This window comes from Ctenocephalides felis, unplaced genomic scaffold, assembly GCF_003426905.1.
Source record: "Ctenocephalides felis isolate EL2017-DRISC unplaced genomic scaffold, ASM342690v1 CF-g0.4_SCAFFOLD_02353, whole genome shotgun sequence".
NCBI classification, from domain to species: Eukaryota; Metazoa; Arthropoda; class Insecta; order Siphonaptera; family Pulicidae; genus Ctenocephalides; species Ctenocephalides felis.
Genome location: NW_020538507.1, coordinates 1 through 53,892, shown reverse-complemented (window position 1 = coordinate 53,892; position 53,892 = coordinate 1). Strand labels below are relative to the sequence as shown.

Below are 53,892 nucleotides of genomic sequence, written 5' to 3'. Positions count from 1 at the left end.
AAATATGGCAAAAACTTTGAGAACATACATAAACAAAATGCAATATGTCAAACGCAGACCTGAAACAAGACGTACACGAGACAATTCAAAACTTCACTGACCTCCACAGGGACAAAGACTTACGAATAGACCCTGCCACAGTTTCCGAAATGAAGACAATAGTTAAAAAATTACCGAACAGGAAAGCACCAGGACGGACGGACTACAAAACATAATACCTAAACAACTGCCGACAAACGCTACATTTTACTTACGCGCATAATAAATAGACTAATGACAAAAGGCTGCTTTCCCGCTTCTTGGAAAACCTCCATCATATTTCCAATAGTGAAGCCAAGGAAACAGCCAGACATACCACAGAACTACAGACCGATCAGCCTCCTCAACACAATGAGTAAGGTAGCCGAAAAGGTACTACTCAAAAGACTTAACAAACACATAAGACAACAAAATTATACCTGACACACAATACGGATTCAAAGAACGACACTCTACACTACACCCACTGACAAAACTCATAGAAAATACAGTACTCAACTTCAACAGACGAAACCATACCGGATTGGTGTTACTCGACTTTGAGAAGGCGTTTGACACCATCTGGATGGACGGACTTGTACATAAACTTATCCAACTCAACTTTCCACCGTACATAACGAGAAGTTTACACTCATACCTCTCAGACCGTAACTTCACTGTACAAGTAGACAACGGACTTTCGACTTTTAAACAAGTGACGGCGGGAGTACCGCAGGGCTCGATCCTGGGACCGTCTTGTTTAACGTCTACATTCACGACATACCCACTGACGCCGACACAACGTTACTGACGTTTGCTGACGACACTGCCATATACAAATCATCACGATCACCGACGCTACTGACTACAAAGATACAGACACACATAGACAAGCTAACTGAATATACTGACAAATGGGCAGATCAGAATCAATCCGCAGAAGACGGAGGCAATTTTACTTGCAAAGAGCCGAAATGCCACGACTAGACTTACTGACTTGGACAAAATCAAAGTATTAAACTGTGAAGTTGAGTGGTCCAAAGATGTCAAATATCTTGGGGTGACCCTGGACCATAGACTCAGCTTCACAAAACATATTAATACGAAAATTGGACAGACTTACGGGATGTCAAATCTACTGAGACCTCTCTTGAACCACAACAGCCCGCTAAGCGTGAAGAACAAGCGGACACTTTACTTGACACTTATACGACCGTTACTGACATACGCCGCTCCGGCATGGAACGCGACGACTAAGACTAACTTACAGAAACTACAGACATTACAAAATAAGACACTAAGACTAGTACTTGACAAATAAGGGACCCACTGACTAGACATTACTACTCTTCAAAATACATACACAAACAGACGGACGTACCGACAATACTCGACTATATAAAAAAGCTCACTGAGAATTTTTATCTAAAATGTGGGGATCATCCTAATATTAACATCGCGGGCCTCGGCCAATACACAACAGACGATATTTGGTATGGCAATCACGCCATGCCAAAATATATACTGATCGACCCATAGCGGTAAATGAAACTTGGCTCGACACAAATTTTCTCCCTTAGAGTGAATAAATCTTTTATGATGTTTTTTTCTTCTTTTGTGTTATTATAAATAGTGCTGTGTGATTTTTTTTTTGGGGCGACAAATTTTCTTTGCTCTTTTTTTGTCACACAAATATGAATCTATTTATATATTCTGAATTAATTATTGTATGAAAAATCAAATCCAATGAAGGATACAATACCTACGGGTAAAAAACCCATGTTATAAAATGCAATGTATATACTTACATTTATTGAAATATATATGTTTTTGACTTGACTTGAATTGCTATTTGGTTCCTATATTATCATTCGTTAGTTATTGTTAAACCTCAATAACAGTGCCTTTATTTCAATTCAGTCATTATCTTTTGTTTCAGGTACGTAATCATTTTTCATTCCATTTATAATATTCCTATTACCATCATCTATTATCATAACATCTCCCATGATTTATTTTATTTCCAAATTTGTTTTGTTAGCATTCAACAAATAAAGTTTCTTCATGACTGCTATATATTTTAACTAAATTTACATATTCAAGGACTAAATCACATATTATTTAGTTTTATTATCACAACATTGATTTCGAAAAAAAATCACAATTTAAGAAAACTACCGACATTTAAAATTTACAATATAATACATGCTGACTTACTAACGCGCTTGTACATTTATTTTCGCTTAACAAGAAACTCATGAACAAATAAAATACTATGTAACACAGTAGCACATGTAACTAAACAACAGTTTAATATCATCCGTACGATTTAAAAAATATGAATATATACGATTAAAAAATTATTTAAATTTAATATATTTAATTTAATTAAATTACTGGGCAGTAAATATCTTTCAGCTCATGTTCTCAATTCAAAAACTTTATATACTTTTAATTCAAGATGTATAATTTGATGTGTCTTTTACAATGCTAGTATTCTACTAATGTTTTTGGATTATGAGTTCTTTACATGGTGCACCACTGCTAACAACCTGTGATACTTTAATGGCAAGTATTACCTTGATAGGATTTCCATTAAAACATAGTGGCATAAGAGTATTTTTGTATTGTATTGTAGAGTATTTTATCTTCAAACAATACTCTACAATACAATACTCTACAATTCAAACAAATAATGAAATTGATAAGTTTTTCTGAGCGTATATAATTGGTTTTAGCAAATTACATTGAAACACTATCGCACATATAAAGACAAAGACGAAGGTAAATAATTTATCAGGTTTTAATATTTTATCAATATTCATTTACTAATAATCTTTATTTAATTGAAACTTTTTGGGCAATCAGTGCACAATTAAGTATAAAAGTTTATATAAAATCTAATTTGGAACACACTAAAATTAATATCAGCTTATACGTATTTAACATGTAGTGATATGAAAAACAATATTTGCTTAACATATATTCAGACACAGTGCCAATTACAGCGACTTTTTGCATAGATTTTTTGTTATATGTGTTAGTTTTCAATCCTTGATAGAAATAATAAATTTTTCACAAATTGCTTTGAAACTCATAGTTGGTATCACTATAATTCTACCAAATAATGTAGAAGTTGCATTAGTTATCCAACACTATACTCATAGTTTTGAATAAACTATATTTATATAGATTTGAATAACTAATCCAAAATGCATAAATCACTGTTTCTGAAGCTTTTTATAGTGTCGCTAATACTTTTATAATAAATAGCACAACACAAATTCTCGAAGGAGTTTACGTTTTGACCAGAAAATCCTACTTGCTAATTTCATGTCAATGATATAAATTAATATAAAATTAAATATCTAATTATTTTATAATAGTCCATCATTGGTCCTATTGATCATTCAACTTTGATCAATCTTTAGAATTTTTTATCATTATATACATATACACATAAATAATGTTAGTGAATAAACATATTTCACTGTTTTAGATGTTCAATAAACATTGAAGAAGAGGTAGAGATCGAGAGTGACCCTGATGATATTAGCATCACATCAGCTGATTCTCAAACAAGTTTATTGACGCAGACAAAAATCACAGGAGCATTTCGAAGCAGCAGATATTTGAAAGAAAGGAGTGAGAAAATCACATGCTTACTTGCTGAAATGATTTCAACAGATATACTACAACAGTTTTATGCAACGTAAAGGACTCCAGAAATTTATGAAATTTCTCGAACCTACATAAAAAATTCCATCAGAAGGTACTGCTTTGAGTTGTGTAAAATTATTATATGACAACAAAACCAGTGAAGTTAAGAATTTGTTGACTGAAGCAAAAAATGTGGCAATCACAACCGATATGTGGGCATCAAGGTCAGCAAATTCGTATATAATTATTACTGGTCATGTAATAGACAACACATGGAAGTATAACAACATGACATTATCCACAGTAGAAATTCTGAGAAGCTTATTTCAGAAAATTAAAAGATAAATTGACTGAACTAATGGGAGTTTGGAATATTGAAGGAGAAGTATCCGCTGTTGTTCATGACAATACTGCAAATGTTACAGGGGCTGTTTCGAAGAACTGGAACTTGTTTGGTAATAGCATACCCTGTTTTGCACATACCCTACAGCTGTGCATTAATAAGGCCATTTCAAATGGTACTATTCATGATATTGTGAAGAAAGCTGAATTTTTCATCATTCTAGCTTAGCCAAATCTAATTTGAAAGAAAAGCAAGAGCAACTTTAACTGCCAGTACATGAATTAAAAAAAAAAACATCACAAGGTGGAACAGCACTTACCACATGCTTGAAAGACTGCTAAAACAACGGCCCGCAATTTCATCTGTTCTCAATGATCGCTCTGTTACAAACATTAGGACAGCTGTTTCACTTGAAATTACTGAGCAGGAATGAGCGATAATGGGAATGCTGGTAGTAATCTTAAGACCGTTTGAAATAAGTACCAGCTTATTGTCATCCGAAAAGACTAATATTGTCAACAGCAAAACCATTGATGTCTTCATTAATAAGAAAATAAAATCCATATAAATAAGTTTAAAAAGCTAATAAAACTGAAATAATGGATAGATTTCTTTATAATGTTGACAATAATTAATGTTCCAATAGCTATAGGCCAATAAGGTTATTTAATACCTTAAGCAAAATATATGAAAAAATACTTAAGGATAGAATTCTAGATTTCATTAATATACATACAATTATACCAAGCAATGAATATGGATTTCGTCAAAATCACTCCACACTTTACCCACTTTCAATACTTGTAGAACAAATTATATTCAAGCTTAACAGAAGACAAGCATGATAATTTTAGATGTTGAAAAGGCTTTCGACACGGTTTGGATTAATGATTGGTATATAAAAAAATAAAACTCAAAGTTCCGAAGTACATAATTAATACCATAAAAAATTATCTTGATAATAGAAGTTTTTGTGTAAAAATATTTAACGCCAAATCCAACTTGAGGACAATTTGAGTACCACAAGGAAGTATCCTTGGACGAATACTTTATTGTTTAAACATTCATGATTTACCGCAACAAAATAACACCACTCTGATGATTTTCGCTGATGATACTGCTATATTTACATCAACTATAGCTAATAACACCAATGATAAATTATTTATATTATATTTATTTATTGTTTGAACAGCAATCAGAACTCCTATTATGTTCTATAAGCTGTTGGTTCACGACTTAATACTACTTTATTTCATGAGAGCAATCCATCGATTAACCATTCTCTTATGTGTGGATATTTTTAATATTAGCTCTTACGTCTAATAGTTGCATATGATTGGATGTTGCAGCTATGTCCACGAAGGACGATTCCACTTGGAATATATTGTGATCTATAATCCCAAGTGGAATTTGACATCAAAGCTGCCTGATGTCGGGCTACGGCGGTAGCGGGAATCGATCCAGCGAACCTGGAACTAGTGGCTGCTAGTCCACGCTCTAACCGATATCGCCACCGCCGGCCCACCAATGATAAATGAGTCCAAAACTGAAACCATATTATTCAAAAGAAAATTAACAAAATCAACACCAAATGACAAAATCAATTTAAATGGCATTGATATCAATTGGAATAGTAAAGTCAAATACCTAGGTGTGATACTGACAGAAAAGTAAACTTTAACGAACATAAATTCAAAACAAATCAAGCTGAAAAATTAATATTGCTTTAATCCGTTATTAAAAAACAAAAGTATACTGAACAAATCAAATAAGAAAAGAATATATCTATCTTTAATAAGACAAACTATGATATATGATTCACCAATTTGGTGCATGGCAAGGAAGAATAATATAAATAAATTACAAAAAATAAAAAAAAAAAGCCTTAAGAATAGTTAAGAATCCAGTAAATCTACACTATATATCAAACAAAATACTACATGAGGCAATACAAGTTCCGGAAATTATGGAATTAATAAATAAAATTTCAAAATTATTTTTGCAAAATGTTTAGTTAATAATAACACAACAATTAATGTGATAAGTTCTGTGACAAAAGATATGTTCTGATATTCTAACTATGTGCTACCTAATTTTATAAAAGATCTTTAGTTAAAATATTTTAAATATTTCAGTTTTAATTTATCAAAAGTTTTCCACCAGATTTTGTTTTTGTTAGTGTTGTATTGTCCTTAAATATATTGTTTGTGGTTTTCGTGATATTTTGCCACATAATAAATATTATTTTGATTAAAGTAATAATTGAGTGAATTTATTATAGTCTAAATAATTGTTTTGTTATCTTCAAATGAAGATTTGAATTGATTCATGTTGTAAATTTATAGATTGTATATATTTTTTCATATTAAATGTAATAAAAATCTTATAAACTAAAAAACTAACGTGCTGATGCTAGAACATTGTTGGGTATTTCAAAACAAGCTACTCACGGCATTAAATCTGGAATCAAATTTTTTTGTAACCTAGCATTTGGTGATAAAATTCATTATGGTACTCGACAATTAAAAGGTTCTGAACGTGAACAAATAGGAGAATAACTTTGTATTAACAATAAAAGCTCCAGAATCCTTGAAAATGAGAATAAGATAATACAAAATGATGGTATGAATCTTCCAATCTTGTATTCAAGTCATGTAATGAAACAAGCGAAATACGAGTCGAAAAAGAAATTGCATGCATTCAAGGATTCCCTTAGATCCCTGGAATATATGCAACTTAGCGAATATTACAACTCAATACTTAATACTGGATTAAATCCATTTATTGTTCATTACTTCACGAATTTTCAGAAACAATTATATAACAATTCCCGATGCAACCGGGAGAGTCGTAGAGAAAATAAACCGTTTCGATGAACAACTGACTAAAAATATATTTTTTATCAATGTGTAGTTCACCGATAGTGGAACATTTCCAGTGGCTCAAATGTTATCAGAAGCACATCATATGGTAGCCATACAGACGTGGCTAATGGAATTTGTGCGATCTGGAGTTTCTATTCCGAAGGAAATTGTCTGTGATCAGTCGCAAGCACGTTTGTCAACTTGCGTGAGGGCATTCACCAATTACAATACAATTGTAGAATATGCCGTCTATTTATTGCTGAAAATTTACCATCATACTATAAACGCATTGATGTAGCACGGTTTATTAAGTTATACACAATTATTTTAAAATCCCTTTGTTCATGGATAGCCAAATTGTACAAAATGTTGTATTGGTTGATATCAAGTGAAAATGAAGCGCAAGCTGCCGAGATTGTGAAATGGTAAAGGAGAAGGTTATTCAAACTGTGTTGCAGAAAAAATAGAATTAGATAATAATACAATGATTTCAATACAAAGGAAGATAGATTGATGAGGGTACTCAATTTTAAAATAACTTATTATATATGTTACGGTAAATGTGCACTCTGCAGAGTGCAGAGTGCACATTCACCGGTGAATGTTTATTTTATATATACATATCATTTGTCTATTCATTATACTACAATATAACATTTATCATAATTAAATATGTATTCAAGTTTCAATTTCCTTATAATATTTCTTTATTTTTCTTTAAATTTGTCGTCATCATTGGTCATCTTAACATCGTTTGGCAATTCATTATATATTTAACTAGTGCTCCATATGACATTTCCTCTCAATTTATTCTTTCTATTGTGTTCAATGTGAAAATTGTTTTGTTGTCTAGTGTAGTTCATATATATCTTGATTTGTGCCTATTGTTGTACTTGTTTTAATTCTATTATATTTCATTTTGTGTATTAATTTGCATTTCTCAATTTTTATTATGTTGTTTTTCGTTTATATTCGTTTCTGTTTGTAAGTATTTGATGGGTGTTAAGTGTGAAAAATAATACGATTTTTTATGGCTTTGTTCATTATTCTCTGTATATCATTTAAGATAGTTTTAGTTGTTTGACTCCAAGTATTTATTTCATATAAAATTATGGGTATTATATGCGCTTGTAAAATCAATATCTTATTTTTCCCCCCGAAAGAATGGATCCTTTTTAAAACTCCTGTTAATGCCGCTATCATACTGATTAATATCTTTTTAATTTCATTTATATGTTTTGTCCATGTTAGCTTTTTGTGTATTATAAGGTGTTTTATATATTCCACTTCTTCTATATCTGTATTATTAACTTCCCGAAGAAGAAGTTAATGTTTTCATCAAAAAATCCGATTCGCCAATTTTATGTTTTCTCGACGTTTCAGGCTATTCTGAATCGAATGAGACAAAATTTGGAAAAAGTATATGTGTGTGTGTGTGTGGACGCACAGATTGTTTGCCGTAATTAATTTGTTTATTATAGATTAAGTCGATTATTTACAAATCGGGAAGTTCATGTAACTTGCCTCAAGGCTAAATACCAATACCAACTAGTTTATTTTTGAGGTGGAGGATACTGGTCTATGCGATGTTTGAATGAAACTTTTACGATTGGCATGCCTATATTCATTATTTGTTTGATCTATTTTCTTACAATAACTACACGTCTTAGAAAAATTATTTGGGTTATATTTTGTTCTAAAAAAACAATTATTAGCGGTGTGCCCTATTTTTTTTTACATAATTCACAATTTACGTTAATATGTGATGAAGTTAAATATTCAGTCAATGCAAAATTGATAACATCATTTAAGTCATTGAATCTACATGATTTAATTAAATTTTTTTGATACCATCGACAAAACTTCTAAGAGCCGCCTCCATATATACAATTCGTAATCTTTCCGATATTTCTTGCCCTTGAGAATTGCAGTCTTTGTTTAACATTTTATCAACTATATCTAAAATTCTATCGCCAAAGGATTTAACAGATTCATTTGAAAATTGGTTAACATTGACAAGTTTAGCATACGTATAAAGTGGAAACAGAAGTTTGGTCATAATATTCTTTACATAAATGTGTTTTTAATACTGAATAATTTGCAATTTTATTACGGATAACTTTAACTAATACTTTACTTGGTAACTTTCTTTTTACCATTAAAAATAATTTATGTTCTTCCTCCGGTAACAAATTTACATGTAACGAGTCACATGCATCAATAAATGCACGTACATTGGTTTCATTTTTATCAAAATTCGGAATAATAGCTAGAGCTAAATTTAAATCTAATTTATTTTCATTACCATTACCGATTGTATTCTTCATCTTGTGATTGAATGGTCCCTTGCCCTTGCTTAGGTATAGATCCTTATCCAGGTTATCCGCTAGGCTCGAATATACACAATAGAATCGCCTTCTTGGAAAATTACCACTGCTCGTTCCGCGTCTCAAAATAGCGTGGATGAATCACTTTTCAAGCTTTGGTTTAATTTCTCATAGATAATATTGATAAAAGTTCGGTAATGCACTTAATTACTCGGTTTTAACACATTATTTTAGTTTTATTTGATGATTTGTTTTATTATTATTGTATTTTATACTGGAGTACTATTTTATCATAGTTTTGGTTTTTATTTATTACAGTTATTAGTTATTGATTGATATTTGTAGAATAATTAGTTATTATCTTGTTTATTATTTAGGAACGCGCCAATTATCACCACAATTTTGATTTTTTTTTTTTTTGATTTATTATACATAGCAAGCTATACAAAGTACATTCAGCTACATTTGTTACAGTAATATAATAATTGACGCCGTGAGAAGGATCGCTATCCTGCGATAGCGCCTTCATAGATTTTAAGTTATATTTTGTAGTAAATCTTTGCAGATTCTTTTTTTGAGACGCTTTGGTGGAAAAGGCTTGAGCAGATCTAACGCTAATACGTTTGGATGACGACTTAGACGAGCTTTGTATCTGGTGCAGTAAAGACTAATTTCTTATTCTATAGTTCGAATTCTAAGATCTTGATGTATCAACCAATTGGGAACGTATTTTGGAGCGTTCACGATTTCTTTCAAAATTTTATTTTGGAACCTTTGTAGAATAGATATGTTCGATTTACTGGCCGCACCCCATAGTATTTTGATATCTTAACACTTAATTTGAATTCACTAGTTGAAGTTTGTTTTCACACACACATTTTTTTATTATTTTATTATAGATTTCGGAGTAGGTATCGTAATTAGCTGCCATCAAATGAAGAGATATTAATTTTTTACCTGATTCGGCCCTAATTGTGGGATATGGGTCGATTTATAAAAGTTTTATATAAATGGTACCAACATACAAGATTAAATTACAAACATATTTTAATGAAAATGTGTTAAACATAAAATATTATAATGAATACATAATAGTTCTTAAGAATATATATTAAAATAATATAATAAAATTATATATATATATATATATATAATTTATTATAATAATAAATTGTTACTGCTTATTAATTTCTCATTTTGCTAAATATATATTATTTTATAGAACTAGAAGAATTTTTGATATTACCTAATGGAGCAGTAGGAGTTCAAGATGGTGTTTGGACTGTTGAGAGAACAGCATTTTTAATAGAATGTTTCAGAAAATATAAGCCAAATGTTGGTTCATTAGAAATGAAAACAGTGAGGGCTATGTGGATTGTCATCAAAAATGACATGAATATTAAATTTGGCATTACATTTACTGAAGGCAATATTGAAAATCGTTGGAGAGTACTTCAACGAAATTATAAAAAACTAGCTGACCCGGCAAACGTTGTTTTGCTAAGTAAGGTATATTCTAAACAATTTTTAGAGAATCAAAAATATTAATACTTTAAGTGTATACGGATGTGTTGTTTGAATGCTATAAACCCCATTAGTTTGTCTATATTTTATCAATACAATCAAACTGGAAGTTTTATACCCTTTCTATAGAAAACATGGTATAATCCAATCCAAGTCATTTTTGGTCTTTCAACATATGATTACGTTTCAAGTTTGTCAGATTCTTTTTGATTCAGGATTTTGTGTATAATTGTAAATAATACTACTGAGCTAATACAAATTTTTCAAATTTCTGCGAGGGCAGATAGAAAATGAATTAGGTATTTCTTCTTTAACCTGCTTTTTGAAAAGTTTCAAGTAACATTCGATGAATTGAAGTAAATTTAATAAAAATTATAGAGCAGAGCAGTGCGAGGCACAAAGGTCCAATTTGACTTTGAGCATATATAAACTATATTATGAAAAGCAAACCAATCATATCACAAATAACACATTTCAAACGAACAATTATCTGACTATGTTCAGTAAAACTGCCAGCTACTTCATCGTTGTAGAAATGTGCTTTTTTTGCTGTCTTTCAAAAAATTTCAAAGTTATCTAGACATTTTTACCCCATTTACCCTAACTTGGAACGGCCAGGTGGCAAACAGGTTGAATGTCTTATTTTAATTTTAAAGATATTTTACAAAATAATTACACTTTTAACCAATGCTAAAAAACTGCCAACGGAAGAAAATACTTTTATTATGAATTTTCAAAGATTACAGTTTATCTCCAGATAGCAAAGTCATAAGAATCAAGGTTATAGCTGGTTATGTATCTTTTTCCCTCTACTTTCAAATATTGTTGTTAAACAATGCTTAACTTTACTGGTTTTTGATCATCGCTGGTGGACCTTTTTAACCCCGGACCTTCATATATTACTATCTAATCTTCGATAAATTCTACGAAATTATAACTGGGAAAATGTTATTTGGCAAAATGTCTCCTTGATCGATACCAAATTTAGGTTTTGAATTTAAATAACTTAAATAAAAAATAATATAACCTAGAAAATGTTTTATAAATACATACTAATGAGTATATAATTATACAAATGAGATCTATCAGAACATCGTGTTTGAGAAAAATATGCCAAAAAATGCATTTTCATATTAACATTTCAAAAAAGTTGATATTTAGTTTCTAGTAACACTTGCGGCCCGTTTACTAACGTTTTTATATATAAATAAAACTACAAACAAACCTACTTATCTTAATTAAATAATATTCACGTAAAGCATCCTATTAAATGCAATTGAACATCATCTGTCAAAATAGTTTGACATTTCAATTATTAGCCACTGTCCATTGTTTTATTCAAATTACGTTTCTACTAAAATTTTCAAATTAAAAATGTAAAGTTTCTACGCGGATTTGAAATATTATCTCACCTTTTGGACAATCTCTGGATTGGCACGAATTTTTCAAGACTAAGACTGGCCAAATCCATTCAGCCGTTTTCGAGTTTTATTCGGACATTTGAAAGACAGCTCCATTTTTATATATAAGATATGTTGACAGTCAAGCTACTGATATGAATAATAATGTAAATATATAAAATAATTTTATACATATTAACAATTATGTCTAATAGGGCAAGGAAATTTCAATTTCCAGTATGCTGAAGAGTTTGATGAAATATATGGCAATAGCCACAATATGGAAATAATCTGCATACTGGAAACAAATGATGTACATAAAATGGAAAACAATGCAGAAGCGCGGGATGATAGTGCATATGAATTTTGAGAACATATTGCAACTTCAAGAAGAAGGCAGCGCCGTAGAAGGCAAACAGTATTAGAGAAAATCCGAAAAGATAGATTGAAGTTCCAAGAACCAATTATACAAATTGAAGAAGCAAAATTGAAAATTCTAAAACGAAAGTATGGAATGCTTTAAAATAAAATAATATTCATAAATTTTCATTAAATATAATAAATAAATCATTATACAATATAAATGCCTGATTTTAATTTATTAATTCCATATATTTATAAAATATTTGTATCGTTTTTTTTAAACCAATAATAATTTCTGTAAAATTAGATTGTAGCTATAAACTATTTAAAATGATATTCGAGTGTCGAAAGAAAAAAACTTCGTATATGCTTCTTATTTGCACGATAGCTCACTCATTTTACACGCAAAAAACTTGTAACAGCACTCATTTTAAAGCTTATGTTGAGCACTATAAAACCCAATTTCACCGAAACGCATAAAATGTAAAACCTCGACACTAGATGGCTTTAAATACAACAATTAAATCTTGAACGAAATAAAAAACAACTTTGCTCTTTCAAATCTTTCTCAATATTTTTCCTAGAAAAATTTATGTAATACCGATTTATTAAGATTTTTACTGACATTATTTTGTTCATTACATGATTTTCGTTAAAATGTATATTTTAGGAAATATTTGCAAAAAAAACGAAGAAAAACGCCAAAATATATGAATCTTTAGTGGCCAGTAACTTGAAAAGTATTAGTTTTTTTGAAAAACTATAAAAGACATTTTTTCTTATAATTAGTTCTTCTATCGATTTCCGACGTTATTTTGAAAAAATGTAATTACACAATTGAGAGGGGGTGTCATCCCCCTGGGCGGTGATGTCGCAACCCGAATTGTTTTCACTTTTGAACTTGAGGGTAAGATGAACCTAATTCCAAAATTTCATTCAATTCGGAGCACCGTAAAAAAATTCAGACCTAAAACGCTCCGTTTACTGCACTAGAAGCCTTATGGGGTTCAATAACTTGATATATGTAATTTGTTATTTCATAATAATGTTAGTCGTGTAGTAAGTTAGTAAGTTCTATTTTTTCACAGGCATTCTTCTCGAAAACATTTGTGTTTTGTTGAATTAACTGTTACCAGAGGCTGCGGCATCTTCTTGCTCGTTTTTTCTTTGTTTTTCACGCATCAGCTCAGCATCCCTGTGTTTGCGTTGCTCGAATGTCATTCCCTTTTTATCTGTGCTACTTTTCTTCTTGGCTAAGTCGGTTTGTTTTTTCTGATTCTTAGCTCGTGCTAAATCTCTTTGATTTCCTCTTGTCATTTTTGTTTACTAAAATCTTAATCTCCGACTATCAAGGAAAGAAAAATGTAATGATTTTGCAAGCGCTCGCCGCCCTTCTTGTTACTTTTAGTTTTTATGAAACCGACAGCCCTAAGACTAAAAAGCAAATACAGATTTGCATTAATAAAATATATCTTAATATATATACAGTTAGTGTCACGTTATTTCGCTGCGATGGACGCCTAAAATACTGAACCGATTTAAAATTAGTCTTGTTCATCGTGCACATGTGGATCTCATTTAGGCGGTAGAGTATATTAAAATCAATTTATAGCCGAAATTTTATATTATTGAAAAAAAAAATGTTGACGTTTATCCGAGAAATCGTAGTCATAGAATCAGTTAGAGCTCTGTCGAGAGTCTAGACCAAAGACCAACATTTGTGGAATCAAATTTATGAACGAATGGTTTATGAAATCATATGTTTGCTTGAAGATCATCCCGCTTATTGCAAGAGAAGTTTTAGCAGAGAATATTACGTGATTTCACTCGCGGTGCCCATCCACTAGTCAACCAGGCAACTGAGCAATTTATGACCAAATGACCAATAAATGTCCAGTTGTAAAAATTTTCGGTGCCTCAGGCGATCGAACAAAATTTCATTCATATTTCTTGAACATTAGAGAAAAAAGTATGTATATTTCGAACGTGAAATGTGATAAAATCGTCTTTTGCTGCAAATTTTAGTTCGTTATCATTTTATTTAAGCATTTATTTTTTATATAAAAATTATATTAAACTTATTTATATTAAATTAATTTTGTACATTTGCAACAGGTGAATTTGGAATGAATTTTGTCGCAAATATATAGCTCAAAATATTGTTCAAATGTAGACCAATAGCAGTTATAACAAATTATTTGCGATTTACATTATATTAAAACCTAATTTTAACCTGAAACATGGCCTTTAATCTTGGAATATACGTCTACATTTACAATAATGCAGATACGAGAAAGGGTCGTGCAATGTGGATTTCATAAGTGAAATTAAATTCCAAACCAATGACTCACATTTTTGAGGTGCAATTAAAAATGGATAACTTTTTAAACAAATTCAATATTATATTCATTTTTGAAGGAAAAATATAAAATCGTATATATAAATATATAGAAAGCATTGCTTAAAATTATTTTAGTTTGACTATTATAATCCTGTGAGAAAGTTCTATTAGTTGGAAATCTGAATAGGAAAATATAGGTACATATTAGTTTTTAGTTATATATTCAGTTATAAATAGCACATTCTGAACAATTATTGATGATAATTTTGATGGATGTATAGATATGGATTCAGAAAATTTCATAGTGAAATTTATAGAAATGTACAAAGCCCATACTTGTTTGTGGTCAATAAGTGACGAGGCATATCATAATATACAAATGCGCAATAATGCGTTAAATTCAATGGTGCCGGCATTTAAAGAAATTAATCCAGATGCAACTATAGCCACAGTGGCTAAAAAAATTAAAAGCATTAGGAGCGTTTTTAACAAGAAGGTTAACAAGGTATTTAATAATATTAAAAACTTCACAATATAAGGAAAATATTATCAAAATTAATTGTTAGTTTAGATGATTTGGACTGTGTTAAACAAACAGTATGTTATTCTAGATAAAAGCTTCTATGCGCTCGGGCTGTAGCGCACAAAACGTGTACAAGCCAAAACTCTGGTACTTCGATCATCCTAAATTTTTAGATGATCGACACTACCCAAACATGAGGTCTCTGTGCAGGAGTTCAGAAGAACTTTCAGACGCGAGTATTTTTTTTTATCATATGACAATGACAATCTTACAATTAAATATATATATATATATATATAAATCGCAATTAGTTTAATACATCAATTGATGTGGCATGGCATTAACAATTTTCTATCAGAGCATACGACGATAATGAATTGGCCAAATCATAATTATCAATAAATTATATGTTGCATTTGAGTTGTTCTTATTTAAAATATTACTTTATACTATGTAATGTGTTATGTACTTTCGGAGTACTTTCCCGAAGTGTGTGTGCTCCTCTATGGTGTGTATACGCATGATGTCTGATCCTTTTGGAACAGAAGTGTGTATCTGTGTGCGAATCGGTGTCTGGCTGTAACTTGTTGAGTGTTGTATATTTCGGCGTGGTATTAACTTGGTGAATGATTATTAAATATATTTGTAAACAAGTAATAAGGTGTTTTATTAATTAAATAATACTAGAGTAAATCTAGTTTAAAGCTCAGAAGTGGGATTGGATCGGAACGTCGAGGATTTATTGGAGAACATTTTGGAGTGGATTATTGAGATAGGCGATTTCAATAATCTTTTGGGGTGCCCGTGTTATTAATCAGGCGGATTATAATTACGAGGTGCGATAGAAAGCAAGATGTGCTACTCTATCGTACAAGTGCAGGTGTTATTTTGTAAGTTTTGTGTGGTTGTGCAGAAGTGAGGTTAACACATGATTAACTAAAATAAGAACAAAGTGGAAGAAAATATCGAAAGCATGGCGTGATATTGGCGTTGGCGAGTCGCGGAGCTGCGATATTTGTAACTAAAAACTTGAGATTGCAAAAATAAATTAAGATTGAGAGCTCGGTGCCAGAAGCCTTAAGAGTGTTATCGTTGACAGATTTTATTATTCTTATTAGGGCGACAATCGGTGATAAAAACGAGAGCATCTCGAGCAGCGAATTGTTAGCGACGATACCGGTATTCGACGGATCGTCTGAGCAATGCATCGAGGCATGGTTTGAACGCGTTGAGGCCGTGCGTGACGCATACGAGGTGGCTAAGAAGAAGATGGTGGTGCTGATGATATCGAAGCTTTCGTGGCGCGCGAGACAATTATACGACAGCAAAGCAGAGTATGCAACCTCTTTATATGATGAGCTTAAGAGGGCGCTAACAGCATTTTTCAAGAATAGAGAAGACCGGATGACTCGGATGAGAAGGTTCGAGTCTCGGAGGTGGCGAAAACAAGAAACATTTAGCGCATACTTCCAGGAGATAATGGTGCTAGGGAATAGGTTGGGTTTTATCGAGTCTGGCCTGCTAGCCTATATGATAGACGGCTTCGACAACCCGCCACTCCAGGCTCAAGCCAAAATGAACCAATTCAAAGATTTAGCGACCCTGCTAAGTGTGATGAACGAGCTGACAGCGGAGGAACGCGGATTCAATATGATGCCACCTAAGAGGATACAGTCAACAGGGTTCCCTAGAGTGGAACCACACGGTGCATATTCCCCGGTGAGGTGTTTTATTTGTGGTAGAGTAGGACATATGGCATCCAGGTGTATGAAACCAAAAAATGATGGAGTGGCGTGCTACAACTGTGGCTCAACGAAGCATCAACAGAGATTTTGCAAAAATGCCCGCAGTACGGCGCAGGTGACGCCGGATAGCACTACACTATTAATAAACCCCATACCGGCCTACAAGGTTGAAACAAAGGTTTTTGACGTGGAGTTTGAGAGTGTGATAGACTCGGGTTCAGTAATATCGATTACCAAGCGATCTTGAATGTTAATATTTGCAGCCAATCGTTGAAATAAAAAAACAATAAATAATGAACTATTTATTTATACGATTCGACACGGTCAGTGTGTCATCATTCAGTTATTTTTTAAATATTTATACAGTATAACACCAGGAAAAATAAAACATAATAAATTAAGTAAAAAAATTATTTTGAAGTTAAAAAAAAAACTTAATATAATATATTTTATTTTTGAATAATGATTTTTTTCAATTTTTGTGATTGTTTTTCCTGGTGTTATACTATATAAATATTTTTAAAAAAATTAGTGAATGATGACACACCGTGTCGAAACGTATAAATAAATAGTTCATTATTTATTGTTCTTTGAATAAATATTATTTATGCTTTGTAATATCTGAGTATATATTTTGCAATAGTGCACTTTTCAAGTAATTTTAGATTAGTTTATTATTATTATTTTTATTCTTAAACTATTTCAAATGGTTTACTTAGATAAATTATTATGCTTGACTGTATAATCAACTGAATAAAAGCAATGATGTTATCTGAAACACATGGATTTATAATAATTTTCAAATATAAATAAATATTAAATATTATGCACAAATAAATATAGAATTTTACCCACATATTTTTACTTACGTGATTTTAAAAATATATTTTTGTATTTTATGAAAAACGGTATCGTTTCGAGACATTCTATGGCCTCATAAAATTGGCAAAATATTCAGGTAAAATCTGGTTGCTCCGATGTCCGCCAGAACTGCGAAAATCATTTTAGTTAGAACTATTAATTTGTATCATTTTACTACGAATCTTCATAAAAATTTTCAAGCCGGGTGTTAATGATTCTTTACTGTTAATGTATCTAATGCTTGTTGAAGCATATAATAGGCGATGTCTTGCAAATTCGAAAATATGGCTCATGATATCATGTTTCATCTTTATTTTGTATCTGCCTCTTGCTGATTCCATAATAAATCTTCCGATTGCTTCCATAATGAACTGCCTAGTGGATGGGTATGATTATCGTGTGTTGTGTGTGTGTGATTTCACGACAGCCGTACGAGGCACGAGCGCAACACTCGCTCAGTTAGAATTTGAAAACTCACTGATATGTATCAATTGGTGTGTAGTTGATAATTTCCAATAATAGTTGATATTTAATCATATTATTAATTTAAGGTAATTAATACATTGAAAATTCAGCATTCAATCAAGATTAAATCAGAAGTAGCATCAAGATAGAGTTCTTTCACTCGGACTGGAATAATATAGTAAGGTAAGGCAAGACATATTATTTATAAGATACACGATCAATATTTTACTTAGTATAATAAATATTTTACACAATTATACTTATCTTAATTTATCCTTATTAAATATTAACCTTTTATTTTTAGAGTATCTTCTTTGTACCATTTCATATTGTTACAAAAATGGATGTTTTGTCAAGCACGATGACTGGCAATTTTTCTGGTGTTTCTAATTGTGCTTTAGAATATAGTAATATCGAAAACTCATCAATGAGTGTTACAGACAAAATTCCGACGGACAATATGCTATTTTCTTTAGTTCTTCAATTTGATGATTTATTCCATATTGCAGATAGTACAGTTCAAAAAAATAAAATATTATAAAGAAGCATTTTAGAGTGTTTTAAGAAAGCTGCAATATAGCCTTGCGATTTGAACTTTGGCTATGCACGTGTAAATAAAAAAGTGCTCATATTAGAGCTTATTGTCCCAAGAATCGAAATCAAAAGGAGGAAAAGGATGTTGGAAAAAGCATGATATTTAATGCTCACATTAAATTTGATCTTCATCAAAAAATGATTAAAGAAATTTTATTCATACCTGTAGGTATACTTAATCATGGTACAGAAACTAATCCAATTCTTAGGTGTAGGCAACTAAGAGGTAAAGACAGAAATGATTTTAAAAAAAACTTAAACATCCAAAAACCAGCAGCATGTCGTCTCGAGCAGTTCAAAGATATGATAACAAAATTTCCTGAATCATAAAAATTTCGTTGAAGTATACAATCTACCTTCACAAGTTTGCATGCGTCAAGCAAAGTATGAAGAAAATAAGGAAAATGACTTCCATGCCGACGACAATGTGGATCTAGTTCTTATGATGTTACGGGAATTGACAATACCACCAAAAAAGCAAATTTTATCTGGCCTTTTAAAGATAATTCCGGTAGCAGTAAGTCATGAAGCATGCGATGTATTAAAAGGATATTTGCAAAATAATGCAAATAGAGTACTGCATTTTAATGCGACAGGTAGTTTAGTAAGAAAACCTCACTCCTTTTGTGGAAGAATATTTTTATATTCAGGTTTTTTTATTAAGTGAACATAATGTTACAGCGATTGAAAGAGGTATTACAGATTGTATAGATGACTTAGGCGGTCATATGCCTTAAACATGTGGTTTGCGACCACAGCTATGCAAGCATTCATGCAATAATCCAAGGTTGCAATTATACAAATTTTATTGATTAAATGATTAAAAGCTATATGTTTCTGAATGATAATAATCGACAACGAACGAATTTCTATATCGTAGAATAACTAACTGGCCGACAAGTTTTTCAACTACTTCGAAACCAGTTGATTTTTAACTAGTTATTTCGTTGCGACGAAACTGTTAGTTCGTTAACGAAGAAGAAACGGTTAAAAATAACCGTTCGTTGATTCAACGCCCATCACTAGTCACAATCATCTTTTGTTTAGACGTCGTAAAAATATTGTTTGATCTCGCAAGTTTACGTGTTCGTATTTCCTGATAAATCATCATCGAAGTTAAGTCGTGTTTTAATCGTTTATAAAATTAATATATAGTTTGTAAGACTATATAATTGGTGATTTCGACTGGAGAAACGCGTAGCTGAGATTCTGAACTTCATACTATAAGCGAGGTACACTATATTAAATAACAATGTCTTCACCCTCAATCACAAAAGCTTCGCAGGATTTGAACAGAGCGCTCATCGATCTGGACGAAGCTGAAGTTCGCACGCCAAGTGCGAGTAACTCCAACCCAAAAGAGAACTATGACTTAAAATCTGAACAAGTTTTCAACGTGGACAGGCATACGGTAACTCCATTCATGAAAGATTCTCCTGAAATGTGGCTCTTGTTGATTGATGCAGAGTTTCAAGGCGATTAGAAGGATCAGGAGCGACGACACGAAGTATACGGCGGTATTGCGTGCTTTGGACAGGTCTACGTTACACCTGATAAGCGATGTGTTGCGAATACCGGCAACCAAAGACAAATACAATACTTTAAAAAGCATAATCCTGGACCGAGTATCCAAGTCAAGGTCAAGGCAAGTAGATAAACTATTAACAAACATGGCCCTAGGGGACAAAAAGCCATCCCAGCTGCTCCGGGAAATGATTGATCTGGCTCGGAGTGCAATCAGTGAGGACATTATCCACAAACTTTGGTTGGACAGACTTCCACAGCACATCCGGCCTCTATTGCTTATATCAAATAATATTGGACTACAAGCCATTGGTGAGATGGCAGACATGCTGATAGACACAGCAAACGGAGCACCCACGAACGAAGGAGTAACCGCACCCAGACCAACGAATCAATTGTTACCTATATAAGAGGCGGGATTGATATACTGATATGATTATTACATATCAAATTGACCAGTACACTTGCCAGTCGGGAATTTATTTTGTATATTATTTTGTATATGTGAAATTAAAGAAATAAAGATTTATTTTTGTAACCAAGTATATAATTAGTTTTAAACTTTTTACAGAAAATAACATAGCATTTATGTTGCAGTCATTTCACAAAGAGACCGTCATATAATACAAAAAATTTGCAAAAGGTAATCAGGAAATAATATCGTTAGCTGTAGCTCAATTATTTTTCTTTTGCTCGAAAAATGTTCACTCATATTGTGTGGATTTTAGGTAGCAAATATCATAATGTACAAATAAATTTAGCGATCAAGAAAATAAATCTATTTGAAAATAATGACTCAGTATCAAACAAGACGATCTTGACTGATACTAATGTTTCAGAAATAAATGATCGTGAACCATGTCGAGATCTTTTACGAAATAGTCTATTTTATAAAGATTTCCTTCATATTAAATGCAAAGCCGAAAAGATTATGCCAAAAGAAGGATTTACTAATCGTTTTTGCTTTCCAGGTTTCTTAAATTATGTATATTCCAATTATACCTTTGTGGTAAGGTCTAATGCTAGATAATAACAGAAAACATTTGTATTCAAATGCTGGTAATGGTAATAAATATATGAAACCGTCACATCTCATAGATACAATTAAACATTTGATGACGCTTTACAATAAAGATTTAATAAATGAATGCCCTGTAACGCAGTAAATTAATCCTGAGAAAAGCAACCAAAGTTATATTAAAAAAAAAGAAGAAATGCAAGTCAGGAGAAGTTAAGCATGGCAAACAACATTTTAAAAAATGAAAAAAGCAACACAATAAATAAAGTAACCAAAAAATTAAATAAGGACTATAACACCTGTAGGACACGACATTAGATATTAGGGATGCAAAAGAAACATGGAACAAAAAATCGAATAATCCGGTTGTTACCAGTGGTTTTGAAAAAAAATGCTTTTTCTTTGCATAAATGCCTAGACTCAAATAACTCTGCTGACTCTAATATAGAACTAATAACAGGTTTGTGTTCTATACTATAGGATTTTTTTGGTAAATATGCCATTAAATTGAATAACTTTTTCCCTTCATATGGAAATGAGTGGTTATATGACATAATCATTGACTCTTACTTAGCATCAATTGAATATAATAGCAAAAAGTTCTACATTTTAAGTGTTCATGAATATGATCATATTATAAATTATATTATTGATAACTTTATTCTAAAATTATCATCAGGTTTAAAGTATCTAGCGCCACATAATAATAATAACCATTGGCTCTTAGTTTTAATAGATACAGATAAACAATTCACTGTTATTACTTCTTGCATTAATCCTTTAAAGGACTATATTAGTCAATTTCGAAAAAGCTGCTTAACTTACAAGAAAGATTCCAATAAATTCCACGTTTTCATAAAGTAATTTCTCGCCAACAGATCGATAGCTATAGTTGGGGGCAATCAAAAATGCATACTGTTTATTAAATAACACTAAATTAAATTATATAGTAGTAAGTAGAATATAATTCATGGTATGAACATGAACTAAATTCAGAATTACCACTTATCAAATCCAAAAATAATTGTAATTTTACGACAATGTAAACAGAGCTGCTTGATCTTAATATTTGTTCGTCTAGAACAAGTGATTCCCAAAGTGGTCCATGTGAACGAAAAGGGAATATGGATATCCACGGTAGTGCATCCACAACTCAACTTGTTAATATCTATTTTATTATTAAGAAATCAATTAATAAATGTGTTAATTTGGATTAGTATCTTTACTTAAAAAGTTTGCATAAGGAGATTGACTTGATCTTACCATTGAAGACGATGGAGAAATTGAATACACTAGAAATGCGTCTGAAGGATGATAACGAGTTATTCATTTATAAAATTTTTTTGGAAAAATTCGTGCAAGTAACTGGAATTAAATGGCATTCATAACCTCATGATCTGCTTATGAACCAGAATAATAATTCAATACTTCAAGCTGATCTGTATATTGTGATGAAGATGTGAAACAGCGTATGTTACTTCGATGATGTTATAAGAAGTTTTTGCAACCCAAATCTAGTAAATGAAAACAAATGAAGCGAAGTGACTGGCAACGATGGGATCCAATTCAAAGTTATCTAATATAGCTTTTACGCTCTCCGTGACTCTAGGCGGCCCGTAGTCGTCTCTGCCGGTGCTCAAAGAGATTCTTTTTGCCTCCACCGGGGTTTGACCAGCTCACCTGGTTCTGCGTCGTGCTACATGAATACACGTAAAATTTTGTGCAATATATTATGTATATATTATGTATACACAAACAAAACACACAAGCCTCTACACACGTCGGGAAAAATAATTCTCTACCAAGAATCCACGTCGAGGACAAAAATAAATGTCGTGAGTGAAAGTGCTAATTCTCACTCAGAGAAATAATAATTATTAAATGTTAGACATAAGTTTTTGTTGCATTTTCATGTTTTTGTATTAATTTCTTAAGCAAAAATCCGTGCATATCACTGTTCATTTGTCAAATTTTTTGGTTAGCAGTCTCTGCTTATTGTTCATAAAAAATATATTGCAGAATAAAATTTAATTAAAAAAATAAGAAAAAAATTTTTTAACATGATTATCATAATTTTTTTAAAAATGTAGCCCTGAAGATGAGTCAAAACACTCGAAACGTATGCTATTCTAAGAAACATTCAGATTCAGATAATATTTCCTTATAAAACCTGGAAAATATAAATCAGCTACTGACACTTTTCAACAAAGTTAGTTTTGTTTAGAGAAATTTTCGTATAAAGCTTTTTTGCTTCAAAATCATTACTACATATATGTAATTTGTTTACGTCAAAAGCCATGTCACATAAAATTGAAAGAAAAGTGGTGCACGTACATGTGGAAGACATTCCCTTTTTCAAAATGTATAAATCATATTGATATAAAAAACAAAATATTCGACCAGAGTTTACATTATGGCGTTTACATTATGGCGAGAGTAACAACCAGAAACGCCAATACCAACTTCATAGACACGTTGCGTGTGAAGAACGTCGCAAACTGTCAAGTTGGCGACGGCGCATCGTGCAACACTTGCGTGGGCTCGAGGGATGCGAAAAATGCAATCTCACCCTCTTGTGCATCAACCCTTGGAAGAGTGAAGATATAAAACCTAACCTAAATACACTTTATATCAGTGAGATGCTTTATACTTGTTTTGTTATTATAAATTAAACTTATATACACGTTATTCAGTTCTTTTAATTATAAATATAAATTATATATAGACCCAACATCTATATAATTGGTGACCGCGACTGAGAAAACACGTGGCTAAATTCTGATCTTGATACTACAAGCGAGGTATACTATATCATTAATAATGTCTTCACCCGCAAACACTGAAGCCTCACAAGATCTAAATCGATCGCTCATCGATTTTGACGAAACTCAAGTTCGCACGCCATGTGCGAGCAACTCCAACCAAGTGAACAATGATTTAAAAACGGAACAAATTTACAACGTGGGCAGGCATACAATAACCCCGTTCATGGAAGATGCTCCTGATCTATGGTTCCTGTTGATTGAGACAGAGTTTCTTGGAGATAGGATCAAATCCGACCATGCGAAGTACACGGCGGTATTGCGTGCTCTGGACAGGTCTACTTTACACCTGGTAAGCGATGTGTTGCGAAATCCGCCAACCGAAAATAAATACAACACGTTGAAGAGCATAATCCTAGACCGAGTATCCGAGTCGAGGTCAAAGCAAGTAGACAAATTGTTAACAAACGTTGTCCTAGGTGACAAAAAGCCATCCCAGCTACTACGGGAAATGATTGACCTGGCTCGGAGTGAAATCTCGGAGGATATCATCCATAAACTTTGGTTGGACAGACTCCCACAACACATCCGGCCTCTACTGCTTGTATCGAAAAACATTGGGCTACAAGCCATTGGCGAGATGGCAGACAGGCTTGTAGATACTTGTGGACTGCCATCATCGGTGATGGCCACAGCGAGCAGAGCACCTGAACCAAGAAGTGACCGCACCCAAGAAATTCTGCTTGCCATGATGCAGAAACTAAATGCCTTGACGACAGAAGTGGAGAATTTAAAACATAGCAGAGAACATGACGAGAGAAGCAGGACCAGAAGTCACTCCAGGCACAAGAGAGGGAGATCAAAGACGCCGTCCAAATCACAGCTATGCTTTTACCATAGCAGGTTTGGAGAGAAGGCTACCAAATGCATAGAACCCTGTTTGGTTAAGATTCTCCTGAAGCCGGAAAACTAAAGTCACCATCAACACCAGGAGCAAGTAATGATGGTGATATTAATTCTGTCTGTCCAGAGCTCCGACTATGTGTGACAGACAGAAAAACACAGATAAATTTTCTTATAGACTCTGGCTCCGTTCTCTCGATTCTTCCAGCTAGCAAGTTTGCAACCGGTCGTGCCAAGGAAGAGATTGTTCTGTATGCAGCAAATTCCAGCCGAATATCCACCTATGGAAAGCGGACTCTCGAGCTGGACCTTTCGCTGCGCAGACCCTTCACTTGGCAATTCACAGTAGCAGATGTGGCAACAGCCATAATCGGTGCAGACTTGCTAAGATACTACAATCTACTAATAGACCTGAAAGGCAAAAGACTAATTGATTCAACGACAGGCTTAGCCTCTGATGGCAAAGTGCTGAAGACCCAGAACATTAACATTTAAACAACTAACCCACACCAACCTTTCAGGAGCTTACTAAACAAATATATAACAATCACTAGAACGCCACAGAGACTAACAATTAAACCATCTCCTTTCGCACACAGGATTACCACAACAGGTCCACCAGTTGCTGCCCGATTCAGGAAGATTTTTGGCGAAAAAGCATCAGCTGCAAAAGCCGAGATACAAAATCTCCTGAACAGGGACATTTTGAGACCTTCAAGCAGTCCGTGGGCAAGTCCAATACATATGGTATCAAAAAAGGATGAATCTTATAGACTCTGTGGTGACTATAGAAAACTTAATTCAAGCACGCAACCAGACAAATATCCTCCTCCACTAATCAGTGATGTTTTTACAAACCTGCACAATAAAACAATTTTTTCAACAATAGATCTTGCAAAAGCGTATCATCAGGTGCCGATGCATGAAGAGGACATACAGAAGACTGCCATCATAACTCCATGGGGATTATATGAGTACCTCTGCATGCCTTTTGGACTGAAGAATGCCACTCAGACATTCCAGCGCTACATAAACCACATATTCCAAGACATTGACTTTGTGTTTATATATGTGGATGATATTCTGGTTATGTCTGAGAACATGGAGCAACACCATCGCCACCTGCAGATAGTTTTTGAGCGTTTGCAAGAACATTCTCTAACCATCAACACCAACAAATGCGTCCTAGGCAAGTCCCAAGTAGATTTTCTGGGTTACAAGCTCAGTGAGAAAGGCTATTCTCCAGCTACAGACCGGGTGGACAAGATTTTGAACTTCCCACAGCCAACAACAGTTCTGGAACTGCGTAGGTTTCTGGGAATGCTGAATTATTACAGGAAATCAGTCCCAAAAGCAGCCAAACTGCAAGCACCGCTGAACAGTTACCTACGTAGTTCAGTCAAGAAGGATAAAACACCTGTCATTTGGAACCCAGAATCTCTGCAAGCCTTTGAGGACGTAAAGAATGCTCTTGCAAACGCCGCTTTACTTCATTATCCAGCTGCTGCAACAAATATATGTTTAGTAACAGATGCGTCAACAACAGCCATTGGAGCCACTCTGGAGCAGGAAGAAAATGGTGCATGGCACCCTATAGGTTTCTACTCCAGAAAGCTCACATCCACGGAACAGAGGTATTCAACATATGACCGAGAGCTTCTAGGCATCTTTGCGGCCATAAAATATTTTGAATACCTGCTGGAAGGTAGGCATTTCATTATCAAGACAGACCACAAACCCATCACATATGCATTTCAGCAGAGACCTGAAAAGGCGTCGGACAGACAGCGTAGGCAATTGGAATACATATCCCAGTTCTCTACTGAAATTGTGTATGTGAAAGGTGAAGAAAATGTAGTGGCAGATACATTATCAAGAATTAACACTATTGAAATGCCTACCAGACTGTCGGCTGAACAAATATGTATAGAGCAAAGCTTGGATCCAGAAATGCAGGAGCTGCTTGGTGGAGAAACTTCTCTTAGATTACATAAATTAACATTGGATGGTTTTCCGATCTATTGTATAATTGAGTCAAACTTTGTTAAACCTTATCTCCCACAGAGCCTCCGCAAAACTGCATTCGACGTAGTCCATGGTATTTCTCATCCAAGCATCAGGACCACATCCAGGGAGGTACGCAGCCGGTATGTTTGGCCTGGAATTGGAAAGGATGTTGCTACTTGGACTCGTCAATGTATATCCTGTCAAAAGTCCAAGATCCATAAACATAATCATTTCAATCCTTTGCACATCCCTATTCCTGATGAAAGATTCTCTCATATTCATATTGACATAATTTCCTTACCCAATACTAATGGTTTTCCTTACTGCTTAACAATTATTGACAGATTTACAAGATGGCCGGAAGCCATCCCACTGAGAGACATCACAGCTGAGACAGTCACGCAGGCATTGTTTACGTGCTGGATTTCCAGATTTGGTACACCAACTACAATAACATCAGACCAAGGCACGCAGTTTGAGTCATCTCTCTTCAAGTCCTTGGCACAGGCAGTTGGTGCAAAGAAAGTACGTACGACAGCATACCGAAGGATTAGTAGAACGTTGGCACAGAACCCTAAAAGCTGCACTGATGTGTTCTTCTGAACCGTGGATCAAGACACTACCCTACGTACTACTTGGTCTACGGAATTCATTCAAGGAAGACATCAAGACATCAGCAGCAGAGATGGTTTACGGAACCACACTGAGACTTCCAGGTGATTTTTTCAATACATCTAATAACTCACAGAATCCACAGGTCTTTCTAGAGAATCATCGCCGAATCATGTGTGCATTGAAACCAACTCCAACAGCCCACCACAACAAATCCAAGATTTTCATTTTGAAAGATATGGGCACATGCACACATGTATTCCTCAGAGCAGATCATGTACGAAAGCCCTTGGAACCACCTTACAGAGGACCCTATGAAATACTTGAGCGAGTTTCTGATAGGATTTACAAACTTCGCGTTAATGGGGCCGCAAAGAACTTCGTTGTTGAAAGGCTAAAACCAGCATATATAAATAAAACAGATGCAGATTACGAATCACTTTCTCAACCACTTCATACACATCCCTGGGAGTCATCAAAGGAACCTACAAAGAAAACAGCCAAAAAGAAAGTTGCGTTCAATATTTGACAACACACATTTAACCTTATTTCTATTCTGACAGATAGCTAACCTTCATCTTGGGGGGAGTGATATGGCGTCTCCCTACACCTAGCGGCGAGAGTAACAACCAGAAACGCCAATACCAACTTCATAGACACGTTGCGTGTGAAGAACGTCGCAAACTGTCAAGTTGGCGACGGCGCATCGTGCAACACTTGCGTGGGCTCGAGGGATGCGAAAAATGCAATCTCACCCTCTTGTGCATCAACCCTTGGAAGAGTGAAGATATAAAACCTAACCTAAATACACTTTATATCAGTGAGATGCTTTATACTTGTTTTGTTATTATAAATTAAACTTATATACACGTTATTCAGTTCTTTTAATTATAAATATAAATTATATATAGACCCAACATCTATAACATGGTACAAGCAACTTCATAAAAAAGCATACTTAAAACTTGAGCATTTCTAAGATAGAAATAGAAACTTAACCAATTACATGCGCAGTCTCTTGTATGTTCAAAAATAAATCTTATGCGACGTTAAATATGTATAGGTTTATTAAAGTGGCAAATAAAAAAAGCAAGTAAAATTATAAGAAACGTGTTTTACATTTATCATTACAGCGATATTATGTGCTATTAGTAACTATAATTATATTATTAAATTGATTTTCATAATTTGACATTCATTTTAAAGTTACCACTTTCAAACATATGTATGTATTGTAAAAATGTATTTGAGCGTTTGTAGTTTCCCAAATCAAAGTACTAATGAGAAACAAAGAAAATGTTATATCTTGCAAGTTTATCCTACAAGTTACATGTGCATATCATTGAATATTTAAAATTAGTTAAATATACTTTACTGCGTTAAGAATAAATTATTCTTCAAGAATTTCTTGATATTTGGAAATATCAATAATTTTTTTTTAATATCGATTTCGAGTGCAAATTGATTTTTTTCTGTTAGATTTTCTTCATATAATATGCATGCTGCATGACAAGTTTCAAATTCCTTCATATACATGTAACAAATTTGGTGATATATATTATACACATAAACAATTTGGTAAGAATTAAGATTGAGAAGTATTTCACCGGACATCCAAAGATCTTACCATCACAATTGAATTGGACAAATCAATCTTCATGACTTTGAATAATTTATATAAGTCGTTGAAATATTTTCGTTTGGCAATAAATTATAGCATTTGATCCATGGTTTGAAATCCGTACAAATTAAGACTATATTCCTGATTGATTATGTATAGTGATGAAAAGCTTTTGAGCAAACACTATTTATATTATTGTGATGCCACCTTTTCCTAATATCTCTAAATTATTAAATGTCAAAATTGTTTATGCAGCGATCATTTTATTCAGCATATGTTATTGATTTACAAAGAAAAATCATGTAATAGACAAATAAAACCAAAATTAAACAAAAAAACTGATGAAGTATAAAGTATTCATACTTTGCATCCGCCTCAAATTTGGTATCTCGTTCATGTGATAAATCCAGGGCGGTTTTTTTCTATTTGGTCAAAAACTACTTTGAGTAGTTCACAATCATAAAGATTGAGACACGAATGTTTTTGACTGAATTGGAACTAACAAAAGAGATGTTTCAAATAGTTTGCCACAATAAAGCCATCAAATCATTGGCATCACAATAAACATTATAAATCAAATTTTCCTTTTCATTGTCATGTGTGACTTTTCAACAAATAGACCAAGAATATTATAATGATCTTCAGCCATGAAGTCCTGATGACATCTTTTTTGATTTATAAATCATAATTTATAAACCAAAATCAAAATTGTACATAACATACCGTGTATTATACACTAAATCTTCGTGTTATGTATTTGTCTCGACCAAAGTTAATTCCTTCCATGACATGTTTTATGCTCATGTTATTCCACGTAGGAGCAAAACTATGCAAAATTTGCTTTTTTCAACTATTCATATCATCTTTCACTTTGAAAGAAATATAGTCACAAAATAGTAAATATTAATCATATTGCTTACTATTTTGTTTCACTTCTAGAAATACTTAATTGTTCTGGTTCCAATAGAATTGCTATTTGGTTCCTATATTATCATTCATTAGTTATTGTTAAACCTCAATTATAGTGCATTTATTTCAATTCAGTCATTATCTTTTGTTTTGTGTACGTAATAATTTTTCATTCCATTTATAATACTTCTATTACTATAAACTATTTTGTAACATCTTCTATTATTTATTTTATTTCCAAATTTGTTTTGTTAGCATTCAACAAATAAAGTTTCTTCATGACTGCAATATATTTTAACTAATTTTACATATTCAAAGATTAAATCACACATTATTTAGTTTTATTATTACAACATTGATTTCGAAAAAAATCACAATTCAAGAAAACTACCGACACTTTAAAATTTACAATATAATACATACTGACTTACTAACGCGCTTGTACATTTATTTTTGCTTAACAAGAAACTCATGAACAAATAAAATTATAGGAAACATAGTAGCACATGTAACTAAACAACAGTTTAATATTATCCGGATAATAATTTAAAAAATGTCACTTTCTAATAATGTTCTAGATTTACTAAAATATTAGTTATGCTTTTTATGTGCTGGATTGGCATGCAAAACTCTACCAAATAAAAATAAGAAATTTGAAAAGAAACAATATTTAAATTTAATATATTTAATTAAATTAAATTACTGGGCAGTAAATATCTTCCAGCTTATGTTCTCAATTCAAAAACTTTATATTCGTTTAATTCAAGATGTATAATTTGATGTTGCCTTTTACAATGCTAGTATATTCCACTAATGTTTTTGGATTTTGAGTTCTCTACATGGTGCACCACTGGTAACAACCTGGTGATACTTTAATGACAAGTATTACATTGATAGGATTTCCATTAAAACATTGTGGCACAAGAGTATTGTATCACTCATCTTCAGTTGAATTTTGGACAAATAATGAAATTGATAAGTTTTTCTAAGCGTATATAATTGGTTTTAGCAAATTACATTGAAACACTATCGCACATATTCAGCTTTATCAATGTAATCTTGTTTTGAATCGAGTAAATAAAAAGGAAAATTTAGATAATATTTTTTATACATGGAGTACATCAAATTATTCTAGAATGTCTCTCAAAAATTCTAGAAGTCACAATTAGATGATAACTTCCATTTGTTTTTTCGTGCATGCGGCGGTTACATCTTGGTATCAAGTCGACGAGAAAAAGTCGCATTGTTATGATTTAATGATGCTAATACTTGAGCTCATCGCTTTGAAAGTGGTAAAGCTGCTCCAATACGAGGCATTTGGACAATGTTGAATAGTAATTTAGAAAAACATTATAAGCCAACAGAAAACTTGACAATCCACAAGCAACATTATCCATATCGAAGTACAACTAAATTCACTCATTCTTAGTATATTCCGTCAAACCCCGCTAAATTAAACCCGGAATTAAAGTTATGGATCCGGTAGAAACATTACAACGGATATTTACTTGAGTAGTCTTCCACTGGCAATAATTTTTACTATCTTAAAATTTGACAATTGTTAACACATTCAAGCAAAATAAAACATGTTTTATTTCAAATAATTTAATAAAATAGTGAATTTTGTAAATTAAAATGGAATTCAAGTTGCGCAACTTTTAGAGTTGTCGGTATTACAACATCAATAAACAAGCAATTGCTTGATTATTCAAACACCCATTGATTGACCTAACGTAAGGTCGGACAACACTATACGAAACTAGCCGAAGTTCTACACAAAAAGCTCTACCAGCCAACTGTATCCCATCCTTGCTCAGATTCATCCTAAAGTTTCTCAGCCATTTGTTATAGGAATATATCATGGCTATGAAAAACCTCATAGTTGCAAAGTATTTTTGGAAGAATTTTTAAATGAGTATAAAAACTTACATACAACAGGTTTTAACACTTTCCACTCGGGAGTCCGACTGCTCGATGGTGCTCTGCGCTCGGTATATTATAGTGCTATACATATCTCTCAACTCGGAATTTTTTTTTGTATCGGATTTTGAAATAAACTTAATAGTGAATTAATTTCAGAAATATGACAAAAAATCACATGTTGTAAGTTTAGTTCGCGGCAACACAATTTGCCGCCTGAGCGGCGGCATCCGAGTAGAATGGTAAAACGTATCATGCCGCCGGAGAGGCGGCATCCGAGCGCAACGGTAAAATGACCATGCCGCCGGAGTGGCGGCATCCGAGTCAAAAAGGTTAATTACAAAAACCGGAATTTTAAAGTTGTCATAAGAGCGATTATCTGTGATAGTCCAGCAAGGTCTTTCGTCACCCGTACAAAATTGCACAATGGATATTATGGATGTGGAAAATGTAGAGAAGAGGGTAATTACAAAGATCATAGAATGTTATTTGTAAACGTAGACGCAGCGTTACGAACTAATCAAAATTTGATTGATGAAGATCATCATGTCGGCCAATCACCATTCGAAAAAGCAGGTATAGGCATGGTTTCACAGTTCCCGATTGACTACATGCGCAACTGCTGTCTTGGAGTGATGAAAAAAAATTTGACAACATTTGTAAAAGGTCCCCACGCACATAAATGGTCAGCAAAACAAATTGCCGAAATTTCTGGGCAGCTAGTTAAAATTGCAAAATGGATTCCACAAAAATTTAATCGATCGATTTAAGGCCACAGAGTTTCGTCAATTTCTATTGTATACAGGTCCAATTGTTTTCTCAAATTATTTACCACGAAGTTACCAAATTCACTTCAATTCATTACATTGTGCTATTAGAATTTTGAGTCATGAAGAAGATTGTCTTCGTAACAATGATTATGCAAGGTCTTTATTGATATACTTTGTCCAAAATTGTAAAACGTTGTACGGAGAAAAAATTTTAGTATATAATTTTCACAATTTAATTCATTTTCCTGACGATGTTTTAAAATTCGGACATCTTGATTCTATAAGTGCTTTTCCATTTGAAAATTACTTATATATTCTGAAAAAAAATTAAACTAGCTGTAAGTGGAATTCTGTCTTGAGGCAATTAGGGCATCGTGCCTTAAGGCAAATTGCTGGAACTTCCCGTACCAAAAATGATTATTTTTTTTTAAAACGATTAACATTTTTGAAAAAAAATTACTTTGAAAAAATAAGATTTTTGAGAAACTATAAATTGGACAACAAATTAGTTTTTTTTGAAAAAAAAAATTTTTTTTTAAAAATTTTTTTTAAAATTTTTTTTTTTTTTTGAAAAAAATTTTTTTTTCTTTATTTTGACATATTGTGGAAGATCTGAACTTTTTTTTCAAAGCAATCGTACTGCTTTAACTACATAGGGACAAAATATAAAGCGCGTAAGCGCCGCGTCGCTGTCTAACGCATAAGCATTGGTACAGAACCCATAGGAATGTTAACAAAATGTATACTTATTGTTAAAATCTCTATAAAATGTCTGATAATTTGATGTGCATATGTCTAATGATCATTTTTGACCGCCAAATGGCTCATTTTTTTACTTTTTCCTCTATATCTCCGAAACCGCTGGACCTACCTTCATGAAAGTTGTATCGATTCTTCATCTTGTCAATACAAATAAAATGTTTTTTGAATTATTAAAATCGGACGCTCCGTTCTCTTAAAAACTGAGTTACCGTTTTCGGAACTTTTTGCCCCGTATCTTCGGAACGGCTTGACCTGCCTTTGCCAAAAACTAATCAGCACGTCTCCTTATCAATACGGATCGAATGTTTTTTGAATTATTCAAATCGGTTGATCCGTGTTCCCGAAATCGTCGACGAAAATTTGTATCCGCACATACATACACACATACATACATACACACACACACACACATACATCCATTTTTTCTAAGGTATGCCAAAATGTTCAGAAACCTCTGAAACGTAAAGATATATAAAAATTTTCATTTTCGATTTTTTTGCGATTACTATAACTTGCCCTACGGGAAGTTAAAAAAGCAGGTCAACCTTTGCAGCAATTGCATAGAAGAATTGTTAAAAACAATTTATGCCGCACTCCATCGAAGAATCAAATTTATAATCAACCAGTTGTAGCTGATCAAAATTTAGAAATTTCTAAAAACTTAAAAATGATTAGTCAACCTTTGCAGCAATTGCATAGAAGAATTGTTGAAAACAATTTATGTCGCACTCCATCGAACAATCAAATTTATAATCAACCAGTTGTAGCTGATCAAAATTTAGAAATTTCTAAAAACTTAAAAATGATTAGTTATAATAAAATACATTTTAAACAATTTTCGCTGTCGTTGAAAAACCAAGGTGATAAGTATTGTTATTTAAGAAACAATGTTCTTCTTCGAGTAAAAAATATTAGTGTGAGTGATGGTGAAATAAGCTTAACGGGAGAATCATTATTAGATCCTGTAAGTTTTCCTAATTATCCTGTTAGTTCACTTGACTTTCAGATATACGTCGGAAATACGTGGTGGTCTCAAACAATGCTTTTTAGTGCTGAAGAAGTAAAAATGAAAGCAGTTTGCATCCCCTATAAAGAAACTTTCTGTTGTCTACCCTTAATCCATTCAGATATCGAATCATAGTGCTATATAAATTTTTTATATAATTTTATTAAAAATTGATAGATATATTTTTTTTATTTTAATTAACCTTTGTATTCATTTATTATTTGTTAATAAAACTTTTGAAAATTGTCAGATTTTTGCTATTTTTAGAATTTTTGAATTTCATTATGTCATTGTTAAAAAACAATTTTAATTAGTTACATTTTAAAGAATAAAATTGGTGATCTATTAAAGATAATTCGATGTTGAAACATGTGAAAAATTTAATTGTGCTTTTCGCGCCAAAAGCGGCCATTTTGCTTTATATACTACGGACCTCTCACTCATCCATAAGAGAGTGGTTGTTGACAAGCGTGAATTACATTATCATTCGTTCGGCATTGCTTATATTGTTTTCATTAAATTATTATAATATAAAGGTATTATTTTTAACTGAGTGAAAGTGCTGAAAATATAAATAATAGTCTTTGTGTTCCAGATTAATCATTAGCTGTCAATAATTTAATTGACTAATAAATAAACTTGTAAGTATAAATATAGGTTATAAACACATTTTTTTCATGTTTTATAACTAATTTAATTATTTAAAATTGTTATAACATAATGCCCGTCGCTCTTTTAATTAATTGCAGTAAAAATATTTTAATCTTCAAATTATTATTAATTTTAAATATTTTTTTACATTTTTGTTGATTGAATTAATACATAAATGATTTGATTAATTAAAAAAAAACCTTTACGGCATAATCTTTCTAAGGTGTCTAATAAAATGTAGAATGCGTCAAATTTAATAATGAATATTTACAATTTCTGAATTGATTTTTTTTTAAGATTCAACACAAGATGTATTTTGTGGTGTTTTAGAATAAAACGTCAGGAATCGTGCAGGAATCGTGGGTCGATTCAGATTCACAAACGTTTAAGTGGCCGAAGAAAAGGAGCCCTACCTTACAAATCATTAGAGCTGACAATCCTAAATATAATTGGATCACTTATAAGTATATTCGACTGAGCGGTCCATTTGGTAAAATTATTTACACTATGCAATCTTATATATAAAAATGGATCGCAAAATGTGTTGGTAAGCGCATAACTCAACAACGCCTGAACCAATTTGGCCAATTCTTTTTTTAAAATGTTCGTTGACATCCAAGGATGGTTCTTACGGCGAGAAAAATTCGAATAATCGTCGGAAAAGCCCTGAAAACAGCCCTTTTCTAACTCTTTCTCGATATTATTTCTTTTGTTTTACTTTCGGCAGGCGATAAAATTGGTATGGCATTAAAGAATTTGACTTCAAGTCATATAAGATTAAAAAAATCCATTTGCCGCCCTTGCCGGTGGTGTTTTTCTTGCATTTTCTGTTATACTCTACTGAGTGTGCTTTTGTTTTGTTTGTAATGTTTTGTTATCTACTTATGAATAAAAAGTTTTTGCATGTGACACAATATTTTAATAATGCCTCCTATAGGACGAGACAATTTAAGTAAAAAAACACGAAACGCTACATGACGACCGAAATGAACATAAATGGGCCGATATGTTAGTAGTAATGATGCAATTTGGCGAATATTTTCTTTTCCAATTAATGACAGACACCCTTCTGTTATTCACTTAGCTGTGCATTTAGAAAATGGGCAAAGGGTGTACTTTACAGCAGTGAACGCAGGTCAAAGAGCTGCTCAGCCACCATCTACTAAATTAACAAGTTTTTTTGAGACATGTCAAAACGATAATTTTGCACAAACACTGCTATATTCTGAAATGCCAAAATATTATACTTAGAATCAAGAAGATTTATACAACAGAAACAAGGAAAATCAGTACCAGGATACACAGATGTATATTCCACCGATGCGATTGATCTAATTTATTCAGTACATCCAAGCCATGGTGAATGTTTTTATTTACGACTGCTATTAGTCAATGTACGTGACCCAACATCATTCCAACATTCGCAAACTGTTGATGGTGAATTGTGTGGATCCTACAGAGTAGCCCGTCAACGTTTACAATTACTAGAAAATGACGCTCATTGGGATCAAACTCTTAGCGATGCTGTAATATCTTCACACGCTCATCAAATACGAACATTGTTTTCTATAATCATATCCACATGCTTTCCATCAAACCCAATTGATTTGTGGATCAAGTACAAAGATTATATGTGTGATGATATTTTGTGTCAAATACGGAATAGAATGGAAAATCCAAATATGCAGTAAATATCAGTAAAGAAATTTACAACAAAGCATTGATTTCAATCGAAGACATGTGCTTGGTGATGTCAAACAAAGTATTAATTCACTTAGGCCTGGCCGCGCCCAATCGTCCAATGCATGATGCTTTTAACCAATAGTTGCATCGAGATAAACAATTGAAAGAATTAATCGAACTCTGCAATGACAGAGGTTTTGCAGCAACATAAATTGATCGTTTGGGATGAATGCACGATGGCACATAAAAAATCTTTTGATGCTTTAGACAGAACCTTAAAAGATCAACAGAGCAATCAGAACCGATTTGGTAGATTTTTTGACAGGACGAAGTCTGTCGGGTCAGCTAGTTAAATATATAATCGTTACACAAAAATATTTTTTTCTAATCTCTTCATGTATTTCTGTACTTGAGCTTACAATTATGAATATGTTAATGTTAGCAGTAATTCACTATAGGCATTTAATTATCTAATTTACTATAATATATTACATTATATCAATAGTGAGATAATAATTTATTTAATCATCATTTAAATCTGTCTACAAATGATGATGAAGGTTTTGCTGCTATTAAAGCTAATAAAAAAATTAGATATAGCAGACAAAGGAAAGAGAATGTGCCGTAAACCTTCACGCTTTTGTGATACAGAAGATGACTCTACCCCTGTACAAAATAGTAGGTATTTATTTTATCTTTACCTAAAGTCTTTTCTGTAATAATTTTAATATTAATTTTATTTATTATATAGAAACTAAATGTAAGAAAAAGCTAGCATCGGTATTAAGTTCTTCTGAAAGTGAAGGTATGGAACATATAAAGTTATTTAATTATAAACAATCATTTCGTTCCATATTAATCGAACACTTTATTTTCAGAAAGTGAAATTGATAATATTAAAATGCCTCCTACTACCTACGTGACTCACAATAATGGTCAGAAGTCACTAATAGCAGTGATGATGACTCAATTGGAAGTTCGTCTGCAAATTTAGCACAAGATTCTGATCATCGCAGCTACTCAATATGTAAGTTTTTTTTATTGCAACTTTAACTTTGAACCTATAGTATAAACCTAATTGCATGATCAAATTTCTATTCATTACTCATCAATTTATTTCTGCTTATTATTTAATTATGTCTTAGACTTATTGTTTTTAAATACTATATCTTCATTGCTCTGTTATTATTTCAAAGCGAGAAAATATTAAGCAGCTTGGCGGTGCAAGTTTTGAAAAGCATGCAAGGAACGCGTTGGTGTTGACTGTTTCTGATGTTATGGCTTGTAACATGAGTTGGACAGGTGTCAAAAATACGATTAAGATCGACGGCTTAATATTTATAAAATTGATCACAGGTAAAGCTTGCCTATCCTACAAATAATGCAACTTTTGTAATTTTCTAACTCAGTTTGTCTCATTATATTGAATAGAATACGAATTACTTCAATCTTAAAACTGTAACTTTCTTCATAATTCTATTTTTCAGATGCAGTTTTACAAAAATGGAGTGCCTCTGATAAGGAAAGAATTAAACAAGTTTTCAAGTCATGGTTCCAACATGCTGTCGATCGCCTTAAATAACACTAAATAATCATAATAATCACTAGAACCGTAAACATATTGATAAGATTACTTATATGGGAATGTAATATTATTTTTATTGTGTTATCAAATAAAAGTTATTTAAACAATTTTTTCCTTATTATCAATTATACAATAGCCTATTATTCGTAACATAAAAATGTTACCATCTCTGAAAAATGTTAACATTATGATCTCTGAAAAATGTTATCTTTCTGATATCTTTTCGGTGATCTCTTAAAGATGACACTAGATGGCTCATAAGAGAGCTTTATGTTAACTTTATGTTATCTTTTTGGTCATTATTTCTGATATCAGATCTTAAATAATGTTAACATTAAGAGGGCTTTATGTTATCTTCTTGCCGAATGGGTATGCTGACTCTGGTACAGAACTGTTCATGTGAACTGTTCATTTTGTATGACAATACAAATGATTAACTATTGACTCTTATAAAGCTTCGATTATAAGATAATTAAAGAATTCAATTTTTTTATGTTTATGGTATAATCATATTATAATTAATAATAATATTTCCATTATAAATGTTTCATTCGTGGACCGATTCTGCCTTAACATGGCTACGCTCTGTTATCGCATGTTGAAGATTAGTTATTCTCGGCGCACCTATTTTATGAGAATGAATCGTGTCATGGCGTAGCATGAGCGAACAAAGTTTTTGGTTTTTTGATGTTGGCTCTCTGTGTTTGTACTCTCGAAATCGGCAATAATCTATCTCTACGGTGCTAACATAACCTCAAAAAAGATGTTAAACGCATAATGTCAAAATAGCAAATGTCAAATCTGTTCATAGTGCAACTTCTCGCCAATGTTATGCATAAGTGCGTGTTTCTGACTACGTTTATTTTCAGAGGATTAGCGTAACATTAATGATATCATATGATAAAACACATACCGCCGAGAATAAGTGTTACACTTATAATGACATTTTAAACGAAATAAGTGTGAACTTGTCGTAAAATTGAAACCGAGAATCGGCCCATCGGTATAAAAATGTAACATCGATTATAATATAATACAAAATTGATTTTCATTGGCCTTTAGTCTTAATAGATACAGATAAAAAAACAAATTAGTGTTATATATTCAGTATAATATTCCTTAAGATCGCACCAACCCGCTGTTATCCAAGCAGCAGCCTCAACAAAATGGAGATAACTCAAAGTCTCAGTGTGTTTTATGTAATGAAGTGCTTAATCCAGGAAGCATTAAACCGAGCAAATTAAAAGAACATTTTGCTAAAGTTCACAAGGAGTTAGCAGATAAAAATATAGATTTTTTAACAAAAAGGAGAAAATACTGAAGTCTTCGCGCATGGATTCTACAGGCAATATACAGAAAGCAAATGAATCATGCATTTAAGCTTCATACAAAATTGCTTATCGCATCGCATGTGTTCACAATTATTGATGTTTAGACGATACATTAAAGATGATGATGTAAAGCAGAAATAATTGTTTTTTTTTTTTTTTTTTTTTTTTTTTTTTTTTTTTTTATTTTGGCTTCTGATTTACATCATTTTGCCATTACAATTATCTATACAGTTGTAGCAGTTCTATACAATACATTGGTACTTATATAATAATAATTATGCTATAAATTAATTTTGCTATTCTTATAAAATTATATAAATATTTATATATCCGTATGTCATTACTTGATATAAGTATTTGTACATTGATGGGAAAAATAATCTTTACGTTTTGTAAATTCTTAAATAATTTTGATCTTTCTTGCTGATAAAAATTACATTCCCAAAATAAATGATCGAGTGTTTCTAGGCTTCCACAGTCACACTTTGGATCCTGTAAGATACCAATTCTCTTCAGATGCGATTTGCAGTAGGAGTGTCCGAGTCTCAATCTGCAGATTACTGTTATAAAATTTCGACTTTCTTCTATGTTTTTAAACCATGTGTTTGGTGAAACAATCTCTCTCGTCAGTGCATATGTGAATCCTTTTGCCTTTGTAGTTTCTGAGTGAGACTTCTGCCATAGTTCCAAACCTTGTTGTTTTATTAAATGTTTTAAATCTAGCGCAGACGTTTTTGCAAATTGATCGCCGCTCGTGCACGCTTCTTTAGCTAGATTGTCTGCCATCTCGTTGCCTTTTATATTAGAATGACCCCTTATCCAAAGAAGAATCATGGATTTATCATCAGTATTGATTTTCTTTATGATTTCTATAATTTTGTATATTATTATATTTGAATGTTTATTGGCGTGTTTTATGGCTGTTAGACTTGATTTGCTGTCACTTAGTATCAAAGATTTGTTAATATTATTGTCATTCACATATTTTACTGCAGTGTATATCGCTATAAGTTCCGCTGAAAATATGGATGTATAGTTTGGAAGTCTTACTTTGTTACTGTAATGGATTCTTGGAATATGTATGGCACATCCGGTTCCCTCTGATGTTTTAGAGCCATCCGTATATATTTGCAAATAATCCGGCCAATTTGAGTTGATATGAAGTTCTAATTCACGGATATAAATGTCCGTGTTTGCTATATTTGTGCTCTTATCTATATCGATGTATGGTTTAATGTAGTCGTTTAGCGGTGGGTAGATGTAATATGGAGTTTTATCATTGATTATGATGTTCTCTTCGTGAGGTTTAATTGTATAAAAACTATTTATTAGTGATGGAGCTGGTTTGTTTGTCCAGTAGCGTGTGGAGTAATGTAATCTTGCTAGTTTTTCTAACTGTTTGGGTAATAATTTACATGATCCATTAAGTTTTTTCATCAAGAATCTGTTTGCTAGAATCTCTCTTCTTATGCTCAGAGGAGGTTCTCCTGCTTCTGTTAATAACGCATTTGTCGGTGTTGATCTAAATGCCCCTATGCATGTTCTTATTGCGGAATATTGAATTTTATCAAGTTTAATTGTTCAGTTTTTGACGTTGTTCCATATATAAAGCATCCGTAATCTATTTGAGTTCTAATCAAATTTCTGTACAGTAAAAGGCATGTCTCTGGGTGTGCTCCCCATCTAGTATTTGTTATTTTACGAAGTATATTGATGCCTGTTTCGCATTTTCTTGATAATTCTTGTATATGCTTTTTAAATGTCATTTTGGCGTCAAAGGTTATGCCTAGTATTTTCACGTTGTCTTTTATTATAACATCTTGAGTTCCAACCCTTATGTGACCTATGTTCTGGGGGAGTCTGTGTCTAGTGAAAATCGTTGCTGAACTTTTGGATGGTGATATATTTAAATTATTGCTTGATAACCATTTTATGTTTTCTTTAATAGCATAGTTCATTTGCGTTATACATGATTCTATTGATGGTCTTGATATGTATAAACAAATGTCGTCGGCATATTGTAATTTTTTAACACTTGTATCAGGTATCTTATGGTAATCCGCAGTATATATGTTGAATAATGTGGGGCTTAAAATGGAACCTTGTATGATCCCGTTGTATGCTGATCTAGGGCCGATCATATCTCCATTAGTTCGTAGATAAATATATCTTGGTGATATCAACTCCAATATTATTTTAATTATACTCTCTGGGATATTTATATTCCGTATTTTTTCTGTAGAATATTATGGTCTACGTTTTCATAGGCTTTGTCAATATCTATTGACAGTAGCAACATATATTCATTGTTTGACCTCGATATATTTATGTCGGTGGTAAGGGTACTCAATAAATCTATTGTTCCTCTTCCGCTTCTAAAACCAAATACGTTATCATGGAGTATGTTCTTGTTTTCAATGTACCATTCCAGTCTTTCTTTTATCATTCGTTCGAAAATCTTTGCTACGCATGATATTAGTGATATTGGTCTATAAGAGTCTATAGATTGTGGGTTTCTATTAGGTTTAATTATTGGTACTACAATTATTTCTTTCCATTTTTCAGGAATCCAGTGGTGTGTGATCATATTATTAAATACATTTAAAAGTTCCATTTTAAAATTAGTTGGACTATTATTGATCATATTATATGAAATGTTATCCTTCCTGGAGCCGTGTTCTTTCTGTTTTTTAGGGCTCTTCTCAATTCATTATATTTGAAAGGTGACATCAATTCTGTTTCTTCATTATTATTCTTACTAAATATATCTTGTTTGTTACAGACATAATCTGGTGCTATATTTTGTAATATTTGATGTCCACATTCTTCCGTAAAATTTGGATTTATGTTCCTATTTGTGTTTTTGTTGTTGAATATTTTGATTTTCCTCCAAATTGTAGCCGGATTTGTGTTTTTGTTAATTGAACTTGTGTATTCCGCCCATTTTTGTATTTTCTTATTCTTTAAAAATCTCTTGGTTTGTGCATTTATTTTTTGGTATAGGATAAAATTATCATAATTAAATTTTCTGCGCATTTGTTTAAATGCGTCTTTTCTTGCGTTTACCATAATATCACATTCTTGATCCCACCATGCTGCTGGTTTGAAGGTTGAGCTAATTATCACTTTGCATTTCTTTATGTTTTTTTCTGCAGCGTGATCTATACAATTCATTAGAAATTCATATTTTTGTTTTCCTGTATTAGGTACGTTGGAGTTTTGGAGAGTTTTTGAAATTTCTTCGCCATATCCTTTCCAATTGGCTTGATTGGTATTCCATTTTTTTGTAGGGAAGATTTTGATGTTAGAAATTGCATTTGTGTAAATATGTATTATAATTGGTAAGTGGTCAGATCCAAGAGATTCTTCGAGTATTTCCCATCTGATATAATCTGTGAGATTGCTGGAGCATAAAGATAAATCTATATTCGTCGCTTTTTTGTTTCTTGTCTCGATTGTTGTGGGTTTGCCGTTGTTGAGGATTATTAATGAATGATCTTCTATGATTTCTTGTAATTTTATCCTGATGTGTTGTTCGCCATACTTCCCCATGCAAAGTGATGGCTGTTGAAATCTCCAACGATCAATGTTTTTGAATGGATCCCTTCTATAGTTTTCCTCACATCAGTAAAATCTATTCTTCTCTATTTGAGCAATAAATGGAAACTAAGCAAAAGGTTATATTTGTTTTAATTGTTACCGCACATATTTGTATATTCTTATTGTTGTTTATTGTTTCATATTCATCACAATCTATGTTGTTTTTGACGATGATGGCTGCTCCGCCGTATCCATCATCTCTATCTTTCCGAAAAATCTTATACCCCTTGATTTTGTATACTGCATTAGGACTGAACCATGTTTCGGAAAGGGCCGCTATCGAAATCTGATTATTGTATAAGAAATGTTCTATACTTTCTTTATTTGCTTTCAATGATCTGCAGTTTAATTGTAGTATTTTTAAATTCATTTTGGCTTATTTATATTGTGTATATTGTTTCTATTATTTTATTGTACTTCCTGTAGTTCTCTTATCTTTTTCCAATTTACTTATCACAATACTCAGTAATCTATTTATGGAAGAATCGTCAGATCTATTTATTATTTTAATTTGTGTAACTAACTGTTTAAGAATTTCGAGTGGATCATTTTCTTCTTTTCTTGATTCATTTCCTTCTTGATCCGTATCATCTTCCAACGTTTTAATCGGCCTTTTTCTACTAATTATTTCTCTATTACTTACCCTTTTAATATCCGTCTCTTTATTTATATTATTATACTTAGATACTTTAGACGTACCTTGACCTCCTACCCTTGTTACATTTTTGACATGTGACCTTTTTGGTTTTCTAATCCATACTATGTCTTCTTCTTCTGTATCCTTTTCTTCTTCTATTAATTTTGATAATTCGTTATATTTATTTTTATCACAGTAACTTTTTTCTAGTCCGTATTCATCCCTCCTTTTTTCTTTTATCGTCGGAAAATCTTTTTCCTTATCTATAGTGTAAGGGTTAAATTTAACAGCTCTTGAATATTTGTCATTTCGCAAAATATTCCTCGCCTCATGAAAAGCTATATTATGAGTCCCCATCAATTCATAAATACTTTTATGCCTTTTGAATTCAGGGCATTCAGTACTATTTGCAACGTGTTCCCCGGAGCATAAACAGCATTTTAAGTTTAAAATTTCAGTACAGGCTTCTATTCCATGTTGTTCTGAACATTTCGGACATCTTTTTTTACTTTTACATTGTTCTTTTATATGACCAAAGAACCAACAATTATGACACTGCACTACTTTTTTAATGTATGGGCTAACCCTACATTTGACTGAATATATTGAAATTTTCTCCGGCAATTTGGAGCCCCTGAATGTTAATTTCACACATTGCGATTTATAATTGATGTTATTACCTCTTTTTGACTTTAAACATTTTACTTCCACCACTGGATAATCAGATTCTATAACTTCCATTATTTCGTCTTCCGATAAATTAATATCAACATCAAATATTATCCCCTGTCTTACTACTAGATATTTAGGAATGTAGGTCCTGAGATTATGCATCTTGAAAAATTCATCTTCCAGTAAACTATTGGCTATTTCTGCATTTTTAATTACTAGTTTTATTTTGTTTTTTCCAATTTGTACAATTTCTGATAATTCTGTCTTCAATTTTGGAACTGATTTATATAACATCCTTCCAATTGCCATGTGATGTAACCTTCCAATATTTTTATTTATTGATTCCACATATATATGATATGGTCCTTTATCGTATTCTTCAAATCGTATTTTATTGTTTCGAGCATAGTTACTAGACTTTACTTCATTCATCTCAACCATTTCTTCACTAACCATGTTATTGTTAATAGAATTTGATTCATTCTGATTAACATTTTCTTCATTATTCGCATTAGGTACACTATCAGCTTCTTCCTTTACTTTATCATTACTACTGCGTTGAATAGCCTTTACATTTTTATTTATTGTATCATTACTTTTCTGAACTTCAACTTTTGAATTGACTCCACTTTCTAATCTTTTGACTTTGTTATTTTTTGCACTAGTCACCTTTTTAATGAATTTCATTGTCCTGTTAATTTTGTTTTCTTTATTACTATTTACATAATTAGAATTCCTTAGCTTTGTTTCTTTTTTATTAACTTTTGTGGGATTAGTTTTATTAATTCCATTCTTGTTTTTATTAGATTTACTATCTAAATTGTGAATACTTTCACAACTACTTAAATCTATTTCTTGATCATCTATACTATAATCCATACTACTTTCATTGTTAAAATCTTCAAGGTCATTTAGCACATGCATTGCACCTGCAATGGTTGCGCCTAAATCTGAATGTTGTGTAATGCCTTTATCAGGCGGCCGTCCGCCCTCGTGCCCGAACGGGCTCGACTCCATTGTTTGTTTATCAGCTCACTATCAAAACACAACAGGTACAAGGTTTACTTTCACTAAACTTCAAAAAAATATATATATATTTATTTCGAACGATGTGTACGCTACGAATGCTCACGCAAGACTGTGGAAATAATTGTTCTGCAAGTCTTTGCCCATTACCAGTAGCGGCGTTAGGGTAGGACGTGGTTGGGCGACGGCCCAGGGCGCCACAGGCACCCCCCGGCCCTTGCCCATAGTTCGAGGTCTGCTTAGTCGTAAAATTCCCTAAATTAAGCGGTTTTTTTATGTTAGCAACACTCGAATGGAACGCACTATTCAAACTGTTCAATCGGAGTTCAATTTACGAGGAATCCCCAATCTTTAACTTTTTGGTTAAAAAGAGCTAGCGTTATTTTAGCGAAGCGTAACAAACGCAGCTCATTCGCATTCATAAAATCGGAGCACATACAAAACAATTATTTTAAAACAAACAGACGCAAAGTAGTAACCAGACGGTCCATGTTTCATTGCGATGCTAACTTCGTCACTATCAGTTTTTCAATATCGAGTGGCATTAGTTTTATCTAAAAAGTTGTATGGTGTAAAAGAAATACTTATTTTTTTTTGTCGAATTATTTAATTAGGTAAGTACTTTTATCTATCTATAAATTATTATAATAAAGAGGTAACTGGACTCTATAATTATTATAATAAAGAGGTAACATTGGCTGCAATTTCAGAAATTTTTCAACTGTTTATTTCCAATTGCAAGAAAGCATATACTCCCAGAGCTTATTTATGTGTAGATGAAATGTTAGTTCCATTTAGAGGCAGATGCTAATTTCTTATTTATATGCTGAAAAAGCCGTACAAGTATGATTTTAGTAGTATGTGATGTAGAATCTTTTTATTTGTATAATGCATACATTTACCATGGAAAAGACTCCGATGGGATGGGACTAACCGAAACTGAGAAAAAGCTCGCCATACCAACTCAGTCTGTATTACGATTGTGCAAGGATTTTGAAAAAAACAATCGCAATATTACAGCCGACAATTGGTTTAACTCTATAGAATTGATGAAGCAGTTGAAAGATAGAGGTCTGACGTATCTTGGAAACTTGATAAAAAATAAAAGGCACATTCCACCAGAATTTCAAGCATCTAAAACTCGCCAGCCTGAATCATCTTTACACGTTTTACTAAAGATTTCACTATTGTTTCATATGTCCCTTGTTTATTTGTGCGTATTTCAAGAATTTACCAAAACTCTTCTTCTTCGATCACTCAGGTTGTTAGGTTATTATTTAACCTTTGTCGCTGTGGACTGTATTAAAAAACTGATTTAATTTTATATTATGTATTTGTTGCAGTTCTAATCACAATAACTGATGTATTATTAAGTATTAATGAAGAAAAATATATTTATGCGTATAGGTTAGTTACATGTGTTTAAGTCGGCTTCACTTTTAGAACAGAGCGACTCGTTCTATTAAAACACTCCGCTACCCCCCTCTACCAGGGGTAGCAACCATTCCGTATAAAGCTCAATGCCCTGAAGTTTTGTTCACTTTCATGGCCAATATAATAAAATGAAAAGACGTTCGAACATGCCGGCCGCCTTGAAAAGCTACAGCTTTTAAAAATATAAACATAGCGATTTTGAACTAACATTAAGTATAAAAATTGTATAAATTTTTACGAGTATAAAAATTGATTAACAATGTAATAGTGATTTGCATGACAATCTAATCTAAAATTATTTAACTTATATTTCTTAATATTATATAAAACTTAAGATATTTCATTATTGATTGGTAGAATGCACACTTTGTTTAGTGCCCTTTTTAATTCTCCATTGGGGCCCTTCAGTGTAACAACCCGTACGACACCATCATTGCCTGGGTGTATATCTGTGATCCGTCCAAGACGCCATTTTAATTGTGGTAGATTGTCATCTTTTATAAGCACCAGTTTGCCTATAAGATCATCTTGTTCCATCGGTCTTCTCCATTTGGTCCGTGATTGTAATTCTCCTAGATATTCCTTGTGCCATCTTGTCCAAAAATGCTGCCTTAGCTTTTCAAGATGCTGGAGTTTTGTTAGTCTGTTTTCTGGGATGTGGGAAAGTGAATTTTCTGGAAGTGATGTTAATGATCTGCCGATCAGGAAATGTGCTGGAGTTAGTGGATTGAGATCAGATGGATCAGAGGATAAGGGAGTTAACGGACGAGAATTCAAAATTGCTTCTATTTGTGTTAATAATGTATACATTGAATTGTAACATAATTTTGTCTCGCGTAACACCCTACGAAGATGGTATTTTAAACTTTTTACTCCAGCTTCCCACAGTCCGCCGAAATGAGGAGATCTTGCTGGTATAAAATGCCAGCTAATATTTTGACTTTTTAATTTGCTTCTAATCTCTTCGTTAGATTCCAATAAAAAATTATATAAATCTTTTAAATGATTGTTTGCTCCAACGAATGTTGTTGCATTGTCCGAAAATATATTACTAGGAAGACCTCTTCTAGCAATGAATCGTTTTAATGTTTGTAAAAAAGATTCTGTCGATAAATCGCAGACCAGATCCAAATGAATAGCCTTGGTGCACATGCAAATAAAAATACAAATATAAACCTTAATAAATTTGGTAACGCGTGTTATTCGATCTTTGATAATAAACGGTCCAGCATAATCAAGGCCGACATTGTTAAATGTAAAATCTTGATTAACTCTACTACTAGGCAAATTTCCCATTAGATAATCATTTGACGATGGTTTTGCTTTGAAACAAATAACGCATTTCCGAATAATTTCTTTACAAGCGTTACGTCCAGAAATTGGCCAAAATCGTTCTCTAATACTTGCGAGAAGTTGTTGAGCACCACAGTGAAGTAATCGGTGATGCTCTTGATGCAATATTAACGTAGTTAACTTATGTTTTGAGCATAATATTATAGGATTAATTTTATCAAATGAATAATTTGTGTTTCTTAATCGACCGCTTACTCGTATAATTTTCGAATTATCCATAAAAGGACTTAAACATAAAATTCTGCTCTCTTTACTGAGCAATTTTGAATTGACAAGATTCTTATAATCTAATTGGAAAGATTGTTTTTGTGCAATTACTATCAATACTTTAAAAGCTTGATCTAATTCTTGTGTTGTAAGTGGTCCAAACTTCCGTTTATACTTATCTTTTTTTTTAGTCTACAATTCGTAATAAATCTATTTACATATGCCATTGTTGGTTGTAATTTTCGCAATGACGAAAACCGAGAAAATAAATCAAATTCTACATTGGTGACTAATAAATTAATTGCTCTTGTTTCTGGTATGTTTTTGTCATTAAAATTTAAATTATCTAAAGAATTCAAAATTGTAATATTTTGAGACAGCATAAAGGTCATTTAAATAAAATCTATGTTAATTATGTTGTGTTGTAAGCAGAAGAATAAAATTTTATTTTATTTTGCCAATTGTTTAAGATAACGTATAGCTAAAAATGATCCAGGTGCTGTACCATATGTGACCGTATTTAATTTACATGTTTTTACTTATCCGTTAGATTTTGTCTACCGTCTTCATTAATTATAGTTTGCCGATAAATTTTGGAAGTTCGCCTAATAAAGCATATGTAGGCATTATAAATCTTAACATTTTTGTAAATAAGTCATTTCGAATTGACGTTCCCGTATAATGAACATCACACATTGGCAAGGCGCTTGAAGACTTTCCCGAACTTTGAAAAACATCTCTCGTTTTTGTTTTTAAACTATATTTATTCCTTACTGTGCGATGTGGCAAGAAATATTGACTATTTGACTTAATATTAAAATTACTAACTTCAGACATATGTTTTAACTTACTATATGCATTAATAAAATTTACACAATTAATTTTTAATAAACTATTCTCTTGGAGTTTATGTTTACGTGACATAAATCTTTGTATATGACGAGTTTTCAAATCTCTTAAATGTAATTTATTTTTAAAAGGATTTTTTCTATAAATCTACCTGTAAAATCGCGTTTGAAATTTGTTATAAAACGATTTTCATAAAATGTTTCGTGTTTTGTTAACTTTTTATAATTGTTGTTTTTAATATCTTTTAATTCGGAAACCTTCTCTAATTGTTGATTAATATTATAATTATTTAATGCCAATAAATTTGTTGAATGTTTTGAATTTTTTGAATATTTGCAATTCGGAGAAAACGACCCAACTAATATCCAACCTAATAAAGTTTTCTGTAAAATCGGTGCCTTATCACCTAATTTAATTCTACCTACCGATAAAAGTTTCCAAAACATATCGGCCCCTAAAAGTATATCTATATTCCGCGTCTTATTATATTCCGGATCAGCTAAGAAAATATTTGTCGGAATTTTAAAATTGTTACCTATGGAAACTAATGGAAGTGGTTCTGTTATTTTTTCTAGCACTAAACAATTTATATTGGATTTGAATGAGTTATTTGTAGATTTAAAATTAACATTTGTTGAGAACCGAATATTGGTCTCTATCTGCCCGACGCCCATAACTGTGTAATTTGTTTTGTCTAGTTTTATACCTAGCCTTTTGCAGGTATCTGCCGTAATAAAATTACTTTGTGCCCCGCAATCTAAAAGGCACCGACATTCTATGAACTCCCCGCTCGAGTTTTCTACTTTTATAACAGCTGTTGCTAAAATTACTTGTGGCTGTAATTTTGTATTAATATTTTTTGTCGAATAATTAGCAACCGTCATATTTGAACCCGATGTGCTAGGAATTGTATTAGTCTCTTCAAAATGAACCAATGTATTATGTTTCATTTTGCATATTTTACACGGAAATGCCAAACAAACGTCTACCTTATGCCCTCGCTTGAAACAATTTATACATAAATTCAATTCTTTGATTTTACTTATCCTATCATTAATAGATAGCGCTTTGAATTGGTTGCAGTAATATAAAGAGAGATTTTCTTCACATAAATAGCAAGTTTGCCGCCCCGTTGACAGATAATTAATTGATGGATTATGATTATTATTTGTGCTCTTGCTTTTGTTTGTGTGTTGAGCCAAAGATTTATTAATATTATTAGGAAAAGGTTTACTACTAATATTTGTGGATAATTTTTCTAACATATCACATTTTTGTTTAATAAAATTATTAATATCTGTCAACGTCGGCTTGTCTTTGCTACAGGTAAAGGATTCCCAATCCCGTAACGTACGCGTATCGAATTTGTTTGTGAATATAAATATAATAATTGTGTCCCATTTATCTGTGGGTTCGCCTAATGACTCTAATGAGCGTAGATGCCTAGAAATCGTTTCTAATAACGTTCTTAATTCTGAATGTGATTCGCGACTACATTTCGGACTATCAAAAATTGCCTTTATGTGATTATGTATGATTAACCGTTTATTTTCAAACCTGTCTTTTAAAATTTGCCATGCTATATCATAATTAGAATCGGATGCTTCTATAGCTGCAATGCTATTTTTCGCATCTTTTTCCAATGATGATTTTAAATAATAAAATTTCTGAATTTTGCTTAAAGTATTGTCGCTATGCACCAAAGCGTTAAATGAATCATGAAATTCTAACCATTTATCGTAACTTCCATCAAACGTGGGAAGTTTAATTGTTGGCAATTTAATACTTTTGATATTTGTATACGAATCAATGCTAGACGGCCCTATGTTTGCTGATCGTCTTTACATTTTTTCGTGTCATTGAAATTTTGAATTATAAATTTTAATTTAGCTATTGTTCTATAATAATCACTTTCGAAAGATTCCTTATCGCTTTCTGATACACCCTCAATTAATTCAATTTCATATTGTATCGTTTCAAATTCATCAATAATTGGTAATATCTTTTCGAGTCTGGTATTTAATTCAATAATTATATTTTCATCTAGTATTGTGGAATCTAATGAATTTACAAAATTTTGCACTCGCGTCAATTTGGATTTAATGAATCCACGCTTCGCTTTAAGTTCCGCCATTTTGAATACAATATTAAACACAACCGAGCAATATGTGAAATTATTGGGATATTATGAGAGGAATGAAAACAGACTTACTTGTAATACAGGTGTGTAGATGTTGTAATTGTCCTCAGCCTTCGTTGCCCTTGTTTGCTCTGGTCTGTCGCCACGTGGTTATAAAGTTTAGCCGCTTTGGAATGTTTTTTCTTCACAACACTTAGAAATTTGTTATCACTATTGTACTTTAATTAACTGCTTGTAATTCACGATCCGGCTCGAAGGACCAAAATGTTTATTTGTGCGTATTTCAAGAATTTACCAAAACTCTTCTTCTTCGATCACTCAGGTTGTTAGGTTATTATTTAACCTTTGTCGCTGTGGACTGTATTAAAAAACTGATTTAATTTTATATTCTGTATTTGTTGCAGTTCTAATCACAATAACTGATGTATTATTAAGTATTAATGAAGAAAAATATATTTATGCGTATAGGTTAGTTACATGTGTTTAAGTCGGCTTCACTTTTAGAACAGAGCGACTCGTTCTATTAAAACACTCCGCTACCCCCCTCTACCAGGGGTAGCAACCATTCCGTATAAAGCTCAATGCCCTGAAGTTTTGTTCACTTTCATGGCCAATATAATAAAATGAAAAGACGTTCGAACACCCTAAAAAAGCAAAGTCAGTAATATTGATTTCTTCAATGCACCATACAAATCAATTGGATCTACTATCAAAAAAGCCGGAAATCATAATAGTTTATAATAAAACAAAAAGGGGTGTCGATGAAATCGATAAAGTGTTCCAATTATTCGTCAAATCGTAGAACCAGACGTTGGCCTCTCGCGATCTTTTTTAAAGTCTTGAATATGAGTGGAGTCAACGCCTATGCTCTGTACAAGTCTTCAGAATCTCGCTTATAGTTTAGTTTTGCCGCACTTAAAATGCCGTGTATACAATAATAGTTTGCCGAGAGAATTGCGACTGACAAATGCACGCGTACTAGGTCCAAATAAGCCTTCGGTACTTGAAACAATACCCCCTGAAAGTACAGAAGCAACGAGAAAAACGTGTCAAATATGCCCATCCAGACTTAAAAGGTGTACTAAGTACAATTGCATTGAATGCCGCAAGCCAATTTGTCTTGGATGTTCAAAAACGATATGCGTGGACTGCGCAGACAACAAGTAATTTGTCCCAAAATATGAGGTTCCAATGTGATTTGAGAAGCAATTCTTACCTAAGCAAAACTTTAGTGTAGATTGATATATATAAATGTAAGAAATTTGCCGAATAACGTGCAAATAATCATATTGTAGCTAAATTATAACATATATATTTTTAGCCAAGCGAAATATAGGTTATATAATTTGAACCAAATAAATACTGATTTGATTAGATTTTTTTTTCACTTCCTTAATAGGATAATAATGGCAGATCATAATACAATTTATACAATACATAATTCAGTAAAATAAAAATTATGCATTTCGATTATTTAATATGCCGTGTTAAGAATTAAAATATATTATCACGAGTCCCAATAGTGTAACATGAACTATTTTTTTGTAAGGGTCGTCTGTTACGCTAGACCTAGAGTGTCGCCGGACTATGATGCAGGTGGTCTGAATGTCATTCACAGTTCAAGTGCTAAATGCATTTGTAATATAAGATATTTTTTTATTTTGATGTTTGACTGTCTATATCGGCGTCGGTAATTTTATTTACGGGTCTGCAAATGCCTTCAGATAATTTCAAGGAATCATCCTTCTCAGATATATTAAGTCCAAGAAATCATCCCTTGTATATGTTCAAATTAATGTAACCCGCCTCTTACGGGCGGGGCTAATATTGTTTATCATAATTTTTAATAATTTTATTTAGTATAAGTTTAGAGCTAAGT

At 32.3% G+C, this 53,892-nt stretch overlaps 3 protein-coding genes across 3 annotated transcripts; 2 read left to right on the top strand and 1 right to left on the bottom strand.

Annotated features, from left to right (window-relative positions):
• Positions 1–13,613: 13,613 nt before the first annotated feature.
• On the bottom strand, positions 13,614–13,899 carry LOC113380729 (putative SERF-like protein). The gene has a single exon (XM_026619861.1). The coding sequence runs from the start codon at positions 13,817–13,819 to the stop codon at positions 13,625–13,627; it is 195 nt and encodes a 64-aa protein (XP_026475646.1). The 5' UTR covers positions 13,820–13,899; the 3' UTR covers positions 13,614–13,624.
• A 10,494-nt stretch (positions 13,900–24,393) lies between these two features.
• LOC113380727 lies at positions 24,394–25,308 on the top strand. The gene has a single exon (XM_026619860.1). It carries the CDS (start codon positions 24,394–24,396, stop codon positions 25,306–25,308), a length of 915 nt encoding a protein of 304 aa, XP_026475645.1.
• A 2,622-nt stretch (positions 25,309–27,930) lies between these two features.
• On the top strand, positions 27,931–28,386 carry LOC113380726. Its single transcript, XM_026619859.1, has one exon. The coding sequence runs from the start codon at positions 27,931–27,933 to the stop codon at positions 28,384–28,386; it is 456 nt and encodes a 151-aa protein (XP_026475644.1).
• Positions 28,387–53,892: the final 25,506 nt, after the last annotated feature.

What these genes read in the sequence shown, in the direction of transcription:
- LOC113380729 (XM_026619861.1), bottom strand. Translation starts at nt 13,819, where the DNA reads ATGACAAGAGGAAATCAAAGAGATTTAGCACGAGCTAAGAATCAGAAA.
- LOC113380727 (XM_026619860.1), top strand. Translation starts at nt 24,394, where the DNA reads ATGTCTTCACCCGCAAACACTGAAGCCTCACAAGATCTAAATCGATCG.
- LOC113380726 (XM_026619859.1), top strand. Translation starts at nt 27,931, where the DNA reads ATGGTTTACGGAACCACACTGAGACTTCCAGGTGATTTTTTCAATACA.